Source organism: Miniopterus natalensis, chromosome 17 (genome assembly GCF_054644295.1).
Source record: "Miniopterus natalensis isolate mMinNat1 chromosome 17, mMinNat1.hap1, whole genome shotgun sequence".
Classification (NCBI taxonomy): Eukaryota; Metazoa; Chordata; class Mammalia; order Chiroptera; family Miniopteridae; genus Miniopterus; species Miniopterus natalensis.
This window is the reverse complement of record NC_142097.1, coordinates 11,809,300-11,880,440: the sequence shown is the minus strand read 5'-3', so window position 1 is coordinate 11,880,440 and position 71,141 is coordinate 11,809,300. Positions and strand designations below refer to the sequence as shown.

General features: G+C 50.9%; 1 protein-coding gene across 1 annotated transcript; it reads right to left on the bottom strand.

Annotated features, from left to right (window-relative positions):
- Nucleotides 1–35,998: 35,998 nt before the first annotated feature.
- WSCD1 (WSC domain sialate O sulfotransferase 1) lies at nucleotides 35,999–64,509 on the bottom strand. Its single transcript, XM_016200920.2, has 8 exons — nucleotides 64,008–64,509; nucleotides 58,905–59,019; nucleotides 56,876–57,060; nucleotides 52,758–52,879; nucleotides 39,916–40,075; nucleotides 38,760–38,924; nucleotides 38,088–38,288; nucleotides 35,999–36,727 (listed from the first exon to the last, which is right to left on the bottom strand). Exons 1-8 carry the CDS (start codon nucleotides 64,432–64,434, stop codon nucleotides 36,375–36,377), a joined length of 1,728 nt encoding a protein of 575 aa, XP_016056406.2. The 5' UTR covers nucleotides 64,435–64,509; the 3' UTR covers nucleotides 35,999–36,374.
- Between the last annotated feature and the right edge of the window lie 6,632 nt (nucleotides 64,510–71,141).

Here is a 71,141-nt window from a genome sequence, read left to right as displayed (position 1 = left end):
ATGAATAAGACGGTGTGTCTGAGCCTCAGCTTGCTTGCCTGTGAAATGGAGCTAACAATGCCCAGCTCTTGAGAGTGTTGGGAGGAATATTGAGACCCTAGGTGGGGTGGCAGCCGGGGCAGCACCTGCCCCCAGTGGCCCTGGGCTGACAACACGCCTGCCCCTCACAGGCCCCCTCAGAGGACAAAAGCTTTGAAGACCCTCCCCTTGAGTGTCTGGGTTCAGTTGAGTGTCGCTCTGCTGAGGACACCTGCCCGGCGCTCAAGCTGTGCCACCCCCAGCGATGACGATGACATTCCACAGGTGCCGCCTCTGTTTGCCTAAAACATCTCGGGGTGTAGCAGCAACACTCCCCACGGGAGGAACACATTGTCTGGTCTGTCGCCAGGCGCGCGCTGGGGCTCGGAATCCTTACCCAGAGTGAGTGCGGTAATTAAGCATAATTACCAGGAGGGTTAACGGGGCTGGGAACTGACACAAACCCTTGCTTAGGAGTGGGTGGGGAGTCTGCCTGCTCGACTTCGCCTTTGTTCAGAATGGGGATCTTAGGGTTTGAACTCACACCTGGGAAACGCACTCTCTACCTCCCCAGCCCAGCCCAACTCTTGGTCCCCCGGTGGCTGTTCGTGGGCTTTCCAGGCTCAGGCGAAGCCAAGGCGCTCTGAGATTCTTCTCACCATTCCTGCCTGGTGGGCCGTCAAGGCTGCTAGTCGCCCTTGACTGGACCTGACCTCCTGCTCCCTGCCTCACTGTCACCTTGCCAGGCGAGTACCCACATTCCCCCTATTGGCAGCATCACCTCCTAACTGGCCCCCAGCCTGTCTCTTTCTGGTCACTTTTTTCCTAGGCTGGGCTCTCCAGAGCGGGTCCAATATGAAGACTCCCATGGAAGTGATGTACTTAGGAAGCATTCCCAGGAAAAAGCAGTGTCGTGCAGAGACGAGACTGGGGGGGAAAGGGGAGGGAAGGGGGGACGGCCAAGCCCTACACAAGGCCACTGGCTCAGCCCAGCAGCAGACAGTGTAGAGCGAGGGAGCTGGAGCATTTATACGCCAACACCCTCTGCCCAAGGTTACGCTGTGGTTCCCATAACGTGTGCCAAGGTACCCCGGGTGCCGCTGGGTATCTTAATTTTTGAGGACAGCACAGCTACAGCTGTCAGACACCACTCCCGAGAGAGTTCACAGTTTCAACATTAGATTGTCCTACATTCCTCTGGATGACTTCATATCTTTGTGAAACTGGGTGTTAAGTGGCAGCTGTGACTAGAAGCAAGTACGGTGTGAAGATCCATGTGGAAAAGGAAATGAGAGTGGTTTGTCCAGGAGCTTCGAAGAACTGAAAAGCTGTGCAGTGCCCCACAGGCACGCATCGCCCATTAGGAAGAAATTGTGGCTACTTATAAATGAAACGAGAATATCGTTTTTTGTTTTAATTTTCATATGTTATATTTTTAAACAGCTGCTAGTCTGTGAGGATGTAAATGCTCATTAAGATGTTTGGCCCTCACTACTTAATACATGGAACCGTTAGGTATTTCTTTTGGCCTCCAAATAGATGCAGTGAAAAAATTTTTGAGACAACAAGGGCTCCGTAAACTGAAAGTTCCAGAACCTGTGGGTTAAGGGCTGCCGCTGGGACGATGGAAATTTCCAGGCCCCTCTGGCCTTCTGTACCACAGGCAAAAGAACCTCAAGCAGCCAGAGGGCCACCCTCCAGCAGTGACACGGGCGTGGGCTCTGGGTTGCAGGCACTCGGGAGCCAGGGTGAATGAAGGATGGTAAAGGGGTCTGAAGGGGTGAAGGCAGATATGGGTCCTGCTACGTGAGTGATTCTCAAACTGGGAATCTTTTAAATGCAGGTTCTGGCTCAGGAGCTTTGGGTGGGGCCAGAGAGTCTCTATTTTAACATGCTCTCTGGTGAGGCTGCTGCTGCTGGTCTGTGGCTCCCACATGGAGTAGCAAGAGCTACACAGTCCCTCTCTGCCACCCCGCCTTATGCTTTCCACGCTCACACATTCCCTGGTTTTTTTCACCGATAATCTGATCATTGTGGGGTTCTCGGGGAAGCCCCAGAGTTGGATGGATGAGTCCCCTTCTGACTGAGCGATCCAGCCTCCGCCTTGCTTCCAGCCCGGAGGACAGTGGGTGATGGCGAGGCCTCCTCCTCAGAGGCACCTTGCTTCCCCATTGCCCTGTGTTTTTCTAGAACTGAAGACTTGGGGGCCTTGGATGTTGAGTCACAGGGACAAGTGAAATTGGAGGGAGACAGAAAGGCAGATGGAGCTCACTCCTGCACCCTGTCAAACATCAGTACCACCATCAGTATGCTGGCCTCCTGGGACCTGAGAACCTGCATCCTGGGCAGGCTCTCAGACATACACAGATAAGGAATTCGAGGCAGAGATGAGCAGGTCAGCATCAGGGCTGAGGCTGGAACTTAGGACCTCAGACCCTGCACCCAGGACACTGCCTGTTCCCTATGACTGTCACGTCCAGCTTAGGGGATCTTGAGCTCTAGAAGCTGGAGGTAAACTGCCCCAGATATTAGTACTATTGCCCCTACTAATAATGTTCCAGATATTGTTCCCGTTTCTTTACTCCTGCTACTAAAACTAGGCATCGGCCCTTGGCAACGAGATCTTGCAATGGCTCCCAGCAGAAGAGATGAAACACATTTCCCTTCCCCATTGATGTGGGGCTGTTACGTATTTGCATGTCTTGGCTTGGAATCCTGTTCCTCTGCCACCTGCCATAAAGGGCATGTTTTCTGGGTAACCAGTGGTCCCAGGAGAATGAGAAGACTCCTGAAATAGACTGATCCCAGCTTGGAACCAAGCCCAGCAGAGCCACAGCTGTCAGGGAGAAGCAAATGCTTGTTGTCACCTACTGAGTTTTTGGATTATTTGTTACATAGCATTATGCCACAATAGCTGACTAATGGACTATGGGACCTTTGGCTAGTTACTTATGGGAATCTCTGTGGGATGCAGTTTCCTCATCTATAAAAAAATGGGCAATAACACTTACCTTGCAGCCCTGGTGCGATGGGTTAATGGGCTATGACGTGAGTGAAGCACATGGCAGAGTGCCTGCTCCGTAGAAGGCTCGCAGCAAGTGGTGATTTTCAAAAGAGGAGAGGGCCTTTCTGTAAGAGCCACACTCGACCGAAGGTATCCAGCACACACTGCTGGCAGCTCGGGACCAGATGCCGTTGGGGTGGATTTAAAATCCTGTTCTTGTTACACGATTCGTATTAAGCTTCCTGGGTCTTTGGCTAGAAACCCAGGCCAGGGAGGGGGAGGAGGAGGAATCTGAAACCTCCTCTTAAATCTCGAACCTCACCCTCATCATTGAACCAAAGTCCTCTCTTCTTGACCATGGATGGACTTTCTCTTTTATGAAGTTCTTGGCAACAAAAGCAATGTTCCCCATCTCTTGTCCCTTCAACAAGAGAGCAGTTGTGTGCATCAGTCAAGGGTGTGACACTGGAGACTCAGAGTGCTCTCCAGACCCCCTAGAGACGCCTCTTTTCCCACTGGAGTGTCCCTCCAGACCCAGACTCCTTCTCCATGGCTGCGGCTCTGCTCAGGAGGGCCACACGATGTCGAGCGCTGCTCTTGGTAAACCCCTCTATTCTATGGGTGACTCAGTTCAAGAGCCTGCAGAAATGGAGGGGCAGGTGCCCTCATAGTGGTCTAGGGCCCTAGTGAAACATCCGGGCCCTGCCTATGTCATTCTTCCAGTGCTTGTGAGCAAGGGGGTTGGAAGTCAGTTTCAACTGGACACCTAGGTTCTGAGCAGGGCTGGACTTTGCTGCCTGCCGGCCTCCATGGTACCACGGGCTGGGACAGGTAGGAGGGTGCTGCTGGTAAGACTTGGATCATAGGTCGGGAGTGAGGTCTGGGTGATGCCCAGGCCTTTTAGCGGGTAGGGTGTGAGTGTGGACAGTGGGGGAAGCAGTGGTCAGTGGCACTTGAATCAGGCCATCTGTGTCACAAAGGACACTGTTTTCCCAAAATGAAAATACAAAAATATATACACACCAAAAAAAATTGACCAAAAAATCATTACCCAGAAATGACCACTGTTAACATTTTGGTGAACATCATTCCAGGCTGCTCTTTCTTCATTCATGCACGTATGTGTGCGTGTGTGTGTGTGCATGTGCATGAGTGTGTGTGTGATACATTGCTCTCTACAACCCGAGTGCTTTCAAGGACAGTGGGCTTCATTTCGTGAAAGGCCCATTGTGAGCTGACCCTGAGCCTCTCAATGGGTTTGGATACGTGCCAGGGTGGCCTAGATCTGAATTTGGGGGTAGGGGCAGCAAAGGAGTAAATTGCTCTTCTCCAAAGAGTGAAACAAGCTTGGAGCTCCAGGGGCCAATCCAGAGTGAGAGAGAGCAATAGAGCTGAAACTAGAAAGAAAAATAAAGGAGTAAAGGCACAGCCTGCTAGGAGGCTGGAGCCCTGAGGGTGGGAGTGGCCAAGGTACTTTTGAAAATCAGGGCCGCCTAAATACTGAATTTCAGTTGCTTGCTTTGCTGCTGGGAAAAGCCTTCAACAGGCTCCCATAGGCCCTAACTACACACACAGTGTTAGTGTGAGTGTTCTGGGGGAGACAGTAGGAGAGGGTTGAATCTATATCTGAGTCTTCATGGTGGGGGACCAAAGTAGGGACAGCAAGACAGTCCCAACCTTGAGCTAACTCAGCAGCAGTGGGCGATGGAGGATCCAGATGTGATCATGCGAACAAAGGTGATTTGGGACTTGACAGGAATATTGGGATCAAGCGTTTCCCAATTTGTGGTTGGAGGTTCAGCCAAATTTCTTTAGATGTGATGCTGCAGGTTGGTCCTAGATGTCTAGGGTATATGTTTATGTTTATAGGTGTGTTTTTTAAATGGGATTTTTTTTCATTTGCTGTTTTATATCTTTTTTTCACTCAGTCTTATGTCTTATGCATCATGGCTTGTCAATAAGTATATATCTAACTCACTCTACTTAGTGTCTGGATGGTAAATTATTGGGGAGAAATTAACAGTGTAAGTAGCCACTCCTTAATTCACGGGCATTTAGGTGACTTCCAATACTTCTATTTACATCTCTCTATGTCTTTATTCATCTGTTGATGTAGCCACTTGAAAAAGTCGTCTCAGGTTAGAAAATTAAAAACAAAAATCACATTATTGATTTTTTTTTTCATTCTACTGAGAATCAAGTGTTTGAAGGCAATACCAACATGCCCAGATGATCTCCCTTTACAGATGGCGGTTGTGGGTTTAGTACAAATGGCCTGATGCCTTTGCCTGTTGATGGTGCAACAGCCTCTCAGAGACGATACCCTCTTAGCCCGGGGGAGTCGAAGAAACGCAGAACCAGCCCTTCGCCTGACTCTGACATTGGAACCGGGTCTGTTTGGGTCTTTAGCTCATAGTTCACAAGCCTAACCTGTGAGCACTGCGGGAAAGAGGGCAAAGTCCACCGAGGAAAATGGGTTTTGTGTCTTTGAGAAACTTAGCAATTTAGACGAGAAGACACCATTTGGCTCCATTGTCATCACGGGGAACATCAGAGCTGGAAGTCCCCTCCTTAGAGATTATTTGGTCCGGCATCTTTCTTTTACAGATGTGTAAACTGAAGCCCATGATCACACAGTTTGCAAGAAAATAATAAAACCTAAAGTGATTCTTGGTGGTTTTTTATACATTTTAAGTCTAACATGTAATAACAACCCCATGAGAGGGGCATCTTTCTATTTCAACATTTTTCAGCTGTACGAACAGGGCAGAGGGAGAGGAGAAACCCAAACCCTGGCAGTCTGCACATTACATCAGCATGGGGCCACTGTCGCTTATAACTGAGGAGGAGCTGGGGTCCCTGACCCAAGGTTTCTGCTCTGTCCTATCGGTAGGCAGCTCTCGGCAGTGCTGCTCCTGTGGGGGGCTCGAGGCCTCTCTGTCCAAGTATCTGTCTGTCACAGCTCTGTGCCTGGGGGACGTTGTTCGGTGGACTGCACAAATGAGTGATTCAATAAAAGTGAATAATTTCCATGGCAACCTCGCCAGCACGTGACCCACTCTGCTGCCTCCAAGGACTGGGTTCTCCCTAATAAAGAGGCACATTTGTCAGACTATACAGAGCAAACTGGGATAACACTTTCTTTTAAGGGAACTGAAACAAAACTGGGTCGACGGATGGCAGCAGGGCCAGGGCTCACAGGGGCCTTGTTTTGTTCTTATGAATTCTCACCCAACGATATTTTTTCCATTGATTTTTAGAGAGAGTGGAAGGGAGCACTGGAGGAAAACATCAATGTGAGAGAGAGACACATTGACTGGTTGCCTCCCACATGTGCCTGGACCGGGACCAGAGAGCCAACCTATAACCCAGGCATGTGCCCTTGACCAGGAATCAAACCTGTGACTGATGACTAACCACTGAGCCACACCAGCTAGGGCTATAGGAGCCTTGTTTAAGTACAGAGCCGGCAGGTTGGGTGTGGAAGGCCCAGCATGGCTGGGGTGTTAGGGGAAGGACTGCCTTTTCTGCAAGGGGAGGGGCATGAAGATCAGGTCTCAAGAACCCCTGAACCTGGGACAAAGAAAATGCAAACTCCCAAGTCCCCCCTCAATTTACAAAGGACATCCAGGCACTAGGCTGCAGATCCCTTTTAATACCCTTCGTGGTGAGAAAAGGAAACTGAGGCCCAGAGAATTGCTTCTGACATCTTTGCCTAAGGTGACTTAGCTGGTAAGTGACAAAGCTGGGACTCAGACTCTAGAGAGGTGGTCTTTCTTGGGTGACCCAGTGCTCTATGGAAGCCCAGGCACAGGGTAGGGAAGCTGAACTCCGAGGTGGGAGGGTCAGCCCATCACCAGCAGGGGCTGTGAGCCAGGGAAAAGCACTTCCCCTTTTCTCGTCGCCCCCAGAGGCAGATGGAAAGCACGTCTCATCCAGCTTCTCCGTGGCCCCACTGAGTCAAGCAACCGATCTCCTGCAAGGTGGCCAGGCAGGCGATGCATCCTTCCCTTGGCCCTTCCTCCTCCCCTTCCCTACTGGGCTGCAAAATCCCCCAAAGATTTCCAGGTCCTGATCCTGGAACCTGTGAATGCTCCCTTATGGCAAAAGGGGTTTTGCAGATGAGGTGGAGTTAAGGGCCTTGAGGAGGTAGATTATCCTGTATGATCTGGCTCTAAATGCAATCGCAAGTGTCCTCATAAGAGGGAGGCAGGGGGAGATTCTATTACAGAAGAGGGAATGTAAGGACTGAAGCAAGATGCTATTCTGATAAAAGAAGGGGCCACAGGCCAAGAAATACATGGGATGCAGGCCGACTCTAGAAGCTGGAAAAAGCCAGGAAATGGATTCTCCCCAGAGCCTCCAGAGAGAGCACTTTGATTTGGGCCCAGTGAAACTGACTGTTCATCTGGCCTCCAGAACTGTAAGAGACCAGATGAGTGCTGTTTTAAGCCACCAAGTCTGTGGTCATGTGTCACAGTGGCTACAGGATCCCTCTAGCCTCCCACTGCCTCTCTAGCCTCACACTCCTTACTAATGGGCTCATGCATATAGGTAAGACACCATCTGATTAGGAATCAAACCCTAGCTTCATGCGCATACACAGCCCTGCTCACAATTTCGTAGATACTGGTCTGCACCTGCCCCATCCCCCAAACAGGCCATCATAGCTGACTCAGAGTCTGCTATGGGATGGGAATTGGGGAGCTCCTGGAATCTGGTGGGTAGGGGCCAGGGAAGTTGCTCAAATCCTGCAGCGCACAGGGCAGGCCTCACAACAAGGAATTACAGGTTCCAAGTGTCAATAGTGTTGAAGCCTGGGGACAGGATGTGCCCCAGGCACGGCTCTGAGTATACTCATAGTCCTCTCACCCACTCCTTCAACTCCTCAAACAACTCTGGGATTGAAGCATTACTTTCAGCATCTCCGTTTTACAGAGGCAGAAATGGAGGGGTGAGAGATTAGGCCATTTGCCCCAAATCACACAGCTCATGAGTTGCAGAGCTGGGTTTGGAACCAGGCAGCCTCGCTATGGCCGAGCGTTGCAGAGCGAGACTTTGGAGCTCCCTTAGACCAAGTTCACGCCCTGGCTCTGACCCTTAATATCCGCACGACTTCTACAAGTTGCTGACTGTTCTGAGACTCAGTTTCCTTAACTGTTTACTAGGGATCCAGTGTTTGTTCCTAGGGCTGCCATACAAATGACCATAAACCTGGTGATTTACAATAACAGAACTGTTCTGGAGACAAATCCAAAACCCAGGTGTTGGGAGGCCTGTGTTCTCTCTGAGGACTCTAAGGAAGAATGCTTCCTTTTCTCTTTAGGCTCTGGCCCTGGGCATTCCTTGGTTTGTGGCTGCACCGATCTAATCTCTACCATCATCTTCCACAAACCTCTTGTCTTTGTGTGCCTTCTCCTCTCTGTCTCTTACAATAAAGACACTTGTCATTGGGTTTAGAAATAATCCCTCATGATCTCCCCTTGAGATCCTTAACTTAATTACATATGCCAAGAACGCTCACCCCTTTGTTTCCAAATGAGGCCACATTCCCAGGTTCTGGGGATTAGGATGTAGACATCTTTTGGGGGCCATAATCCAACCCACCCTACAGACTGAGGCCCACATCACTGAATGGGATTATAATGTGAAAGCACCAAACACTGCAGATAAACAGTAAATCTTCGATGGCTCTGGGAGGCATAGGGCTTAGCATGTGATAGGGACTTGGTAATTACTGGGGAAGAAGGTTCATGAATGATATAGCTACATCCTGTCCCAGTGGAGTGACAGGATCCCTCATGGTTTTACTCAGTGGGTGGTGGGTCCTGATTATTTGTCTCTGTTTGTGGTCTCAGCTTCAGGCTGAGTGTCTGAGGTTAGAAGCTGGTGTGGCTTCCTTATGTTTGCCCTGGCCCTGCCTCCTTATAACTGCCCCTCGTCCAGCCCTCCACCCACCTTGTGAGTGATTCCAAGACCCCAAGATAGGCACACAGACCCCTCAGAGCCCAAAGTCACCCCGCCTGCACCAGTCTTGAGAGTGGTGGTCATCAGCGCTATTGACCCAACAGTCCAGTTCTCCACACTTCTGGGTACGTGGTGGGATTGGGGTGCACTTCCTGTGTCCCTTTGAATGGCTGCAGCTGTGTGACTAGTTCTAACCGATGGGTTTAAATGGACCTAGGGCATTTCAATTTAGGGCCGGGACATTTAAATGCTGGTGCACTAAGAGGTGTCTTACATGCATGCGATGCTCCAGAAAGTGGCTGCCCCATCTCCTTAGGTCTCAGGGGAGAGGGTGTGGAGCAAGATGGCTGGATGAGCTTCAATGGTCAGGATGCACAGCAAGGTACTCACCCATGTGGTCCTAAGCCATTGAGATTCCCAGGTTGTCTGTAGCCACAGTGTCACCTTGCTTCTCCAGACTGGCACTCTGAGGAAAGGGGAGAAGTACAGGCTAGAAGGCTCCCAGGAGCCAGCACAGGGGAGATACTGACCATGTTAGGGACACTGAATAATACCTGATTCTTAGAAAACATGCCGAGTGCTGCTCCCCTCCAAGCCCTTGGCGGTGTGTGAAGGGCTCACAGCTCATGGGCCCAATGGAAACCCTCCTTTGAGTCAGGGTGAGTCTCTGGGGACCTCAGGGAGGAAATGTGTGAAACTTGCATTAGGGATGGATTTCAAGACCAGTGTGTTATAGATTTGATTTTGACTATGGGTTTCAAAAATAATCTTTCCAAATGCAATGTGATATCCTGGATTTGATTGTGGAGCAGAAAAAAATCAGTGGGGACCCCAGAGAGATCCAATTGTAAGTCTGTACTTTCATTTTCCACCAACGTCTCAGTTTTGATAAATGTACCAGATTCTGTAAGGTGCTGTTACTGTCAGGAGGTTGTGCGAAGGAAGCTCTTTGCACTGGCTTTGTAATTCTTCCATAAATCTAAAATTATATCCAAATAAAAAGTTTAGAAGATAATCTCGCACTGCTTAATTGGTGTGGGAATCCTTGGGGGCTGATGAAATGTTCTAGAACTAGATAGAGGTGTTGGATATACATCATGAAATGTACTAAATGCCAGCGAATTGCAGTCTTTCAAATGGTTAATTTTAATTTATGTAAATGTTACCTCAATTAAAAAAATTAATTATAGGAAGAAAAACAATAATGAGCAGTAATTAATACCACAGGTTCTTGGGATCTGCCTGAGTCTCAGAGTTAAGGAGAGCTCCAAACTTCCCTCTTTCTCTGTTCCCCCAAGCACCACCTCCCCCTCCCTCTCTCCATAGCTATTCCTAATCCACAGTCCACAGTCTTCCCTAACCACCCCCTCCTGACTCCTTTGCCCTCCCAGCCAATCTTCCTTATGTGTCTACTGCTTCTTTTCACAGACTGAGAAAAATAGCAGCAATAATAACGACTCCACTCAAATACACCAGTCATGGTGCCAAGCTCTTTACATATATCAGTCGATCTTCATGAACAACCCTATATGTTAAATACTATTATATTTCTATTTTAGCGCTTTAAACACAGAGTTAGAAAGGTTAAGCTCCTGCCTGTCACCTAGATGGTAAGTGGCAGAGCTGGGATTTGAACTGATGTCATCTCACTCCAGAGCCTGTGGGTGAAATACTGCAGGGAAAGTCCACGGGGGCCATCAACAGGGATGAAAATCCTCCTCTTACAATGGTACAGTTAGGATCAACCAATGATAGTATCTCATTCACTCCTTCATTAATTCATCAGGCATTTCTTAAATGCCTACTGTGTTCCAGGCCCCTGACTTTGTAGAGCCTACAGTCAAGTGGGAGAGACTGGCAATAGGTAAACACTGAGCATGCAATGTAAGTTGTAACATGTGCAATGAAGGAATGAATCTGGTGCTACATGGAGAAAGTCTGAGGGGCTCTGATTTAGATTGGGAGACCCCAGCAAAGGAAGGGGAGTGGGGGTTAGCCAGATGCACAGGGGGCAATGGGGGGGGGGAGTACCAGGAGAGAGAACAGCTTGGCAGAGGGCCCTGAGATGGGCACAAGCTTGGCTTTTTTGTGAGCCTGGATGAGTGGTCTGGCTGGACCAGGAAAGTTCCAGATAGGCAAAGGCAAGGTAGGATAGAAGAAGCAGACAGAGGCCACATCCTCAGAGCCTGAGAGGCTGAGGTGAGGCATTGGGATACTCTGCATTTCTGCAGGGAGTTCTGGCACAAGACTGAACGAACTTGGCAAATGCCCCAGGACAAGGTGGAGCACCTGAGTTCATCCTCCAGGTGCCACCTTCCCACCACCATCAGCACATGGAGAGGTTCGGGACAGGGCCCAGGAGAGGGGCCCTTTCAATAGAGGTCTCAGCGGGAGAATACGGGAGGGGAAAGGGGAGATGAGGCCAAGAAGCCACCCTGGCATCTCTCCCCCCTTGCTGGGACAGGTGATATCAATGGGGAGGAACAGATTTGGAGAAGAAATTAGATGACCTCAGTGTGGGACATCCAGACTCTGGGATACCTGTGACACCTGGCCTTGCAGGCCACCGGGAATGTGAGACTGGAGCTAGAGAAAGAACTCGGGGACAGCAAGAGTGGAGAAGTCAGAGGCCTAGAACGATGGCTGAGGCCAAGGAATGGCGGTAAGGGGTAAGAGAAAGTTCAGAGAAAGGAGAAATCTATGCAAAAGAAATCTGGGGAGCACCTCGGCTTCGGTGCCTGGGGCAGGAAAAGGAGCCGGTAGAGGAAACAGGGGCAGCCCACGAAGACAGGCAGCAGGAGTCCAGCCATTGGTGGCCCAGAGTCCAAAGGCGGCGGAGGCGCCTGGTGCTCTCGGGCATCACCCAGGCATGAGGGTGGTGAGGGTGCAGAAAGGCAGTCAGACTTGCTGCTGGATATTGGGGCACAGCTGGAGGGAGCAACTTTCCTGTAGTGTCGTGGTGGTGCCAAGGCTTCAAGCAGGGGGGAGGAAATGGGGTGAGAAGGGAGGCAGTGAGGGTAGGTACTCTGCAGGGGGGGATGGCGGCTGGTTGAGAAAGAAACCCTTTGGGACGGGAGAAATCTGGGGGTGTTGGTGAGCTGAGGGCAGGCAGCCAGGGAGGGGGCTGCAGTAGGGCTGAGGGCAGGAGGAGGTAAATACGGGGAGGAGATGGCTGAGCAGGTATAAGGGCAGGGTATGCAAGGTGTCAAAGGGGGGTCTAGACATATTGTGGGCATCGGGGCGATATCCAATGAGCTATCAGAGGGTCAAAGGCTTCCAGGTCAAGTAGGACATCTGCCAGAGGCGGAATCATCACCAGACACTGGCTGGGATCTTGACATGTTAGTGGGGGGAGTGAGAGGCTAGCTCAGTCAGCAGGTTGGTAGGTTTGAGGACTGTCCCCAGCAATGCTCTGCCATCAAGGTGTGGCCCAGAGGTGTTGGAGAGTGTGGGATAAGAGGCTGTAACAGTCATCAATGGAGGGAGTCCGGCTTCAGGTATCTCCACCCTCCTGCCCCCAGAAGCAGCTGGCACAAGCAGATCTTAGGCTCTGGGTTCCCAGACCCATCATGCTCTGAAAGGCTAGAGAAGGGAGACCAGAGTAAAAAGAAATGGGGGGGGGGGCAGGGAATGTTAAGAAAACTTCGTATGCTAAATTGGGCCCTGTGCTAAATACTTTCTGTGAGTCATCCCATGTAATCCTCATAACATTTCTCTGCAAGGGAGGTGGCAAAAGCAGGCTTCATGAGATCAAATGGTGAGCTGGGATTCAAGCCCAGGGCAGCCAGGATCCAAGCTTATGCCCAGTCCGCACACCCTGCGGCCTCCAGGTCACAAAGGGCTCCAGCTAGTAGAGCACTTTAGTAAAACTCTGTTACCTGAGATGACGGGATGTGTAAATGAAGGAGAGTTCTCTGCCTGGACAGGGCCCAGGGCCAACTTCCTACTCAGATAAGTGGAAGGATCAATTAGCTAATCTCATTTTTACTGACCAGCCTCTGGTTCCCAAAAACCAATCTGCTTGGGAAAACTGAGGCAGCATAGTCCTTTGTCCTTAAGTCACAGGGCACACTTCCTTGGAACATGCTCAGTCTGGCCATGCCGGCAGACAGTGGTGTCCACCTCTCTTGGCCTGAGTGCCTGATGGAGCCAGGGTGAAGCCAGGCTCCCAGACTGAGTCAGCAAAGAGGAGTCAATCCCTTTCTGATGGGATGGATGGCATTAAACACTGAAAACCTCAACTTCTAATCACATTACCTCACCCCAGGGGGGGTTTCCTGGCCCATTATCACATGGCGTGGTTGGCTGGATCTCCATTTGTCACAGCAAACATCAGGCATATGGTAATGGTCCCGTAAAACATGCCCTGTTGGGTCTTAATGTCTATTTAATGACACCTGCTATGAAGGCTCCCATAACTGAACTCCTAATGGGAGATGAGGGGATATTAGATTCTGGAGGAGAGTTGTCTGAATGACAGGCTGCCTCTCCCCAGGAGGCTGATGCCTTGCTAGGTTGGGTGGGAGTGGCTGGTATGAAATCACAGGGTTTAACCACAGGAGGGACTCTAAGAGATGAACTGGCCCAGACCTCCCTTTGTTCTAATTGGAAGAGTGGAGGAAGCTAAGGCCCTGAGGGAGGGAGACAGGAATGGTTCTAATGGGGAATCTTGGAATATCAGATTATATATATATTTTTTATCAACCATTGATCTATGTTCAAAACGAATGCCAGCCACTCTATTTACTATTTGGAGCAGGGAAGAACAACTGAAGTGTGTGGGAGTAGGAAATACCCCAAGGGAGGGAAATACCCCTACCCCCTTCCTTCCTTCCCTCTCTTCCTCCCTCTGTTGCTCTTTCAGCATCTCTGGCCTTAACCTCAGGTAGGGAGAGGCAGAGTGGGTCCTAGGCAAAAGAAGGTTTTGGACAAGAAAGTTGAGAGAGATTTCATTTCCCTTCCATGTAAAATGTTATCCTGGGAATGATGGCAGGTCACAGATGCTCATCCATCCATCCATCCATTCATTCACCATAAACTGGGTTAAATGTTGAGGTGCTTACTATGGCAGACAGTATTTCCAAAGACAGCTACATGAAAGCTTCCATCCCACTTGCTCTTCTATAATGTGACCCCAACAAGAAGTGGATCTTAATTCTCCACTCCTTGAATCTCTGTTGGCCTGTGACTAACTTGCAACCACTTGGATGTGATTAGATGTGACACTGTACAACTTGTGAAGCCATATGCAGCTTCTACCTGGTCTCTTGGGACACTTACTCTGGGGGAAGCCAGCTACCTTGGAAGTATGTCTAGAGACTCCAGTCAATAGCACCATGAACTGCCAGCCATGTGTGGGAGCTATCTTGGACTTGGACATCCAGCCCAGTTGAGCCTTCAGATGACTGCAGCCCCAGCTGCTGTGTGCCTACAAACAGCATGAGAGAAACTCCAAGCAAGAACTTGCCCAGTTGAACCCATGGGGAATTCTTGACACACAAAATTGTGAGCAAATGAAACAATTGCTTTAGGTTTCTAGGTTTTGGGGTAATTTGTTACACAATAGTAAATGGAAAACTTCCAATGGTGAATACAGTTCAGCCCTTGCACTTGACAGGTTTACAAATTAATCAGAGACTGGAGACCCTTAACCACTGCCCAAACTATGACATGGTGGTGCTTTCACATAGGAGCATACATTGGAGTTTTCCTGATATCCAGGGAGGAAGGACATTGGGTGGGGAGGGTATTATACATGATTACTATGAGCTTGAAGGCAGGACAAAGAGCTTTGGTGTGGCCCTTGAGGTGGAAAGCAGTATACAAGAGAGTACTCAGAACCAGTGGTTTAAGGACGTGCATCTTCCTAGAATATTAATTAAACCTATTAGGAAATAAGTTTAAAATTTGCATATTAAAACCAACAAGAATATATTAGAAAATTAAAAAATGTAAAAATAACATGATTTTTAAAGATTAAATTAGAAAAGTCAGTCTAATTTGCTGAATCCTTTGTGAAAGTCCAGTTTTATAGCTTAGGGGCCCTAAGGGTTACTCTTAGGAGGTCTACATCTGGGTTGTGATATAACCAGATCCATTTTAGGAAGATTTCTCTGGAAACTAGTGTGGAAAATGGTCTTGGCAAGGCTGAAAGCAGGAGGCGTGTTCAGTGTCAGAATGTTCACAGTAGAGGTTCCGTGGAAAGGGAGGACAGTGGGAATGAGAAGAGTCCCCTTGGAAAGACCTTTCAATGTTAGAGTTGACAGCACTCCCGCTCAACCTGCTCTGTTCGGATATCTCTTTCTCCAAGAAGTTTTCCCCTGGTCTGGATTAGAACCCCTCCTAAGTGGTCTGACAGCTCCCTGTGTTTCTCTCATCCTACCACCAACACACTGCGTGGTCATCACATCGACACTAGTGGCATTTATTAAATGCTTTCTGCATGTCAGGCACTTGTTGTCAGTTAGGAATATGCTCACCTGCATAAAACAGAAAGCCCCCAAAGAGCGGCTTAAGCAAGAACTGTTCCTTGAATATGAGCAGTCTAAAAGTAAGTGGAACAGAGTTTATGTAGGTGCCAAAGAATATCCTTTGGAAGCCAAGTTCCTTCCAGCTTCTTTATCCATTACCCCAAGCATATAGTTTTATTTTCATAGTCTCAAGGTGGCTGGATGTCCCACATATGCATTCTTGGCAAGAATAAAAACAAAAGATGCCTCTCAGGAAGGGATGCCCTCGCCAACACTTACATCTACTTTTCATTGGCCAGAACTGAGACATGTGACCACCATAGCTGCAAGAGAGTCTTGGAAGGTATTTTGTCAGGATGCATTGCCACCCCAACAAAATCAGGGTAGTTATTATAATTTTATGAATGAGGGAATTGAGGGATAGAGAAGTAATTTTTAAAAGGTTACATAGTTAATAAGTGGAGGAGCTGAGAATGGCATGTTTAACTATCTATGTCTCCTAAGAGGCCATAAGTGACCTGAGGACAGGGCCATGTATTTACTCTTTTACTTGTATTGCTATATCTTCATCACCTGGTATAGTATTAATGGGCTTGATGACTGATTGCATGCTTAATTGACAACCTAATATAAATCTGTACTCATCTCATAGCTGGCTTCCCTCTCCTCCATCTCATAACAATGGAAAGAGAAATCAGAAAAGGTCTCCACCCTGGCAGGCCATTCCTCTTAACCAAGGTCAGCTCGGATTTGGTACTAGGACTTAGTTCTGCTGACTGCCAGCCCAGCCCTGCTTGGCTGAGCACACCAGAACTTAACAAGGCCTGAATTGTTTCAAGGGGGTGTTTTTAACAAGTTGTAAATGTGTTTCACCAAGTCCCATTGCTGTGTATAATTGATGCAGCTGGTGAAAAGCAATCATGATCCCGTGAATCATTTCTGTCTGTTTACAAGTACGTTTCATTTCCCATCTTCCAGAAGGATGCACAAAGCACACTTTAAAGGAAAATGTATTTGATAGTGACATATGGTAAGACTGTCTTGTAATCCACTTCCTCACTGGCTCATGTGATATGTGAAAAAGAAAAAGGCAAACTCATAATTACTATAGATTTTATTTTATTTTAAATACCCACAGATAATTGCTTTTAAGTATAAACAGGGGCATTTGCAGGAATGATTATTTTATCTCCACTTGGTTTAGTTCGGGATCAGAAATATGGCCGGCACCTTGAGATATAATTATTTGCTTACATGTCTGTCTCTCTCACTTAAAGAATTAAATATACCTCATTCTATCAATTTATAGTCCCCCCTCACCTGCCCTCCACTGGCCTTGCTAAGGCACAGCATAAGTCTTCATTTGTTGGGGTATGAACAGGTGAATAAATAAAGGCATAAACCTTCTGGGGGGAAAAACTGAAAAACCTCAAAGAGGCAGATTTCCTTGTTTATAACGATGATTGGGGCCATCGTCATTGAACTTCAGGAGTGAGAGTAGTGAACCTGAACCAGCAAGGTTGGATCAGTCAGTTAGTTTTGTACTAATGTTACATCACAACACCCCCCAAACTCAGTAGCTTAAAACAGTATTTAATCTCATAATCAGGGACCTGCTGTTGGTTAGAAAGGGGCTGATGTAGGCTGGGCTCTCCTGGGTGGCTCTGCTTCAGGCTGCAGGTGAACAGGGCACATCAGAGGCACCCTGCAGCATCAGGCGTGTTTCACATGTGTTCGTTCCGAGGCCCAGTCCGAGTGGCAGCGTCTACCCTCTGCCTAGCACACAATCTTCTCAGCTCAGCGCAGTACCAAAAAAAAAAAGCAAACTCAATTGCACAAGAACGTTTACTGCTTCAAATTGCATCACATCTACTCACATCTCATGGTCCAAACAAGTCATGTGGTCAGCCCCAAAGTCAAGGAGTGCGAAGGATCATTCGGCTGTGGGAAGCTTACGCAAGGAAAATTTATTACAGAGCGTTGAAGAGCTGGAAGCAGAAATTCAGTCTGTCACAGCGAACCCATAGGGGTAAAGAGGAGGGAACAGAAAAACGAGATAAACAGAATAAACAGTTGGGAGCAGGTGGAATGTGAGTGGACAGAGAAAAGGAAACATCTGTGATACATTCAGGGTACTGAATTAAAATTCTTAGTCCCACGAAAGGGTAGGAGCCACCACAGCAGACTCTGGGCATTCCGGAGGGACAGGTCCTAAAGCATCTCAAAGATCCTTCGATGTAAAATGTCACGTAGCACATCCTTACCCTGTGAAAAAGCAGTAAGTATCATTCCCCGAGGCCTGTTGATGAGAGTACAGTCCAGAAAGAGCAAAGGGGAGGTGTGGGTGGCAGGCAGATGTGAGCTGGCACCAGATGTGTGAGCCTTCTCCATGCCAGGCCGGCTCACCCTTTCCCTGCGGCCACCTGGCCTCTGCCATTTGGGCCCACTTGTCTGACACGGCTCTCACCAGGTCACCAAGGCATTGCTCCATGCCAAATGCAATGGACACATGCCAGCCCTCTTATCTTAATCCTCGGTGGCAGGTGACACTGTCAACCACTCCTTCTCAAATCCCTCATTCCCTTGGAATCTGCTCGGTGATTCTCTTTTTCATTTTCCTCCCATCTCCCTGAACACTTCTTCTCAGTGTCTCTTCCAGGCTCATTCAAATTTTCAAGGAGGGAAATGTTGGTGATGGAGTTAGAGAAAAGACATATTTGGCAGTTAATGGTCCAAGAATCTTTTGCCTCGGAAGCAACGCGTGCTCACAGTGCCTGCTGTGGTACGGAATTGGGTGGATGGTGAGCTCGCCAGGGGCCAGTGCCTCCTTGGAGCAGTGATCCCCGCCTCCCATAATACACGCAGACACGAGCTCAAGCCTGTATTGGCCACACCATCATTTCTGCTTCCTTCTGAAGGGAGTTTCTGGGGTAGGTTTTGTACTAAATCACCAGTGTCTCCCATGCAGTCCTAGCACAGGGTCTGGCAAGTAGTAGATATGCTCTCTTAACTGCATCAAGTTAAATTTATTGAACATGTGGAGGGAAGGGAAGCACAGCCTTGAGTTATAAGGTTAAAAAATAGGCTTCTCCCACTTTGCAACAACCTTCAACCTACCTTTCCACATCATCTCTCAGCACCCCTCACTTGCCTGCACTCCGCTAAAGTCGCCCCCATGTTAGTCAGGCCGAGCCCACCTCTGTGCCTTAGCTCCTCCAAATGGCTATTTACTTCCCCACCCTGTCCCCATCCCTTCACCCTTCATGGTTCAGCTCAGATGCCACTTCTTCCATGAAGCCCTCGCTGATGCCCCAACAGGAAGCGACTACTTTGCCTCTGAACTCCTGCAGCCCTTTCTCTGCAACTCTTCTAGAGCACCTACCACTGTCCACCTTGCATCGCCCTTACTTCTGTCTGTTGCTTACACACTTCTGCACCTGAGGGCCAGTCCCTTGCAGTGGGGAGTTTGCTTCGATTTTTGCTTTTCCCCAGTATTTAGCTAATGTTTTGAAAAGAGTTGATCCTCAGCAAATAGCTGAAAAGTAAACAAATTGGGGTGGGACTGGCAACCCGGGAGAAATCTGGTAACGTTCTTAAAAAACTCCACCCCAAGCTTATAGTTCTGGAACAGAGACAGGTAAAATTTGTTTTTACTGAATCCATCTCTTCTTTGCAGAAGTATTTTGTGGTCTCTTCATTGAGCCAATTATGTTTATGAAGATGAATTACAACAGGCGAGAACCACTTGCAGGGATTACTGTGTGCTAACTATGTAATTAGCGGCCGACGTCTAGGAGGGGAGTTCACTGGATATTTCCATCAGAAAGAAAACGGCATTATGATCCATAAAAAACAATGAGCGATGATCATTTCATTTTTATTGGTCATTTAAAAACATTCACTGATAATTTTCCCATGCTTAATAGGCATTAGTTTGTTTCCTTCAAAATATGCCCATAAACTTGTTGCAAAAACCACTCTTACATAGTTGTTCATGCTGAGATCCTTCATAAAACCTAAATGAGAGATTTCTAAAGACAGAAAATGTGGAGTTCATCGAGGGCATGTGAGCAGGCGGTGCAAGGTATCCTGAATCGGTGGGTCTTTCCTGACAACCTGCCCAACCAGGCCCTGTGCTTAGGACTAAACTGTCCTCAACAAGGGAGTTTCCACACCCCAGAGGGTTTAGCCCCTGCTCTGCATTTCAGTTAGAGCAGAGCGAGTCCTTGTAACTAGTATCCCTTCCTTTCCATGGATAATCAAGTGGAGGCTTTAGATCCTTTTAGGGGACCTGAACCCCGGGGCCAGGCTCCAGGAGACACATGGTAGGTGAGGATGAATATTGACTCCATGGAAGAATGACCCTGGGCGGGCTGGCTGGCTGAACGTTTGCTGGATGGACAGACGAAGCTGAGTGAAATGAGTGTTTCCACATCCCAGCCCTCGAGGTCCTGCCAGAGCCTGGGCATCCCACTGCCACCGGCTCCTGGCTCTCATGGAAAGAGCACCAGGCTCCTGAGCTTGCAGGGAGGTGATTACAACCTTGGATCTGCTTCTCAAGTTCAGAAAGGAAAATGCTTTCATGTGTTTCCAGAACCACCTTAGGAAATCATTTCAGGCTTCCTAAGTGGAAATTAGATCTTCCCTCTGAAACGTGTTTGCTTTTCCTCCTTGCTCCCTTTGGCCACACGGCTCTGTTTTCTGGCCCCTGACTGACCCCTGGCCCCGAGGCCTACTTTCCAACCGCGTGCGAGGCCAGAAACCAGCAAGGGTGGAAATGGAGATCCCGGGGCTAACTGGCGGCTGCCCAGAGCGGGGAGCCCGGCTCACCAGCCTCGAGACAAGCTGGTTTCTCTTCAGAAATAAGATCCATCAACTGACTTGTGCTCTGACGTGCTGGGGGGCCTGACAGGCCTTCTGAGTGTGCGTGCGTGTCCGTGCGTGTGCATGTCTGTGTGTGTGTGTCTGTGTGTGCATGTGTGACAAATGTCTGTGTGTTCCCATTTCCCAGACCCCTCCCTGTGTGGGGCGAGTGGGGAGAGGGGCGGGCAGGGGACACTCCAGGGCTTGCCCCCTCCTGAGCATCGGGGGGCTGGGTGGACACCGGCAGGCGGGTGGGCCAGGCCTCAGCCCGTGCTCACTGCTGACAGCGCGGGGGGCCGTGGCCTCTCCCCGAGCCGAGCGTGCCCGCCGGGTGCTCACCAGCGCCCGAGCTTCCCCTGGGGCCGAGAGGCAGCTTCTCCTCCCACGTTCCTGTGTCTGTAGCCTCCGTCTGCCAGCACCTGTGGTTCCACGAGCAGAGCCACAGCTGCAGCCTGGCGACGCCAGCTCTCCATCTGCCCTTGCTCCCTGTGTCCCACTTGGCTTTCTTCTGCTCTCCCGCCTCTATGGCTCTGACACTATGTAGCAGCCTATGAACCAGTGTTTGTTCCTGAAGGATCATGGGAGGGGGTGCGGATGAACCAGAGCCACCCACCCTGCTGGCCAGGGCACAGCGCCAAGGTCCTGTCCTCCTGGGATCATCAGATCACTGTCCTGGACCCAAAGGATGAGACATTCTTCTCTGTGTCCCTTGGGAGTGTGTTTGGAACGACACTCCTGGCGTGGCTGCTGTGTGTTGATGGCATTGTCCCGGGTGGCAGGAGGCAGCCACAGAGTGATGGAAGGAAACGCTCATGATCGTGGCTCAGATCCTAGAAAATGCCTTGCTTTAGTCAAAGAGGGGAATCATTTTCTATATTCGTGTGACTTCCCCTTACTATTCATTTATTCATTAGTACATTAGGTTATTCATGTAACAAACATATAATGAGCACCTAAAACCAATGGGCCAGAGAGATTAGCTAGGGAACGGGCACCCTGGGGCTCAGCTCCGTCATCTCACAATCTCTCTGAACCCCTGTTTCCTTATCTGTTAAATAGGAGCAAATATAGTGCCTGCCTCATGAGGTTGTTCCGAGGGATTCAATAAGATCACATTTTAAACCCTCCATAAATGTTAGTTTCTATTATTTCTGTCGATGTTGTCATTGTTACTATTACACTGAGCCCGGTGCCAAGTGGGGGGCTGGAGAAACAGAGGTAAATAGTGCGGCCTCTGTCCTGCAGAAGCTCACTGTCCGGCTGCACAGGCAGAGATGAGAAGCATCGGTGCCAGTTAGAAGCAGCAGAGTGAAAGGGGAACTGGGCATGCCAGGGGCGAGGGCCCTTCGTTCCGCCCCAGGGAGTTCCCTTGGAGGAGGCAGGTCCATCCGGGGTGGGCCTTGAAGGATATTTAAGACTTTAATAGAGAGAGGGAAGAAAGGCATTCCCAGGAGGTGAAAGAGCATCATGGGCAAAGGACAGAGTGGCTGAGCCTAAATGGAAGGCGACAGCCATGAAGAGGATGGCTCTGTGGCCAGACTGGAAGGCCTTGACTGCCGAGCCAAGTGGGGCATTTGGGTTTTATCCTGTTGGCCATGGGGAGTGATTCCAGGGTCTTAAACAAGGGAGCAATGGGATCTGGTCATTGCCAGGGGTACGACTTGCTATTATAAAAATAAATAGGTTTACCCAAGACTCAGAGAAAATTGGCAGGAATAAGCGACCAGATTCTCAATGCTTTGCCTGGGTGAGTTTGCTTCCTGCCACAGGCAAAGGGGCCAAGAATGAGGATGTCATGGGGGCCGTGGGATGTCTCCTGTCCAGAGCAGGCAGCCCACGTGCTCTTAGAGGACTGCGAGGCAGGGGAAGTGAAGAAGGCATTTCCCCCACGCCAAACTCCCTCCAATCCGTGCAGCCTCAGTGGGCTTCCAGAGAGGTGGGGAAACTAGGGATGAGACACTGAGGCAGGCGGGGCCAATAACAAGGCAAACTGGAGCCCAGCGGACCTGAGCCTGAATCTTCAGTCTACCATTGGACTAGCTCTGTGACCTTGAAGACAAATTGTACAGCTTTTCTGGGCATCAGTTTTCCTCATATGTGTAATGGGTATAGTGGGGCTATTTCACAGGGTTGTGGTGAGGACTCAGGGAGAGAATGATGACTATTTGGGGCATATTGCCAGGTATGCAGTAAGTGCTCACCAGATGGTAGCTGTTAGGAGGGACTTCGGAGGCTTTGAAAAGGCTCAGCACACCCCTTTCCTCCCTCCCACCCCCCTCCCTTCCTCAGTCCGTGCCAGTTGCCCTCTGCCCAGGCTGCAATCCATCCCAGGTCTGACTAGAGAGGGGCAGGAATGGAAAGAGCAGCAACCTGCCTTATAGGCTTTAGAGTCAGAGGCAACCAAACCATATCATGCATTTTTTACCACTTCTCTCCCAATAGGGTAAAATACACATCATACATCATTTTTTCCAGGACCTTTGAAATTTTTGCTATAAACGATATAACACCTCAATGAATTTCCCCATGAATATTTATTGAAGCAGCGCTTTTAATACAAAGCCATTTGAAAAGTGAAACTCCACGGAATATGCATTTTGTGCAGTCATTCATCTTAAAATATTTACTATGAATATGCTCATCCTAGAAGCCCTGCACACTGCTTCTCATGATTTGTTCTGGGTGAAGTGCAGGGATTTGGCCTGGGTGGCTCTTACAGGCTGAACAGCGTTGGCAAGATGGCCTGGACCACATTTCGCTTCCCTTCTCTCCAGCTCTTGATTTGCTGGTTTCTGGCAACTGTCCTATAGATGTCTCTGGGAGTCACAGCAGCTGGTGAAGGAGCCTAAAGACACACCTGTAACAGGTGAGCTCACAAACAGACAGAGAATCGCGGACAGGAGCTGGCAGGAACTTAGGGCCACCTTGCCCACGGCCCTCACTGACATATGAAGGTGCTCTTAGAGGCTGGATGCCACTTCTCAGCCCACCCATTAGATGGGCGAAAGTGGAAGGGTGGTAACTCCCAAGGTCCAGGGAGATGCAGGGTAAAAAGCTCTTCCTTCACTGCTGGTGGGAATATGAATTGTTACAGGCTTTCTGGAGAGCAGGCCACCAATATCGATTGAAATTAACATGTCACATGTCCTCTAAAGCAGCAGTTTTGCTTTTGGGACTCTGTCCTAGAAAACGAAGAGCCCCCGTGCACAGATGTGCGTGTGGAGCGATGCTTGTTCCAGCACAGTGTGTAGTGGCCTCGGCTGGAAACAGCCCAGGTATCCGCCAAAAAGGAAATGTGTGACTAAATCGTCCCCTGGTTCCGTAGACTAGCGGTGTTGGAGTTGTTTGTTTTTAATCCCCAGCTGAGGATGTGCTTCTATTGATTTTTAGAGAGAGAGGAAGGGAAGGAGAGAGAGAGAAGCAAACATCAGTGTAAGAGAGAAACATCGATCGGTTGCCTCCTGTATGTGCCCCGGCTGGGGATCAAACCCACAACCTAGGTATATGCCCTGACTGGGAATCAAAACCACAACCTTTCAGTTCATGGGACGACACTTCAACCAACTGAGTCACAGGGCCAGGGCCCTTTCAGTATCTTTGATTTCTTGTTTAATGGTAACGTGCACCTCCAAACGATGGGCATTTATTTGCACCTATGAATATCCTAAGTGTAGGATAAGCAAACACAAAGTAGAAAGGTAAAAATCAAAGTTAGGGGGCCCTGTGAACTCTGGCCTGGAAGACAAGGCCATGAGTCAAACCCCGATGCCAGCCCCCCACCGTCCTTGAGTGACAGAGAGGGTCGGGTCGAGCCTTCCACAGATGCGTGGACAGTCAGTGGCGGTGGCCGCTCTAGAGCCCAGGTCCCCCAGGATCCTGGCTCTGGTGACCTCTCCACTTCTCAGAGTTGTCTCATTCCCCACATCTACACACTGATGACCCTACACAAGACATGCTCAGTGGTTGGTGGGGTTAGGACAGGCAAGGGGTGTCAAAAAGGGGTGCTTCTGTGGGGAAATGGCAGAGCAGCTCACAGAGCGGGATGTGGCTTCTTAAAGGGGTGAGAATAGGTGAGGGTGGCTCTGGATTGTTTTCGTTTGTTGTTCGCCTGCAACAAAAAATCTGCCTGTCCCTGGCCAGTGAGGCTCAGTTGGTTGAGTGTCTCCCAGGCACCAAAACGTCGCTTGTTCAATTCCTGGTCAGGGCACACACCCAGGTTTCGGGTTTGATCCCTGGTCAGGGTGCACAGGAGAGGCAACCAATGGATGTTTCTCTCTCACATCTATGTTCTTCTCCATCTCCCTTCCTCTCTCTCCAAAAACCAATAAAATCATATTTTTAAAAGCCTGCCTAAAACAGTTCACTTGTGGAATTCACTGTCCGGTGCAGCTCTGAGATCTGAAGGCTCGCTGGCGTCCTTGGCAGCAAACACCCTCCTCCTGGCCCAGGGACTTGGCCTCACCCTGAGCAGTGTAACAAAGCTGAGCCCACTGATTGGGGGAGGGGGGCATGTGTCCTGGCAGAGGGTCTTCCTGGGGCCTGGGGACTATGGTTGGGGTGAGCCCTGCTCACTGCTCTGAGGGCAGGAGACAGAACCAGATCCAGGAAACTCTTTGATCAGAGCTCGATGGCGTCAGAGATGGTCCTACTGCCTTGACTCCTGCGCTATTTGAGGGGAAAATTAAATTATAATCCTAACATCTTTTGTACATCTAGAAATTTCTCATGGTAATTAAATGCTAATAAGGCAAGGGAGAGTAAATGGGTAGTTTCCTTAAAGATTACACTCCAGCACCCAAGGTCAGGTGGAAATTATAAGTAATGTAGTGGTACAGTCAGATCACTCCGGCTGAATAAATGTCACGACGAAAGCAAGGAGTCATTCTGTTCTCTATATTTGAACATCTCATTAGAGTCTGTGTCATTCAGAGATGTATTGGGTGGCAGAAAGGTGACATTTAAGGCCCCTCACGGAAAGCCAAGCCTTTAATTATCTGATGGAGGTTAATGTGCCTATGGAACAAGGGAAGCCTGGGCTAACGGAATAATGCATTATGCCAAGAGCAGGTTTCGGGGGTGAGCCCATGGGGTGGGTCATTGCACCAGGATGTCTGGCCAGAGTTTTCCTGCCTTATTGTTTCCCTGCCAGGGTGAATGTGGGGACCAGGACAGTTCTTGGTAGAAAAAGTGATGGCCACAGTTGTAAAGGAGAAAACTGCAGAAAATGAGCCCCTACCCTCAACAATAATGTAGGCAGGAGCCCAGCCAGCCTGGGGGGCTGGAGCAGCATTGCTGAGGATGCTGAAGGCTGTGAGGCGGCTCCGTGCAGGGGACAGGCCCAGGGGAAGCACCCACAGGGTGGATTGTGAGGCCCTCAGCTGGACTGCCGTAGGCAGCTACAACAATGGCTCCAGGTGATCCCACCTTCTGGTTTAACCCCCTCCCCTGGATATGGGCTGGACCCAGTGACTTGTTTCTAACAAATATAATACAGTAATATGTGACTTCTAAGATTAGATTATGAAAAACTATAACTTCTGTCTTGTTCCCACTCTCTTTAGCTCGTCTCCCTTTCTCACTCTGATGAAGCACACTACCATATTGGGAGATGCCTCATGGAGAGGCCCACATGGCCAAGAACTGAGGTCCTCAGTCCAGCAGCCCACAAGGACCTGGATGCTGTCAATGACAACGGAGTGAGCTTGGATGTGAGTCCTCTCCCAGTTGCACCTTCAGATGAGAATGCAGCCTGGTCAACTCCTTGATTGTAGCCTCATGAGAGTCCTTGAGCTGGGGGACCCAGTTAATCTGTGCCTGGTTTTCTGATGCACATAAATTCTGAGTTAATGAATATTTGGTTTAAATTTTGGCTTTAAGTCATGTCCACGTTTTGGGGTGATTTCTCACACAGTGATAGACAACTAATGCAGTGAGCATTAGATTCTGTGATGATGCTGGGGTGGGCGGCTCTAGGCTGCCCAGCAGGTGGACCCTCTCTTGTCCGTCTCTGCATTTCTCACTCTCGCCCCTCCCATGAAGAGAAAAGATCCACTTACACTAACCTCAGGAGTGGGGCTGGGAGAGAAATCTTTATTCTTTCCTGCTGAGTCAGGGTATGAGAGTTGGAAGATATCTTTCAACCTTCCTCTCTTTGCCACATATCTAAATGTACTATCCCTCCTCTTGCTCTCAGGAAAGGAAGGAGCGGAGGTCTCTGTGTTATACTTTGGGACATAAAATAGAAGGGAAGTTTTTATTTAGAAGAAAACACATTTTCCTATAGTAAGGATTGCCTTTAGGGAATGAGCTGCAGAACTGAGAGGTAGAGAAGGCTCCCTACCCCAAGGCAAACAAGCATGGAGCCCACCCTCATGGAGGCTCCCATGGGAGCAAAGGTGGGGCTTACACCATTATCTTCCTGAACGTTCATGAACAGGGCTTTGGAGGAAAGTCCTGCTGATTTATTTCCTGTTCTTCTCCAAGGGTCAGGAACAGATGGTTGACCAGGAACTTGTACAGTAGCTCAGAACAACTCTCCAGGGGCATGTGGTGGCTGCCATAGGTCTTCTCTTTTTCTTTTTCCACCTGTAACACTAAACAGTTACAAATGATCTCAAATCCTAAACTTCTCAGTAAGCAGCTGACGGAAAAGTTCAACCAAGTGTCCTCAGAAACATCCTCTCAATTCACAGATAAGAAAAGCTAGACATTATTTTTGAGGAGGATGTTATTTTCCTGAAATACTTTAAAAATCAGGTGACTTAGGATTTTCATGCAGCCTTCCTTCCTGAGTCTCCTGCATGTCTGTCCTGTGCTAGAAGTGGATGTTGCAAAGATAAATACAAAATACAATATTGTCCCTGCCTCCAATGGTTTAAAATCTAGTGAAGGACATATGTAAATAGTTTTGAAGTTAATGACTGATGTTGGTGAATTGTTTATCAAAATTTTAAAAATGAAGAATGGAAAGAAGAAACAAAAATTATCCTAAGGGCATTTTACTTTTTTCCCAGGGCACTATCCATCTGGGGAAAACCTGGACAAAAATTGGCTTCTCAAATGAAGTTCAGTCTATTATGACATATTGGTGAAGGCCTGTGCTTTGAGCACGGACAGAGATTGTTTCTTTTCACCAGGTTGTGTAGATGAGACAAAGAGAATTTTAGAATGTTGAATGAGACCTTAGACAACTTTTACTCCAAACTTTTTATTGTTTTAATGAAGAAATTGAGATCGATTCAGAGAGAGGAAGACACTTGTCCAAAGTCACATAGAGAGTAAACTATGCTTCTAGAATAAAACTCAGGTGTCTCACTCCAAACCAAGATTTTTTTGTGATGTTTTTAAGTCACCAGAAGACATCAAAGATAGAGCTGGTGTTCATGATTAAGTACCTAGTGTTCATGGTCAAGGAGTTGGTGATCATCATCAAGGAGCTGGTGATCATGATCAAGGAGCTGGTGTTCTTCATGATCAAGGGTCTGGTGCTCATGATCAAGGGACTGGTGTTCATGATCAAGGGACTGGTGTTCATGATCAAGGAGCTGGTGATCATGATCAAGGGCCTGGTGTTCATGATCAAGGAGCTGGTGATCACGATCAACGGGCTGGTGTTATCAAGAAGCTGGTGATCGTTATCAAGGGGCTGGTGTTCATGATCAAGGAGCTGGTGATCATGATCAAGGAGCTGGTGTTCATGATCAAGGAGCTGGTGTTCATGATCAAGGAGCTGGTGTTCATGATCAAGGAGCTGGTGTTCATGATCAAGGAGCTGGTGTTCATGATCCAGGGGCTGGTGTTCATGATCCAGGGGCTGGTGTTCATGATAAAAGAGCTGGTGTTCATGATCAAGGGACATGTTCGTGATAAAAGAGCTGGTGTTCATGATCAAGGAACTGGTGTTCATGATCTTGGTAGATTAAACAAGCACTTGCTCTGTTGTTTTCCACCCTGAATCAAATGTAGTGATAACCTCGCTAAGCTTAAAAACAAAAAAAGAACGAGAGTGGACCCAAAACTGAACAAACTCTGAAAGACAGAAAACTGAAAGATCAGGAAATCAGCACCCAGGACATTGCTGGGAGCTGTGCCTCAGAAAGGTGGGCTCTCCCCACCAAACACTGGAATTGGAGGGCAGGTGGAGGTCTGGGATAATTAACAGAGCCAGTAGTTGAAGTATCAAACCTGGGACAGCCAGGATGGCTGACACTTGCACAGCCAGGATGGTTGACTCTTCCCCTTTTGTGATTACAAAGTCACTAAAATTTTGATGAAAACTAAAACCATGAAAAGGACAGCAAAATCAACCAATGGAAAAACGCACACCCAAGGAAACAGAATTAATTGAGCAATCAGTAGAGAACGCTTACATATGTATATTTAATACCTCAGAGATCTATGAAGTGGCATCACCTGTGAAACAAGTTCTAATCACTTAGAGGTCTTGGGAATAAAAAACATAATTATAGAAATCAACAGGTTGGTTGAATAGAAGAACGTAAACAGTGAAGAGCAAATTATAAATTTTGACTATCCAAGTGAAGAATTGAGGGACAGGAAATATGTAAAAAGAGAGGAGATGTGGAAACTAGACTTTCGAGTTCCAGTGTCAGTGTAAAGGAATGCCAGAATGAGGGCTTAGAGAAGGGAAGAGGTGGCAATATTCAAGTCAGTAATAGCTAATAATGTCCTAAAATTAAAGAAAGAAGTCCAGAAATTGAAAGGCCCACTATGCATTGAGCAAGATGAATAAAAAGTGAGTATAGAGGTGGCTGATATGAACTGGGGACGTTCCTAATGATTCTGTTAATGTCAAGGCAGTGAACTGGGGACATTAGACCTAAACTCATTATAACATGGATATAACCAATCCTCCTGGATGATTCTTCAGAACATCCACTACATCCAATGTAACCCAGTGGTCAGCAGTGCTCTACAGACCATAGGGAATGTACTGATTTCTGGACTTTTTCCATATTGGTGTTGTGATGAATAGACCCAAAGATGGTCCCCAGTGGTCCCCAACTCCTGGCATTCATGTCCTTATATAATCTCCTTGAGTATGGGTAGGGTCTGTGATTTGCTTCTATCCAGAATATAGCAAAGGTGAAGAGATGGCATTCCTGTAACTATATAACATAAGTCAGACTCTCTCACTTTGCAGCCAACCTTGAAGAGGCCAACAACAGTGCTGTGAACTGCCTATGAGAGGCCCACTTATTGAGAACTGTGGGTGGGTTGGAAAGACTGAGAGCCTTGATCCTATAACCACAAGTGACTTAATTTTGCCAATAATCTGAGTGAGTTGGACGTGGACCCTTTTCCAGTCAAACCTTCAGATGAGAACACAACCTAGCTAACACCTATACTGCAGCCCAGTGAGATCCTGAAGCAGAAGATCCATCTAGCTGTGCCCAGATTCCTTGCCTACAGAAGCGGTGGGTTTAAATATGTGCTGTTTTAAGCTGCTCAGTTTGTGGTAATTTGTTATGCAGCAACAGAAAACTAATCCAGGTGATTCTGGCGAGTTGTGATCTCAACCTTTGGCAATGCCTGGTGGTACAAAAATGTAGATGGCTGAAGGCTGGGTAGAGAGGGAAGCATCTGTGCCTGATGCCACGGCTCAGCATTCCCCGGCATTCTCCCAGACACACTAAGTGTGTGCCCTGCCTTCCAAAGTGGGACTGGATTACTGTGTCTTCTGGATGTGGTAGCTCTGCTTGTGGGAAGAAGTTATCCGATTGAGTTGATGCCAAAGACAGGTGACCAGGCTCTTGTCACTTGTAATGCTCAGGTAGACTGGCATGGGATTCAAAGGAGCAGTTGCCTGTCAGCAGCTGGAGCTCACACCTGCATGCACATGTATTCTGAAACACATGCACACTGCTGGGCTCAGGTTCACCAAAGATGCTTGTCTATTAATATATTTAGGGAACAGGGCTTTCCTGCTGCCTGGGATATTTGTGATTCAGGATGAAAACCTTAGACTCCTTTCTTATGGCAAGTTATGGTCCATCTCCCTGACCTCTCTCCTGTGGAAAGACCTGCATCATCTGAGCAAGTTTTCAAGTACTGGGGATGCTTGATAAATGGCTCTTAAAATTGAACTCAGGTGCCCACCAAAAAATACTAGCAGTGAAATTAATGGAGTCACTTCCAAATGAGCTTAATGGCACACTTGCCTTATTTCCAGGAATTTCTTGAAGTTACAGGAATGCAGTACAAGAGTAATCAGGTGGTTTCATGGAAGAGCCCTCTTTCCAGCCCTATCTCCACCACTCATTCTCACAGAATGACCTCGTAGGAAACCCTTTCCCATTCTGAGTCTCATTTTTCTTATCTGTACGATAAAGGATTTGAACTTTCTCATAAACTAACCCCCCCATGGAAATTACAATGTCCACCTCACTGATGGCACATGTGGAATGATGTTTGTAGAGCTTCGTGACTTATAAGAGCACTGTTTACTATTATAGATCATCATTGGCCACACCAACAAGCCATGTATCTGTCACTGTTGATGTCTGAATTTTAAAAAATTTCTCAAGTACTGAAGACACCTTGGAAAGTTAATTCATTCAGCTCATGCTTATGCTTATAGCACCAACTGGAATTGTTTTTATTTTTGTTTGATATCAAGATTTCTTATTTTATATAAGCAACTGTGCTTGTTACTTAGGATGGACCTGGTTATATTTCCCATGGCAGTGGACCAGATTTCTGCAATGTTTTAGCACGTAAGAGTTCTGAGGAGGGACACAAATCTATCTTCAGTGAAAAAAAAAAAAAAAGAGTGCACTAGGGGCAAATATACTCACATGAATTCCTGGGATTCTTGGCTTTCTCTACCCATTGTATAGGCCTCCATTCTGGCACACTGTATTAGAGTCAGACATTCCAAGGATAGCTTGAAGGTAGGGGCCCTAACTCCCTCTGTCCCTCTAATTCCTATCACATAGCAGGATTAAAGAGAGGACAGAGGAGGGGAGCTCAGTTTCATCACCCAGCCTCTCCTCTAGTGGCAGCGATTCTGCTCTGCCCCTGAGCTTGCATATCCCACTCAGCAAAACAAAAGCTGTAGGAATAACCATACCTACCCTCCTTAGATGGCATCTTACTGCCCATCAACTGTTACTCAAAAATGTCTCTTGAAGGAGGTCTCATTTTCAACCCAAAGAGCTTATCAAAGCATTCCTGTCAAGACCACATCATATTCTTCACGAGAAGAGTTATGGTAAATGCAACAGGGCCATCTTTTACATTAATTAAAGATCAGTGTCCTAGTCCTCTCATCTGTTAAGTGGAGATAATAACAAAGTATCAGTTAAGGATTAAATAAGACAATTGATGGGTTGGGCTGGACAATCAAGGAGTAATTTTCTAAGGATATATAGGTGACTTCACTGTGTACTGACTTAAAAATGCTTCTTGTCCTGCGTAAGCACAGCCTCCTATTGAGTATTTCACAACCAGGCCCATTCTTGTAAAAAGAAACTTTCTAGTTCTACCAGCTCATACAGGTCTGAGTTTTGGTCTTTATCTACATCAGACAGAGACAGAGAATGTGGAGACCTCAGTGCCTTTCAATCCAAGCCCTTTGGACCCTGCTCTGGGCTGTAAGTAACAAAAACCCAACTTAAACAATAAAGGGAATTTATTGGCTCATGGAACAAAACTGTCCAGAGTGGGGCCAGTTGCAGGCGAAGCTTGATCCTGTACTTAAACAATGTCACCAAGGACCTGGCTTCTTTCTACCTCTTGACTTTCCCTTCAGTAGCGTCGACTTCAGGCTGAGAGTGGTTCTTTTTCATGGTCCCAAGACGGCCACCATCAAGACTCAAGACTACCTACTTCCTCTTTCACATCCAGCACTGTGGATAAAAAGAGCCTCCACTCAACATTCCCAGAAAAACTCTTGAAATTCCCTCTGGCTCCATTGCCTTAGGGCACATGGCCATACCTGAACCAATCACTGCAGCCAGGGAGCTGGAATGTGTGGTTGGCTTAGTTTAGGTCATGAGTTCACCCCTGGAAGTGATGACTGAGTCAGCTCAGCCAGATTGTAAAGTCCCCAAACAGAAACCAGGGGCTACTGGGAAAGGAAACGGGGGAATGAACGAACATGGGGATGCAATAACAACACCCATCACATCTTTCGTTTTATGTATGGAAAACTGAGATTAGGGAGGGAAAAGGCCTTCCCAAGATCATAGCAGGGTGGAGCTGGGACCACATCCCAGCCCTTCAATCTGTAGACCCTGTATTATTTCTACTTGACTCTACTTCCACTTGCTCAGGCCAACTTGCCCACTACTGGGTGGTGATCAATGTGGGTTCCAACCTGTCGATTTCTCCCTAAGAGAAATGAGTGAACCAAAGGCATCACATTTCAAACACCTCCAACAAGTTTCCCCTCAGAAGAACACGAACCTATGCTCCAAGGATTCTTGCAGCCATGAAGATCAACTGCAGCACTTCCATCTCCCCTCTTGGGGCCCCCTAACTACCAAGTAGCTCCTGCTACTTTTAAGGGAAAAATGCATTCTGGTGTGCAAACACTGTTGCATATTCAGGCACTCAAAATCTAATTTTAGCTGCAAGAGACTTCATTGCAAGATGCTCACGTAATTAAGCAGCTTTCTTCCCAGAGTTTGGAAGCCTATCTATTCTTTTCTCTCATTTTCACGTCGCTGGGATTATCAGAATGTGTTTTAGCTTCTTAAAATTATATATTTTGGTTTTTCCAAATTGATCCACAACAGGAGATGAAATCCATGAAAATTACATGTTTTAGCACAGGTTTATGTAACTCTATAGTCTTGCTATTAAAGTTAGAATCTGTAGACAGCCAGCGTTTCACTGTTCAAAGGCTCCCAATACATTTCCCACACTTCTCCCCCAAATACAGATCTGCTTTTACTCCTTGGCTGGTTGGGACAGTTAACCCTTTATGGAGAAGCCATGAGCTATAAACAAGACCTAACAGGGACACAAACAGACTTTCCCCAAAGGACTGGTGGATCCCCCTTACCGTGCTCTGCTCTCCCACGGAGGCAGGCTGGGGCTGTGGCTGCTGAGAGCCAGCAGCAGCAGGTGGGGCCTTTACACCTCCTTGCTCACCCAACGTCCAGAAGCACTTGCCAAGTGTCAGGTCCTTACCATGGGCAGCAACTCAGCGTAGCCCGGATGCAACCTGACCCAGTCATCCTACTCATCTGCATGCCTGGCCAAGGTGCAAGTAAGCTGCAGGACCCAAGAGGTCTCTGGGGACTTGGTGACAAGGAAGGCACCCAGCCAGCTACCAGGAGGAACGGCTGTGCTGCTGCTCCCCTGACTCCTGGTGGGGAGGGGGTTAGCTCAGGGAGCCGCCTCGGCTGTGGTCCTGGTCAACTCTCCAGCCACACCTCTGCCTTCTCCAGCCCCCACGGCTTCTCGGTTTCCTACCTGAAGATTGCCTGGGTGGCAGGGAGTGAGGGCCATAGCCGTGGAGCCGGCCTCGGGAGGATGCCAGCTTCCCTCTTCTCCACCGGTTTGTGCTGCCGTCTCCTCTGAGACTCTGTGTTTGCTCTGGGATGCTGGTGTCCCCAGCCCCTTCCAAGACAGTGTGGAAACTCCTAGTGGGTCTCAACTAGAACTCGGGAGACACAGCCTCATCAGAGGCCTTCACAGGCTTGACTGTGGAGCCCATGCTGAACGATAAACATTTATAAAGAAGCTGGTGTTTCCAGCTTTGAGCTGAGCCAGGTGATGCTGTGGTCTAGAACAGCCTCAGCACCAGTGTAGGTTTGGGGGACTCAGCAGGAACTTGGAGGCCACCAGGAGCACAGATGTTGACCCCACTCACTGGTAAAACTGAAGGCTGGGGAGACTTCCCTCTGAGGAAAGGTGGCTCCACTGAGCCCTCCTGCCCTGCCTGCCTTCACTAGGGGTGGCTCTTGGCTCCCCACCACCAGTCAAGGAGTAGAGGTTCAAGCCATCCCTATGCCCAGCTTTCCCAAATCCCTCACCCCATTTTCTCCTCATGACGTCGCTTGGCTCAGGCTGAGGGGATGTCAGACGAAGGGGCCCAGCTGGGGTTACCCCAGGTCTGGACAAGCTGCAGAGGCTCAGGGGCTGGCCCGGTTCAGGCCCACTCACCCCATTCTTCGCCCTCCCACAGGACTCAGTATGTAACTAGGCTCTCCACCACCCTCCCTGCATCTCTCACTGTCCTGGGCCACGCTCCCAGGTCATTCCAACCTCTAGACCCAAACCCCCCAGTCTCCACAGCCTCATTCCTGAGCCCCAGACATGTAGCAAAGGGTGACCCAGGAAGGAAATTAGCATCAGCACCCGGGACCCTTCCAGGCTGAACACTAAGTGGCCATAAGGACAGAGTCTTTTTCTGTGTCCCCATCTCTGTCCCCACCCACCCACTCCCCTCCTTCTGCTGCAGACTCGGAGAGACACACACGCCCCACACTCCATTCACCTGTTTTGCAAAACACACCAAGGTTTTCCAAGCCTCTAAGCACACGCTGTTCTTTTGCCTTAATTACCCTTCCCCTCTGCTTTGCTGGGATGAATCCTACAGATTTCTCAAGACCAGATCAAAGTTGCTTTGGTGCACTCCCTGAAGACCCCAGGCATGTGGACCGACCATCGTGAGCCTGCACAGCATTCATGCTCCTGTTACTGGGTTTCTCACTCCACGGGTGACGACCCCTCCCCTGGGCCCGTGGACTGAGCTGCAGTGGGGAAGGTTGCCTTTCATACGGGTCTTCCCCGTCTCCGGAGGCCAGCACTCGGCAGGTGTCAGCATCTGTGAGCACCAGCCGCCTTTTGCTGAGGAAATGCATGAACAAGTGGGAAAGATGACAGCGTAGCAGAAATAAAGACAGATGGTGTGGCAAAGAGACCGGGGACAGGAAGTGGTGAGGTGAGTAACAGAGGGACAGAGAGGGCTCGGCCATGGCCACTGGGGGTCAGGCAGAAGCTGCAGCTATGGCCTCTCCCCCAAGGGTGCAGGGTTGTGTTGTTAATGGTCATGACCCAAAGGTGAGACCCCTTGGAGAGTGGAGACCTGTCAAGATGGGTAGGGCAACCAGTCACAGTGATCCCTAAGATCACGTCCTTCCTTGGTTTCCCCATGCCCACCCCAAGCCCCTCCTGATGACATATGGGGCCCTCAGGTCCAGGAATACTCTGAGGCCCAGTCCCCTCTCTGCCCCACTGTCCCCTCGCTCTAACACCCTGTATCTGAGGCATAGGGTGAAAGCCCACTCTCCTGGGGACAGTTGGAGAAAGAAGCCAGGCAAGGAAGCCTCACTCCAAGGAGCACTCATGTTAGAAGGGGGTGCACAGAACTTGGGATGGGTCCTGAGGTTGGTGTGAGTTACGGGTGCTCCACTGTCCACGGTGCTGCCAACCCACCTGGGGCGGGGGGGGGAGGCAGGGCTGCAGAGTTCGTGGTGCCCAGTTGTCACACCACACACATTTATGGGATGTCAGGGCCGCGTGGCCCAGAAGCAACAATCCGTGAGCCCAACTCCATGCTCAAGTCCTTGCTGCTCAGAGCATGATGCCCGCCCCACCCAGCATCCCACAGTCAAGAACCTGGACCAGCAAGTCCATGCCTGGGGCTGAAAACAGGAAACCTGGGGCCTCCAGGAGCCCTGGTGCACGAGTGTGTGTGTGTGTGTGTGTGTGTGTGTGTGTGTGTGTGTGTGAGAGACAGACAGACTGACAGCCTCTGGGAACATGGAACCTGGCATCTGTGTGATTGTGTTTGCAAGTCTGCAAGGGTCTGGCACACCCTGCATGGTGTCAGGCTTGTCAAAACAGGCACTGTGAGCGTGGAGTGGCATGTCTAAGCATGTCTGGCTAGGAGCGTGTTTGTCCTGTGGCATGGTGTCTGCTGGGTGGGCTAAGGGCTTGCGACTAGTCTCCCTGCACAAGAGGGAGGCAGCACTGGGCAGCCTCCCTGCTGGTGGCACAGCAGCCTTGTGTCCCAGCGAGGCCACCCCCTGAGCATCTGAGCGGGCACAGCAGGGCGGGCAGAGTGGCCGCGCCTATCATCTGGGCACATACTCCCTGGGCAGCCCAGCCCAGTTGTGATCGCGCAGGGCCTTGTCCACCGTCCGGATGTAGCCATTGATCAAGTCCTTCATCTCAGGGGTGAAGGGCTCCGGGTCGTGAGGGCGCCGGCCGTGCCGTCGGAAGCTGCCCTCCTTGTTGTTCTCCACGCACAGCAGCCGCTCCTCGCTCACGGTCACGTTAAGGAAGGCCACCATCTCCCGCAGCGTGGGCACCAAGCTGCGCCGCAGCTCCTCATAGTGCACGACCAGCAGCCGCTTGCCGTATTTGAGCCAGTCCAGGACGTGCGAGGACCACCACGATGCGTAGCTGTTGACGAAGTCAGGCCACTCTGCGGGGGACAAAGGGGTGCCGTGTCAGACCCCGGCCTGGGAGGGCTGCTGCCCCTCTGGATGCCCAGGGAAGCGGCCAGGATTTTCCATCACCCGCTGCCCACGGCCAATCTGCCAGAATCTCCGGCTAAGAAAGACCTTCCTGGTGACTCAGTGCGAATAAAGGTTAGCATCAGACTGGGCTCTGCAGAGTCCTAAGCTGGGAAGACATGGCCATGAGTCTGCCTGCCCCCCAGCAAACACATTGAGTTAACATACGTGCAAACTGCATGCACCAAGAACTGGTTCTCTCTCTCACATGCTATGAATTCTTGGACTTGGGCCCTGCACCTGGTCAGGGAGAGCTGGGCTGGGCCACAGTGCATGACACAGCGGTATTAAAGACAGGTGGGAAACCGAGGCAGGGCATCTCTTTGGAGATGACCCTCATTCACCTTGATCTTGTCTCTGGCAACTATGCACATGTGACGTGGGTGACAGGGACTGGGCAGCGTGTGTGTGGGCAGCCGCTGGGCCTCCCAGTAAGGAAGACGCTGCCCAGGTCAGGCTTCCTCTCCAAGCCCCTCCTGTAAATCTGAGTGAGCACTGCCTGACCGGTGCTCACTGTGTCGGCGGGTGTGAGGCAGCTGGACCTGTGGCACAAGGGGTGGGAAGATGTATGACGAAGCCATGGATGGGCCCAAACTTCTGCAGATGACCTACTTCATGAGATTTCTAGCGAATTAAGAAATTAGGTGTTTTGTTTAGGGAGGAGAATGCAAATGTTAAGAATCACCCTAACAAAATAGTTTTCATAACTGGGCTATGGGAAGCATTTGTTTTCTCTCATCCTCAGCATAGTCCTCTGAGATGGGGACCACCCTGCTTTTCAGATGAGGAAACTGAGGCTCGGAAGGTATGCAGCTTCCCCCGGTCATTTGGGCTGGTAAGAAGCCCAGGAGGGATCAGAGCTTAGCTGGCTTCCATCCTAAAGGGGGGCAGGGATGGCTGGGTGCTGGTCTAAGACAAGGGTGATGAGGAAAAGGAAGGCCACGGGTCAGCCTCAGCGGATCCAGAGCCACGCAGGGACAGAAGCACAGCCTGCCTGGCCTATAGTCCTACAACTCATCACGCCACCACCCTGAATTTTTTTCTGACGGCTTGATTTGATATCGCTCACCACCCTGACCTGTACCTCCGTAATTCACTGCTAAAAGGCCGTCTGTGCATGCCTTGAGGGCAGAGACCATGACCCCTTTCCTGGGCCCCCGGTGCCTTGCCCAGCACCTGGCACACAGTAGGACTTCAGTAAGTATGTGTCAGCAGGCTGCCTCCATGAATAAAGTAGCAGTGACCCCCACCTGCCAGCCCCTTCTCTACCTTTGCTCTTCCAGTTGCGGTCAGCTGCGTAGCCCAGGTGGCCCGCACACTTCCTGTTGAATTCGGCCACCAGGGACCGGTACGGGTTCCGGATCAGCAGGATGGCCGAGTCGAACATCTCGATCTCCCTCCTGCCACTCTCGTGGGTCTTCACGCAGATGGTGCGCCGGCTCCGCCAGTGGTCCTTCTCACCCTTAAACCCTGCCCGGGACAAAGCAGAGGGCTGCTTTGGAAGAAGGCATGTTGGGGCCCCGACTGCCAGGCAGCAGATAAATCCAAATGCCAGCCTGCATCCCTGAGGGAAAACTGACAATAGGGGCAAAAGAGAGGCCCGTGGATGGCAGAGCAGAGGGCTCTGGGAGGCCTATGGATGGCTGACAGGAGGGGCCTCCATGGGAGGCGACCGATTGATGTTTTTCTCTCATATCTGTTTCTTTCTCTTTCCCTTCCTCTCTCTAAGCATGTCCTCAGGAGCCTGTCAGAAACGGCAATTCTAGGCTCACATCGGATCAACTGAGCTGGACTCCGAGGCTCGGCCCAGGAGTCTGCTGAATTGAACACGTCCCTGGGAGGTTGTGACACACATGCATGGGAGAAGCCCTGCTCCAGGGCCCCGAGGAGACGGTCTGGCCACGGGAGCTGCCTCCCCCCCTCTCCTCAGCCTTTGCCTACCTTTGTTGTAGAGAGTCCCGTCGAAGTAGTAGCTGCCGGTGTAGAAGCCGGTGGCATGCTCGATGAGGTGCCGAGCCCACGTGTTCCCCGCGCCCGGGAAGCTCGACAGAGCCACAAACACTTTGGACTTGGTGGGCAGGAACCTCCTGTCTGTGCACCGTGTGTCTGAAAGCCATACGTTGTCTCAGGGTCACTTACCCTCGTGGTGACAGACTCACCGCCGGACCCCCCTAGATAGAAACTGCTGATCCAAGACTCCTGCTTAACACAAGTGTGAACTGAGGTCCCCAAAGGGGGAGGGGTTTACCTCCTGCACATGGCTGGCCAGAGAAAGCGTCAGTGACAACGAGGCCTCGGAAGCCCACTCAAGAGTGTGGTGCATATTGGCGCCCTGAGCACCCTCAGCCTCAGCTTTGTCTCCATGGCCACAGCCAAGCCTTGGCTACGGGCACAGCACAGATAACTGCAGGGGAGGTGGCTGGGGTCATGGCTGGGCTGACCAATGCCACACACCCAGGTACAGCCAACAATGAGCCTGCTGGACTAGTATCAGGTAAGCAACCTCTCTGAGCCTACTCTTCCTTCCCCCAGGGCTGCATGAAATCATCACATGGAAGCCCCCAAACCCTGGACTGTGCTGGGTCACAGCAGGTGCTCCATGAAGGAGGCAGCATCCCGCCCCCTCTGCTCTTCCTCCACCAGCTCCTAAGGTCAGCCGGGCAGGCTGGATGCTCACACATTACAGTCCAAAAGCCCTACTGGTCCCGAGGACCTGGGTTGGCCTGGGGAAGCCTCTGAGGCTCCTGTGGCCACTGAGCTCCCATGGACGCAGCGCCACCACCTTGCCACTGCTATCCCTCTGGCCCTGCCTCTCTGCACTTCCTTCCTTCCTCAAGCCACCCTTATCTCCAGAGAGACTCAGATAAAGGTCAGATGCTCTTCAAACTGACCCCTGCGTCCTGTGTCCAGCTTCCATGGATGGTAGAGGCCTCCTCCATCCCGGATACAGGGTTTTTACACAGACGCCCTTCCTACCCCAGGACTGCAGTCAGCCATGGCCAGCATTTACAAACCCCCAGACCAAATGCCACAACCAGAGGCAGGCGCAGGGAAGAGGGCCCTTCACGCCTTGCCCACCTCTGGGGTGGGGGCTCACCTTGCACCGGGGTCTGGTAGACCTGGCAGTACTTGGCCAGCCTCTGTGCCTCAGGCTCCTGGCCACACAGTGAGCTGTTCACAGCATCCCGCAGGTTGAACTGGGGGGTGGGGTAAGCACAGTAGCACTCCCAGCCTCTGAGGATGGCCAAGGGGAACTCCTGCAGGACAAGGAGAGGAAGAGGAGCATCTCAGGTGAATGTGAGGGCCACACCTCCCACAGCTCAGGTGTGGGATGAACACGTGGATGTGCTGCCAGCTATAGGGGATCAACAGGGATACCTGTCCATCCTTTTAGTGCTGTGCTCTGTGCCCAAGCCCAGGGAGACCAACTCAATGAGATGTGACTTCTGCCCTCCAGTAGCTCACAACTGGCAGCTGACAAGTCAACAGTTATATAGCACAGTGAGAATGGTGCTATGACAAAGGTGAGCCAGGTGTGGAAGGAGGGAGCAGAGCCTGGACTGGACTTTCAAGATGTCTAGGAGGCAGTCAGGGTGGGAATGGACAGTGGGATCCATGGGGGAAGATGAGTGTGGGGGTCAGAATGGGACAGATAAGCCCACCCAGGGCAGTTAGGACTCAGTGTGTCACAGGTTTAACCAGTAGACCGAGAGCCCCAAGCGACGTCTGGAATTCCTGCTAGCTCTCCCTAGAAAGACACCAACCCAACCCTTATGCCTGAAGTCTGCTGCAGGGTGGGGTGTAGGGCCAAGGACAGTTTCCCCCACACCCATCTCCCCAAGATGGGAGAGGTGAGTGAGAGTAAACTTCTATCCACCAATGTACTGACCCCCATGGGGGCATCCTGAGAGCTGGGGTGGGGTGAAGAGGGGGCCCTGCCAGGGTTCAGCTCCTCGCGGTCTCTTACACGGTTTCTTGTTCCCACTGAGAAAGCTGTACCGTATGATAGACCTGGGGTGCTGGCATTGGAAGGCCTGGGTGTGACCTTGGGCAAGGTGCTGAGCCTCTCTGAATTTCACCATTGAATAAAAGTAATAGAAGCTCCCTTGCTCGTTTATTATGAGCACTGGATGAGAAGAGTCTTAATTGCCCAGCACTGGGCCCGGCACAGGCTCAGTGCTCACAGGGGAATGAGTTGTCCTCTGTCTCCTTACCCTCCCGCATCAGCCACAGCTCACTCAAAATTCCTCCACCCACTTCTCTCGCAGGTATTTTTGAGCACCTACTATGTACCGGGCACTAGATAGGACACATAGCTCCATTTCATCTCTGCCCACCCCTGCATCTGGCACGCAGGAGATGCGAGCCTCCCGGAGTGTGCAGAGAGGAGAGGCCTCTAGGAGTGTGCAAGGGAGGGGGGCTGTGGGCGGAGAAAACTTCCCACTGCCGAGGGAAGGGCCGCACAAACCTCCTTCTTTTTTACCCACGGCGAAATCTCATAAATAAATAAATAAAAGGAAATCAATAGCGTTTTCTGGGCGCAGCTTGGTAAAGCGGAGGATCTCAGAGAGACAATAGAGGCGGTGTCCCAGCCCAGAGAGACAGTGCAGGGCCTGGGGGAGGGGAGAGACCTTAGGAGGGAGGGGAGTGGATGCTGCTGGATGCTGCCCCCATGCAGGGCTGTTGTTAGGCACTGGCTGAATTCTCTCCTAGATGCCCAGAGGCCCCTGAAAGCCTCTCCCTGCCTCCCTGGTCCGTCTTCGAGGCTGAGGGGCAGCTTCACCTCCGCCAGGACTTTCACCAGGGCCCAGGCCCACGTGTCTCTCACAGCCAAGCTGCCATGTAGGGATGGGGGCGGGGGGGGGGATGCTTTCACTATTCTCACACTACTCAGGTACACCTACCCACCTACACACACACACAGACACACAATCTTGCTGCACACTCTGCTTCTAGAGCTCAGAGCTCCCTTTTGCATTGGAAAAACTCTTAAACATTCTATGGGACCATAAGCAAGTCACTCCCCTTTGGAACCTTAGTTTCGCCATCTGTAAAATGGGCATGTCCCATGAATCAGCTTGCCTGGAAGAGCTGGAGGATTTTGTTTCTCTCGGGCCCTCTCACTACTTCCCCTGGCCCACCCCGAGGGTAGTGAGCTAGGACATCTATCCATAAGCCTTTCCTGGGAGAGGCTTAAAACAGGGATGGAGGATGGGGTAGTCAGTTGCTCTGGGTATCCAGGGACTTTTATGTCTGAGAGAGGAAGCACCGCACAGTAGAGAAAGCACCAGGTTTATAATTCAAAAGACCTGGACTCAGGTTCCAGTGCCATATTCAATATCTGTGTGACCTTGGGCAAATACCTGCCCTTTCTGTACCTTGATTTTCTCATCTGTAACATGGGGGCAATAATATCCAATGCAGAGTGCTGGGAGAATGAAGGGAGGGCATGCTTGAGAAGGACCCAGCCCAGTGCCCAGCACACAGTAGGTGCTCCCCTATTTTTATCTCTTAAGGCCTTTAGCTGTACTAGAGGTGGGCCCCAGACCACCTGCCACTCAGAATACCAAGAGTCTGTTCCCTGAAGTTCTGCACTTTGCCTCTCCCTCCAAGGCCCCGAAAGTTCAGGATCAGGCAAAGGCCAGAAGCCCCTCCCCCCATCATCACTCGTGGTCCTTTAGTCTCTACCAGGCACATACAGAAAAGGATTGCTTTGAAGACTTAGCGGCCACAATGAGGCCCTAACTTTGGAACCAGCCACACCCCCAACCACAGTTGCCCCCAACGTCAGATGCAGTGATCCATCCAGCTCTGGCATCTAGGGCCACTGTCACAGTGCAGGGCCGAGGCGACAGGATCTGGGAGTGAGAGAACAAAGGCTGGCAAACCCCAGCAGCACGTCCAGCTAGACTCCACCCACCGCTGCCCAGAAAGTGAAATCTGTGTCCAGATCCTCAATCAGAACACCACTGGCTTCCCGCAAGCAAGTTCTGCAGTCGGGAGTTGGTGAAAAGCCGTCGTGGGCATTGCAACCTCCCACCTCCACCATCACCACCCATCCTCTCCCACAAAGCCCTCCTCCCGTCTCCTCTGGGACCAACACCTTCCCCACAGTGAGGGGAAATGGCAGCCTGGGCACACATGGCAGCGATGGGGAGGGCACACGGCCGGCCATCTGGCCGCATCCCCTATCTGTTGGGCTGAATTGTGTCCCCTAAATTTCACATGTTGAAATCCTAACCCCCATACCTTAGAATGTGACTGCATTTGGAGACAGGGTCTTTACAGAGGTAATTATGTTCAAATGGGACCCTGAGGGCAGGCCCCAATCCAATCTGACGGGTACAGTTATCAGGAGAGATTACAACACAAGCACACACAGGCCAAGCCACCATGTGAAGACAAAGGGACAAGGCGCCATGTGCAAGTCCAGGACAGAAGAAATGAACCCTGCCAACACCTTGATCTCAGACTTCTGGCCTCCAGAAGGACAGGAAATACATTTCCGTTGTTTAAGCCTCCATCATTCGGTAGTACTTGGTGACAGCGGCCCTGGTAAACTAATACACTAGCTTTCCTACTGGCCCGTGGCCCTTATAGTCACACACCCACCACAGGGCCTTTGCATTTGCTGTTCTCTCTGCCTAGAATGTTCTTCCCCCAGACACTCTTGTGGCTTGCTCCCTTATTTTCTTCAGCTTGCCTTCTCTGTGAGGCCTCTGGCTAACCCATTTCAAGTCGCATCACTCCTCCCGCCACCCCCTCATTCCCCTGCTGTGCTTTCTGATTTTGTTTCATTGACGTATAACAGCGATGAAGTACTCGGACCCTCTGCGTACAGTTCAGTGGTCTTGATGAATGCAGCTGAAGACACACAGCAGTTTCTTCCACCCCCTTCCCATCAGCCACCCTCCCTCAAAGCAACTGCTCTTCTGATTTCTATCACCACAGATTCATTTGGCCTATTCTAGAATGTCCTATAAATAGAGCCATCCAATGTCTATTTTTGTGGGTCTGCTTTCTTCCATTCAGAAATATATTTGTTAAACCGCCCCTGTTGTTCTATCTGTTAATAGACTGCTCCTTTTGATCGCTGTTACTGTGCATGGGAATGTACCAATTTGTTGACTCATCCACTTGTGGACACAGGGGCTGTTTCTGGTCTTTACCTATTAGGAATGAAGTTGCTATGAACGTCCGTGTACAAGACTCTCGGTCAATAAATATTTTCATTTCTCACGGGCTAAGGCTGCATGCTCCTGCTTCATTTTTCTGCACAGAACTCGTCAGCATTCAGCGTGCGCTCGGTTTCACTTCCTGGCCTGTTTACCGCTCGCTTCCTTCCCCGAGCGTGTGAGCAGGGATCCCTGGGCTGCTGGGCTTTGCTGCGTCCTCCAGAGCACGGTGGGTGCTTAACGAATGTCTGACGGACAGGCTAACGAACAAATGAACGAATGAGGAAATGTCCTCTACAGGTCCCAACTCCCCCGAAGTTACTGGCAATGGGTTTGGGCATGAGCCCCCTGTTGGTCATTTTCGCCCTGGGCGTCAGAGACCCAGGGAGGGGGCTCCGTCTCCCTCCCTGGCTGTAACAGTGCTGCCGACGTTGATGCCTCATGGTACTGTATCCAAGGGCTGGGGACAGGTTGCCCCCACCAGTGACCTGAACGTTTTTGCTTCCTTGAGTGGATTAAACTGTCAAGTTTCTGGGTGTTTGCAGAGCTGCGAGGGAGCCGCAGACAGTAATGTGGTTTTATTTACAACATAACCACTTCAACGACATCACTGGATTCTGAAAACACAGACCAAATTTTCAGACCCTTGGGGATTTCTAGGACATGATTTCCATAAAAATTAAATATTGATGAATCTTATCTCTCTGCCAACTTCCCCACTCTCCCCACCCCCATTCCAGGCTCCAGAGAGAGGGAGAGAGAGAGAGAAAGGAGAAAATTATTAGAAAAAGCAAAGTGGAAAGGAGGCACAAACACAGATGTGGGATCGTTTCAATAAACTAGACAAGGGATTGAAGAGGAAGCCACTGAGCCTGTGTCCGGGGGCAGGGTGGATATGCATCTTGATCCTGACACATCACCTCCAGCCTAAAGCCAGGCTGTGATGTAGCCAGGGATGGCCTCTCAGGGTGGAGGGATCCACATGCAAAGGCTTGGTGATGGCCAAGGGGTCAAGGAATGGACATTCCAACAGGCAGAGTGAGGCTCCAAGAAGGACCCCTCTATAAAGTGGCCCATGTGGGTCTCATCTTCTCCACCTTCATTCCTCCTTGAGCATGTTTCTTGGGATCTCCATGGTTACACAGAATTACAGACATTTCCAAGATCAGCACTTCAAATTTCAGAAGGTGAAACTGAGGCTTAGAGGCAGGTGGTGAGCAGCCCAAGACCTCAGGCCGTCAGGGAGACTGGAACAGAAGCCAGCTCCGGCCCAGTCCAGGGCCTTGCCACATGCCACACCCAGCTCCTTGGAGGCAAACACATGAGTGCACGGGTGTTTGATGAAATCTGCAAACTAGCACAGAGCTTAGTTCTGACCAGTCTCCCTCCAGGGCAGGTCCCTTCACTCCAGGCAAGTCTGACATTCAAGACACAAGAAAGAAACGAAGACTTCCACAAAAGTGGCTCCGAATATGGGGGGCGAGGGGCCAACTTTTGCTTCTGGTGCTTTCGGGCAAATGTCAAGTTGAATGAAAACCCATCAGCTGTTACAGGGATTGAGAGCCTGTGTCCTCCGACCTGATGCCTGTGGGATCTGACTGCAGAGTCACGGGTCATGTGGTTTGGAGAGGCAGCTACAGGGAGGTGGCACCGGGCTAAGGCTCAATGTCAGGTACACGGTGTTGACAAGCTACTGAGCATCTCTGAGCCTTGGTTTGATCACCTATGAAACGGGTATAGCTTAATGATTATAGGCTTTGGAGCCAGCAGGTGTGAGATTAAGATAGGATAAACCGAGTCTTGATTTCTGCATCTGTGAGGGAGCTTTGAGGGTGAAATGAAATACTTGTGAGGTGTCTGTCAGAGAGGAGACACCCGAGTCCAAGGGAGGCTACAGGCATGGGGTGGGGCAGGGGCTTCTCTGTAAGAAGAGCTGACTCACAGCCCCTTGCATGTGTCCAGCCACAAAGGTGCTGCTTCCAGATTGTTTGGGGGCAAATGTCAGTGTTTCCAGGGGCCTCTATGGGATGTCCCCTTGGGCAATGGCTCTCTGCAGACACTGAGCCTCCAGACGGTAGACCCACTAACCCCTCTCCATGCTACACCCTCCCTGTCACAGCCAAAACATGGCCCAGAAAGAAGAGCTCATGGTACACTGTGTGGCTCAGAACCAATGAACCCAGTGTCTCAAGCATCCCATGCACAGCAAAGGAACCATCACCCCATTGTCTGGAATATTCACTATGCAAGAGACACACAAACCTCAGAACTCTGTCACGTCCACAAAGTCCCCGAGTCGTCCCCACAGTCTGGTGAGGCATTTCCGCCACCACCAACCCCAGTAAGCACATGACGACACTAAGGCTCAGGGCTACGTGACTGGCCAGGACCACAAAACGAGAAAGGGCAGAACAGGGCTATGTCCCCAGGTCACTATGACTCTGAAGCTGCCTTCCTACCACCTTCAGAACGATGAGGCCAGGCGACCACAGCCTTCAAGGTACCGAAAGTCTTGAGTGTGCAGAGAAAATGCACATCCCCTTCGCCCCAGCAATCCCATATCTGATAGCTTAGCCCCAGGAAAGAATCATGAACCTGCTCAAAGGTTTGCCCCCAAGGATGTGCTGTTTATAACAGCAAAGGAAAAAAAGAAACCGCCTCAATGTCCAGCAGTAGAGGATGGGATGCCTTGTAGCCATGGAGGGCATAGCAGGGCAAAGGGAGCTCATGCAACAGTAGATGAGAGAAGGAAACAGGAGGAAGGAAAGATTCAATTTATTAAAAGCAGATGACATATATATATACACATACACAGACACACACATGCACATATATATGTATACATATATACATATATATATGTGTGTATACGGAATAAAAGACCAAGGTGTGCAGAATGTTTTTAGTTGTTTTCTCTAATGTAGTAAAGTTACAAGTAAGTTTTAATTTTATTTCTGCATTTCCAAAAATTTCTAAATTTTCTAAAATAAAACCTGTGCAATGCCCCCCCCCAAGAAAACAATAAATATTCTCCAGAGACACACAGCATAGCATCAACAGGTTCACTACAGAACATTTATAATAAATCCAAAGCCACAACCTATCAATCATTGAAATGACTATGCAGCATTTTGGCAAAGAAAAAAATTCTTAATATCAAGGTAGAAAGTCACAAAACCCAGGCACTTACAGACCCAGCCTGGGGGTGTGTGAAGCTGCGCGCCCCATGGAGGCCACGGCCCAGCGCACACACCGAGTCCACGGGGATCCCAGCGGATCTGAGCCCCAGCGGCCGCCCAGCAGGCTCCCCGTTAGCACGGGCTTTTCCATTTCACAGGCGGCTGGGCTGGCGCCGCCATTAAATGGCCAAAGAAAAAAACCCTAGAAGAAATGTCAATGGGAAAACATCCAGGAGGTTGATATTCTCTATGAAGAACCTGGGCACCCAAAAGAGGCACCTGTCTCCCTCCTGCATCCTGTCCCCTGGTTGCTTTCTCAGTAGAACCACTACCAGCGGCTGGCAGATAAAACCTCAGATCACAAGGCATAATGCTAGTGATGCGTCACAGGTTAGTAACCTATTTACAGATGGTGTTAGATTTCACTCACCAGCCCCACTGTGGGCATGCCCACGCCCACAAATAGTCTGTTTGCACATAAATATCCTGCTTCAAAATTAATCACCCCCAGATCCAGACTGGTAGCAATGCCAATACCTAAGCTCCCCCCACCTCTTCATTCTCACCTCTGTCCAAATGAAGGAGGTGATAGGACTTTGAGTACTGAGAATGAGCAGGTTTCCTTCCATCTCCCAACGATCACAGAAAATTAGACAAGACCATTTTACTGTGTTTAAAAACACATTACACTGGTCAAGTCCCTCTTGCTGGCAGAGAGTCAGATCATTAAGATGCTGATATTCCCCAAAACGTTCTCTTTCTGTCAAACTACACTCTTGGAGCTCCCCAAATTCATTTTAACTAACACACAAAAAACAATAGGGATTTTTATCTGGGGCTACAAATAAACCCCAGATGGTGCTCAAAATTGGGGCGCTGCAAGGAGGGCTCCCCTCTTTTCCTGTTCCCAAGCCCCACCTCTCACATCTGCTGCTGGTCCCACAGCCCAGCCAGCCCTGATTAAGCCCCTAGGCCCCTCCCCCAGGTTTAGCTCTGTCCCATTTAACATTCTGCTGTGTGCATTTTCCATCATAAAAGTCCTTGAAAGCATTTTCAGTGGCTGCATTATAGTCCACTCTATGGCTGTGGCTTTAATGTAACCATTCCCGCATCATAGAACATCTGAGCTTGTCTTTCAGCCAAATTAGGATGAGATGAAGCTGCCACTGGGTCAGCCCTGCAGCCTCGGTGCTCCTGGCCTTTCTGGAGAGCAGGTGCTTGGCACTTCAGACAGGAAAGTAAAGCCAGATATCCCTGAGTTCACCTCTCACCCTCCCCTCAGCAACCAGGACAGGAGAGAGGAAACCATCCTGAAACCAATCGCTGGTCACTGCAGGCTGGGTCAGCTGAACTTCCAACCGATCTCACGCCCGCCAGACCTCAACACCAGAGGAATTGGTTTCCTCACCTTCACCAAATAGTTGGAAAAGACAACTGCTCGCCAGGATTCAGACGCACAGAGAATGCGGGCCATGCCTGGGCATTGCTGAGCCCACACATTCAAGCTGGCCCTCTAGGGCAGTGGTTCTCGGTGGGGCGTGAGGCAACAATTTTGTTCTGCAGGGGACATGTGGCCTTGTTTGGAGACAGTCTGGGTTGTCACAACTGAGGGGGGAGGTGCTGTTGGTATGTTATGGGTAGTGGCCGGGAATGCTGCTAAATATCCTGCAGTGCAGTGACAGATCCTAAAACAAAGGTGGACGACCTGGAATGCCAACAGTTGCAAGGCTGAGACACCCGGCTTTACAGTGAAGTCAGAGTCCCTGCAAAACCCTGGCCAGGAAACTGCAGAGCTGAGAGCTGCCGGGGGCAGGGCAAGGGGGCTCCAGAAGGCTGAGTCCCAGTTACACCAACATCCACAGGGTGAAACGAGGAGAAGGGATGGACAGCTTGGGAAGCAAAGGCTCACTCTGTTGGGTAGATGGTAGTTTTCCTTGGATGAGTAACATGTGGGACCTCGTCCTTGCCCCACCTGGAATCCCGAACTCCAGAGCCAGGCCACAGGCCAACTCCTACCACAGCTTTGCCAAGGCATCTCCGAAGGTGGTCCTGAGGAGAGCTGCTGCCCAAAGGGATCCACAGAGAACACCTCCACCCCCTCCAGAGCACCCTACCCACAGCTGTGAAGTGCCATGCTGGGCATACCACCTCTCCCTGCTACACACCAGTAGCTCCCTCTTACCCACCGAAAAACATCTGGACTTTGAGGCTGGCATCCAAGGCCAGTTGTCATTTGTCTCCACCCACCTTTCACACCACACAACGTAGCCCTCCACTCCAGCAAGCTGGGCTGTTTTCCACCAACCCCCTCCTGCTAAATAGCTGCCTAGTCTTACAATGCACCCCTCACACCCCTCACCCACCTGTTGACACTGCCCACATCCACCCGCATAAGGCACTGACCTACTCTGCCGGGTCCTGCATCAGCCCCTCCCCAGGGGTGAGCTCCACCTCATGCATGGGGGCTGGGTCTCCCCCACCTCTGAGCTCTGCTGCTCCCCACAACCCTCTACAGTAAGTGTCAGCATAAGTGTTTGGCCACATCTCCCTAAACGTGTCCTGCCAAGACCTCCTTTCAACATTAAAGCTGAAAATGATGACTGTTCCTCACAGCTGCAAACTTCTGGGCATCTAAACAATGGCCTGGAGGAAACAGCCACACTCCCGCCCCATCCGACAATACAGGGAGGCCCCGAAAATAAACTGGCAAAGGCCACTTGAAGAACCCAGAGCCCTCTCCTCTCTGCTCTGACCTGGACAATTCCCACCAACATGAGCCAGAGCTGAGTGTGTGACTTGTCCTTGAAACATGTCATGAGGGGAGACATACAAGGTGCTAAAGTGAGAAACGGCAGAAGAGATCCAGAGCCTGCAGGTACCCCTGGCACAAGCTCCAAGGCAAAATTGCAGCAATGCCAATCTGTGCCAGCAAAAACAAAGAAAGGCTGAAAACTGAAGTTGAAGAGTTTTAAACCGTCAAGGTGTACGTCTGTAATCACAGGGCAGAAATCTCTGGGCCCTCGTGGGCTGCTCCAGAGGAGGCGCCCCCAGAACACTGGGATGTCTACTTAGGAGGCTGCTTTGAAGTCGCTGTCCCTAAAAGCAGAGTCACAGGGTGCCTCGTTTCCCTCTCAAACATCCCTGGTGGGGTGTAAAATGAATATAACCTCAGCCAAGGGCGATATGGCAAAGTCTGCCAACATGACAAGGCCACAAAGCCTGTGACCCAGCATCTCCCTGGAATTCTGTCTCAGATCCAATGAAACGAAAGAACCCACTCACAAGAGAGTCGTTGCAGCCTTATTTGTAAAAGCAAAAGACTGGAAACAAGCTAAGTGTGTAACAGCAGGGGATTGGTTAAGTAAATTATAGCACATCATGTAATGGAATAAAAGATTGGGAAAGTGCTCTCCTGACCAATACAGAGCCATCGCTAAGACAAGATTGTCAAGGAAAACAAGAGTCCGGCACTGGGTGGAGTGAGTAGCTCGTTACCACCTGCGGGTCTGTAGAGGAATAACATCTTTGAAAGGGACAACTGCTTGAACAGTCATAGACTCTCTGACAGTGGGCGACGGAAGTCACACCACAGGCTACCTCCAAGGAAGGACAGACACTGGGTGGGTGAGACATGGGGTGAGAGGAAGACTCTCCCGTCTGAGCGCTTTTGTGTCTTTTTATTGTGTTCCGTGTGAGCATATCACCTATTAAAAATAATTTAAAATACTGAGGACACAAGGCGGTGATGCCGTCTGTCTCCTGTCATGTCCCTTCTCTCCTATTGCCTCCCTTCTGCACTCACCCTCCTGGGTCCCCCTCCTTCAATGTCACACAAAGGGAGCAGCATAAAAGCGCAGGGGAGTGGTGGCAAGTATGGGCGGTAAAGCCAGTCGTTCCATGCCTGTGCCAACCTGCACTGGCTCTTACGGGCAGGGATTGGAGTAGCTCCCCTCAAGGAGCTCTGGGGGAATTAAAGCAGATCCCTGGTGGGAAGGTCTCAGCACGGGCCCGGCACACAGCAGGACACCGCCCAGGCTGGTGACCCGAGGAGGCTCCCTTCAGCCTGGGCTGGCCCCGCTGAGCTCCTGATTCGTGGGGGCTCCCCAGGGACCTGCTCTGAGCTGCAGGTGCGAAGGTGGCCCTGGAAAGCGGACTGTTTCCTTGCGTACACAAGCAGGTGTCCCTGCTGCCTCTCCTCAGGGCTCCGCTCCCACGACTGGGAGAGAGGAAGCTGAGATCCCCAGGCCAGATGTTTGCAAATCAACAAACTGTTCTTGGCTCGCTGCATGTGTCTCGCGATTCCCCGACGCCCAAGACATCCTCAGCGGAGGCTTGGGAAGTGCTGGACATGCAAGAGAGCCACTTCAAAGGCTGTGCGTGCGCAAGAGGAAGGCGCACATGAAAGGCTGTCTCCACCCTCCTCCCAGGGAAGCATCTCAGGAGGGCTGAGAACACAGCCCAGGGAGGGTGGCTGCCAGGGAGGGTGGGGGCCGCAGTGGGGGGCAGGCTCCTTCCCTTCCAACCTCATCTGCCCTCACTGAGGCCCACTTCCTGGACCTTCAAACCACCAGCAGGCCATGGAGCTCCACTGAGTTCAAATCCTGGCTTCCCTGTTCCTGGCTGTGTGACCTCTCCCTTCCTCAGTTTCCTCGCCTACAAAACGCTGATAATCATAGAAACTCTCCTATACGGTTGCTACGAAGGATTAAATGGATTAACACATTTAAGCTTGGAACAGTACCTGGCATGAAATAAATGATCAATACATGTTAGCTACTGTTGATAACTATCATCACCACCATCACCATCATCATCATCATATCATCATCATCATCGCCAAGGCTCTCCGCGCTCCTAGTCCCATTCTGTTACACTGCCAGGTATCATGGCCCCATGAAGGCTACTGAATCCCCGCACGCAGGAGCAGTCCAAACCCCAGCTTGCTGCCACTGAGGGCCATTCTTAGGACTGCAGCGTCCAGACCAATCTGGAGACCGCTGGACTCCAGCCCCGGATGTCAATGTTCTTTGGACAGCCTGCTGGTGTACAAGCCTTGCTTCCCAATCCCCCGGTCCTGCCTTTTGCAAGTCCTATCTGGCCTTGGCCAACTTTCCCACCCCAGAGCTAACACTCGATGCAGGGACAATGGCCTTTGGTGCCTAGTCCAGCCCCTGCAGAGTCACACTCCACTCCTCAGCCCAGGCTGAGCCAAAGGTGCCCCTGAAGTCAGGTTCATGGCCAACACTGTCAGCACACATAACAGAACATCCGTCAGCTCTCCCCAAGTCCTGAGCCAGCATTTTCTTGCTTCCAAACCAAGTCAATATAACATCTCACACTTGTGCCAAGAGCTCATGTCGGGAAAGGCATGATCCTTTCAGCTTTTATAACCTTTGCTGACAATTCCCCACCCAACCTGGAATCGCTGGACTTAGCAACAGGCTCTCTGAGGGCACCCTCAGGGACGTCTGCTGCATGGCCTGCTGCTCCGAGAGCAGGCGGACGTCTGCAGCCCAGCGCCGCCCCCGCCCCCTCTCCGAGACCATCACACACGCTGGATGTGATGGAATTATAATTGGTCTTACCTTCTTGGAACAAAACCCCGAACACGTCTCCACTGTCACATTGGCCTGTATCAGGGAGTCGGGGAAGGCATGTGTGACGTTCTCCGGCAGTCTGAAGCACCCGCGGTAAGTGACCGTCCTCCCTGGGGGAAAAAATAGGATTCCAGTGAGAAATGGTGCTCATGGTTGCCGGTGCCTGTCACTAGGGAAACTGGTGGCTGAGATCCTGAAACAGGTGTAACCGTCCTCAGGAGGGCCGATTTCACATCAGAGAAGGAGAACCTGCCCGTGTGGGGTGTGGTCAAGCCAAGCTCCTGAGAGAAACCAGGCACAGAACCTTGGTCACCCAGGGTCACTGACAAGGGATCACTTTTCTGAAACTGTTGACTTCAGGTCTCACTATTCCAGCCAGCTCTCGGGGGACGGTGCCCATTCACTTTTCCTCCCTCCCTCCCTTCCTTCCACAAATCTGATTGTGCATCCGTTATGTGCCAGATTCTGCACTAGGGGACCTGGGAGGACGATGTTCTGGAAAAGTCCATGACTCCCCTGTGAATGTGTGGAGAGAACAGGTCTGGAAATCTGAAATCCTGCGCCTTCCCTCTCACTGCGCCACTGAGTCACACCACCGCTGTGCTCCCTCCCCGATCCTGAACTCCCACCAAATTCCAGGAATACTCCTTAAGTCTGTGTTCCAAGGGACGCCTCTGGCCACAATGTTCTCCAGACCTTCTGGTGGAAAATTGCAGCTCCCTAGTTGGTTTCCTAGGTGCTGAACAAACCTGAAATGTTCCAGCACCAAATGCTCATATTTCTTCCAGGCTCATCAGAGTGTCTCTAGGTGGCACCCCAATTCTCATCCCAGATCTCCTGGGGCTCAGCACCTCTCCCTGCTCCCTGTCTGCCACAGCACTTTCTAGATGGCATCCCGGTTCTCATCCCAGATCTCCTGGGGCACAACCTCTCTCCCTGCTCCCTGTCTGCCCTGGCTATGGACCAGCGGCGGGAACTCTCTCACCAGCCAGTACCACAGCGGAGGGCTCTCCGTGCAGAGCTGCAAAGCAGGATCACACCCCGGGTCTGGAAGCCCATCTGATCAACCGTATCGCCAGTGGTCTGGACACCAGAACACCAACCTACTTGGGCACAACTGAAGGAAAACAGTCCAGGCTGAGCATCCTGATGACCTGATGTGGCTGCCCTGGCCTTGGTGTAAGAGCCTTGGCTTATGGCTTGTGCTGAGCTCACAGAATTTCTTCCTGTCCTGTGGCATGATTGAGCCCCAAAAGAAGAAAATAGCTAGATGTTCTGGGCTGTGGTCCTCAGCCAACTGCTCTGGGGTGGGACAGACACCGGGGAGACAGGCTCCAGGGCATGTGACAGGGAGGGTGAGCAGCACAGGCGGGGCACAGGGAGAGTAGGGTTATGGGCATCCCAGCCAGTCCCGGGCCACAGGGAGGTACAAAACAGGGCCCCTGGGGAGGCTGCATCTGGGTTGTCCTTGTACTCCCCAAACCCTGGCTCTGACACATAGCATGTGCCCAATATGGGTCAAGTGGATGAATGAACTGAACACAACAGGGCATGTGGGGGCACGGCATACACTGCAATTTCAGAGCTGCTGGGGACGGCTGCATTGGCTGCCTCTGGGGGTCACCGAGTGACTATCAGGGAAAAGGCTGTCATCTAGTTCAGTCTATCCATACCCTCCTTCCTCACTTCCCAGGTGACAGCCCAGGGCCACTGAGGGCAGAAGGACACCTCCAAAATGAAGCCATTGATGAACTGCTCTGTTCCTACCTCTGATCCCACCCCAGGAGTACATTCGTGGCTCTTACTCCTTGTGAGTCCTCCCCGTTAGTGAGAAGCTGAAATTTAACCTAGATGGTCACCTGGTCACTTCTTGACAGAGATCCTGTTAGCTCATCCCCTTGAGAAGGGAGCAGGCAGGCAAAGGTCAACCGCATGTGCTCCACAGCCTGCCCAGAGGGGCAGTTATTACACTGTTTCCAACATTAACCATGACATCAAGTCTATCCAACTCAAGATCTGAGGCTGGCCTGAATAACTGGGCCATCTCACCCTTGGCCAATGGGCAGCCTGAAGCAAAACTATGATCTCTAAGAGCTAGTGGCTGAGCAGGCAGGAGGAGTTGGCAGGGCAGCCCAGAGCCCACATATAGACCTGCTGGTGGGCAGAGGAGAAGAGTCAGGAGGGCTAATGTCGTTGGAACCCAGGGAAATCAAAGACCCAAAAAGCCAGTCTGGAACATTTTGGTCCTCAGGAAGCCCATTCGGATGCCCAGATGACAGAGCAGAACTTGATAGGTCCATGCACCACGACAACCTCTGTGCCAGGACAGGGCCTGGCACAGAGTAGGTGTCAATCACTATCTGTTGAGTTAATAGTCTCATAAAGAATGTGTTGCCAGGGCTACAACCCTGTCCCTGTTCCCCCATCTGGAGCCCTTGTGCCCAGATATATTCTATCTGACCGTAAGCACTCAAGCAGTTTCAGTTGGCTGAGCACTAAGCCACTCTCCCCATCACTCTGACCCCATACACAGTCACCGTGGTTTTCATAGCCAGGCTTCTGCACTGCGTGGCAATCATTCATTGCTAGGAGAGCTCTCCCAGACTCCCCTCTATAGTCCTAGCTTCTGACCTGAGCCCTCTTTCCCTCAGCTCTGCCCATTCTTGAGCTAATTCATCAGCTGTCCTGGAGCCATTACTAGGTGCACAGCCAGAGGTGCTTGTGTTCAGGAGTCAGTGTGTGTGGATGCTGGGCTGTGCCTCTATCATCCAGTCTCACCCTGGTCAGTGGAGGGGGTGTCTCCTGTGCTCTGACTTCTTTCTAGCCCAGCCCCTCCCAATTATGAGAAGGACAGTCCCTGGACATGCAAATTTGCTCAACCATCTTTATTTTACAAAGGAGACTTTTATAATTAGATTAAGTGGATCTGGGGCTCATGATCTTGCAATCAGGACAAATATGAGCTTCAGACACATCTAGCTGGGCCCCCTCAGTTGTCATCTCTATTTGAAAGCACTTTCCTTTTAAATTCTTGGGGGTTCAGTCTTGCTGCTGCTTTTCCCTCGTGACTGATTATTTCCTCCTGAGTTCTGTGCTTAAATTTTAAGCTTAAGTGAGAGCTTATCTATGGGAACTCTTTACACCTGGGTTGGTGGCACAGCTCTTGAGAGGTGTTGCCTTGCCTCTGCCAGCACCTCCAGATGGTCCAGAGCCAATTTTTATGTTGGAGCTTTCAGGATCACGCAGATCATATAAATCTGAGCCTCAAACTAGTACAAATGCACGTCCGCAATTACAAATTCTTAGGAAGATTCCATTTTCACCTGAAGCTCAGGCCAAAACAACAAGTTTTCTTTCTATTTCCCCAAACTAGTAGGTGATTTTTTTTAAAACTTAAATTTTATTGATTTATACTTCAGTGAAATTGAATCACACTTTATGCAGAGGTTTCCATCTAATTCCCTATCCTGACCAGATCAAAGCCTCCTTCTCTGTCCTATGTGGACACTAAAGCCTCCGCCTGTGGCCACCAAGACCAGTAACTTCCCTCTGCAGAGCCCAGATCTTTGCAGCCTGGTCTCTGACTCTCATGGCCACGGTGATTCTGAGTCCCCTCTGCATTTCTGGAGCAAAGGATTTCCTCGCTATCTTGCTAGTTTGATTCTGCATGTAAAATAGTGTTTGTTCCATTCTATCCACCATTTCTAGGCGATTTATAGCTAGGAAACTTTCAGATTATCGGGTCCACCCCACTGCTAGAAATCTAGGTCGACCTCTGCACTTTACAAAATGGACTGGAACTCAGAGAGGGAAAGCGAGCTGCCCGAGGCCGCACAGCATGTTTGAGACATGCCTGGGCCTAGGCCCCAAGCCTCCTGATCAGTTTCTCTCTCCTTCAGGGAACAAAGAAAGATGTGCCTCAGTTATGAACTCAAGCAACCTTTGGCACACTTTAAGCCCACTCCCCAAAAGCGACGAGCCTCTCCAGGGAAGGTGACAGGAAAGGGAGGGCAGGATTTCTGTTCCAAGCAATTTGGACTAGGGGCTACAGGCTGGGGGGCAGTTGGAGAGCAGAAGACAGAGCTTAGAAGGCCTGGCACACTCACGCTTCCTGGAGCTCGGCTGCAGCTCCTCCACTCGGTACACAGAGAGCCGGCCGACGCCCCCGCACAGGGAGCCCTTCTCCCCCTTGCACTCCTGTTTACACTCCTCCGGCCCGACGCTCATCGCTGGGAGCCGGTTCCCGCAGTAGCACTCTGTCCCGGCCTCCAAGCCGGCGTAGACATAGGACCTGCAGGGAGAGTGGGGTCTGGGGTAAGCTGACCTTGGCCCAGAGCTAGACCTGCGGTCCTAGCAGCACTGAGGCCTGGATCAAGAAATGACAGCTGGGTCTGGGCCCAGGGGGAGCGCTGGACTTGAAGCTGAGGTTAGGTCCGGGTGAGCAGGCAGGGGCATGGCCATCAGCGTGTGGCTGGCCTCAGGGTTCAGTCTCAGCCAGACTGAGGGGTCATCTGCCTAGGTTTAGGGAACAGTCTTTCCTTTGTGATAAGCTAATTGAGCCAGCTCTACTGGTTCCTCTCATCAGCCCTGAGTTTGTCCCCCAAGGTTCTAGCCATGGTAACAGGTTACGATGGGTCTGTAGCGGAGGTGTGCTGCTAACTGGTTCTCAGGATGGGAGGGAAGGAGTCCAACTGGGTGGCACTTGCTAATTTCTGTAGATGATTTCAAGCTAGTGATGGTTTAGTAATGGGCTTATAACATTTCTAAAAATTTAACTGTTTGCTCTCGTGAGCCATGAGCTGGCTCCAGCTCACCACTGGTCCAAATCGCCCTCCACATTTTGCACATGGGCCCCGTTGCAGGCCTCTCTGCCCCAAAGACCACTCTTACCCGCCTCTACCCATCCATAAGGCAGTAGGGAAAGAAAGATAGCAAATGGAACCGATATCATACCACACAGGATGTTAACTATGAAAAGAGGCCAACATTTTCAAGCTCCCTCCTCAGTGGATCTAGGTATAGAAACCCAAACTGAAAACCCAAGCACCAGCTCCTTACCCTTGTTTGGCCCCTTGCTGGCTGTGTGACCCTGAATGTCCCTTACTACGTCTGAGCCTCTGTTTCCTTAACTGTTAGGAGAATAAAACGGGATTGTGTGAGCCTCAGTTCTAGTTTCATCTAGACTGCAGAGCACACTCAACGGGGGACCTGTCCTTTCCTTCTCTGGCCTTAGTTTCTCCACCTATAAAATGGGCACGATTAGTTGTTATCTCTCAGAAGGTGGTGAGGACTTATTACACAACAAATACGAAAGAATCTAATGGGACTGAAATAAATGACGGGTACTATCTGCCAATTCTGTTTTAACAGTTTGCTGTGTGTGAGCACGCACAAGCGCGCACACTCACACACTCTCACACAGACACACACACACACAGAGTGATGGTAGGGGCCACTCCCTGGCATTTGACTAGTGCCCGGTAACTACTGGGTGAGCTGGCAGTAGCAGAAAGAGCAAATCTTGTTTGAAATACAATCACTTTTCCTACAGAGCTAGAAAGGACCTCAGAGAAATCTGGGTTAAAGTTCTTTATTCTATTTTATTATTTTTTTAAACATATCTTTATGATTCCAGAGAGAGGAAGGGAGAGGGAGAGAGAGAGACAGAAACATCCATGATGAGAGAGTCCTTGATCGGCTGCCTCCTGCATGCCCCCGACTGGGGATCGAGCCCACAACCCGGGCATGTGCCCTGACCGGGAATCGAACCCTGATCCCCTGCATCCTAGGTCAGTGCTCAACCGCTGAGCTGTGCCCAGCCGGGCACTTTATTCTATTTTAAACGTACGAGTAAACCGAGGCCCAGGAAAGAAGGACTCAGAGCCAAGTCACACAGTGAGTCCCTGGCTCGGCTGAACCAGAACCTGGTCTCCCGACACCGAGCCCAGGGCCCCTTCCATAGCCCCTGCCACCTCATCAATAAGCTTTGTTTCTTCTGGACAACTGGGACCCGATCAATCACGCTCTAATTAGTTACACGCTGACAGCCAAGTGGCAGCCAAAGTCTCCCTGCCTTCCGGGGAATGTCTCCTGACCTTACTCCGGTGGCCGCGGGGGTCGGGGCCCCACACCTACCGCTCGGCGCAGGCGTCCTGGCAGTGGGAGACGGTCATCTTTCTCAAGTCGAAAAACACGGTGCCCTTCAGGGTCCGCTCCTGGCCATTGTCACTGAAGCATCCAACGTAGGTGCCTGCAGGCGGAGAAGCACAGCGGAGACTCAGGCCCTGGGAGGGGAGGGGTCCGACCCATGGCCCACTCTGAGCAAATGCCAAGGCAGTCCCAGCCCTCCCTGTCCAAGGGTACCCCTCAGAGAAGGCAGGGCGTGAGGCTGTGGTCCGACGACCCCTGCAGTGCTTCTGGATACTTCAACCCTGTTCCCTTCTGCCCTTTTTCTTAGTTAATGGCCCACTGTCCCCCTAGACACCCTGCCAGGAACCTGGTGTCAGCCTGAATACCACCTTCTTCCACCACAGCTCAGCAAGTCAAGTACCTCCCCTGGACCCTCCTCCCCATCCCTACCCTTCCTAGGCTTGGAGAGGCCTTCCTATCTCCACAATGTACCAATGGCCAGGTTCTGTCACCTTGTAATCCAGAGAAAGGAGATTAATTGTGGAAACTGATTTTAGATTATAGAAACAAGATCTTGCAAACAGATAGAGCTATTTCAAGAAAAAAAAATCTGCCGTCCCAGGAGAGAGCAAGCCCCATCGCTGGAGGTGTGTGAGCAGTCTGTTAACACGTAAGAGAGCTGTCCTGGGGGGCACTCAACAGGACCAAGGGACTGCTGGGCCATCGCCAGTCCAGGCATCTCTGGCACACCCCTGGGGGGAAGGCCTGACTCCACAAAGCAGTGGCAGTGCTGAGCCAGCCCTGCCCTGTCACCCTGAGAGGGAAGTATCTCGCCCCTTCCAGGCAGTGAAAGTCTTGGGATTCCATCAGCCAGCAGGTGGCCACACCCAGCGTTTGTCTAGAGGCACATGCTACACCCCTCCACTCAGGACTCCCAGACTCCCAGGCCCTGGACGCTTCTCTCTCTCTTTATGTAAAGTCTCAGGACCACTGAGACCAGAATGGACCAGTGCAGGAAGACTTCACCCAGGTCAGCGAGAATAAACTGCTCTCCTTAGCCTGCCTGCTTAGTACAAGAAAACGAATATTTCAGAAATTTCTCATGGGTTGCTCAGTGAAGAAGAAATTCTATTACAGCTTTCAATTAAACATCCAAAACACAAGCTCTGGGGTGTTAAACATTTATCACTTTTGGTGAGAAATTAACCCAAAGGCTGTAAAGGTGCCCAGGCTCAAGGCCCTGGAGGCTGAGAATGGCAGGATGTTTCTGGGGGACTAGGGAACAGTTTTGGGGAGTGGGCTGACTTAGGTTCAAATCCAGGCTCGACCCTTATCCGGCTGTGTGACCCTGCATGTGCAGTTTCCCCTCACTAAGCCTCAGCTTTCCCATCTGTGAAATGGGGCTATGCTCCCATGGAATTCACAGGATGCTGGTGAGAATTCCACAGCACACAGGAAGTGTCTAATGCAAGGTGTGGCATGTAGTACAAGCTCAGTCATGATTGTTTTTACTGTTAGTATATCATTATTAATAACAAACATTTAAAAATAACTTCACTTCCCTGAAACTCAAATTCTTCATAATCAAGATGGTGATAGCACCACGCACATACCAGGCTGTTAGAAATTAAGTGAGATAACAGGTGACAACTACACAGATCAAGGCTTTGCCATTAACAGACACTTGAATGAATAACAGCTATTACTCTGATCCTACTCTCTGACCTGGGACCTGGGTGATGATGCATCAGCAAATATCAGCTGAATAATTAGCACATTCATAAAAGAGAGAAAGAAATGGTTTCCAGCAGTCAGCCTCAGCTTCTTTGGAAAACAAGGAGTGGCTAACCAGTCAGCAGCTGCCCATGGAGCTGCCCAGCCTGGGGGGCAGCCCTGGCCTGGTTGGCCCAGCTCAGCTTGTAGCAGGGCCTGAGATGCAGATGGCCCACCTCGCTGCCTGGGAGGAGGAGGTGAGCCCTTTCTTCTGGAAAAATAACCAATGGCTTTTCTAACTCCCTGACAGAGGCAGGAATGTGCAGAAAGAAAAGGACTTCCGAGGGATACGCTGGGACACATTCTGAGGCGGATTTATTACTTTCGGCTGAAATGGAGGCAATGCATTATTGTCTGCGACTCCACATCTGTTCATTTGCACATCAAAATGGACATGCCGTGAGGCTATTAATGATGGCTTTGGAGATATTGGAATGTCTTTGGAAATTACTATCAATAAAAAACAAACTGGCTATGGAGAAGTTACTATTTTTCCCCTAGTAAACTTACTGACATTTTATTCCATTATGGATGTTGTCCAAGGTATAATGAAATGCTCAGTGATTGATGGAGCCTCCTGCAGCTTCCTCGGCTTGCAGGATCCCTTTTCAGGAGGATGGCAGGCTGCCCGCGCCTCAAAGAGACTCCCTCTTTGTCTGCAGCCCCGGCAGCTGTCCCGAGGGCTGGGCTGTGGGCTACTCTCCACCAATGAGGCCTGCCTAGCTGTGCAGGGCCCCAGAGCCCCCAGAGGGAAAGGGGGCTCCCAGGGGGTCTTCAGGCCAGTGCCCTGCTTCTCCCCTCTTTCTCTGAAGATTTCCAGCCATGTGATACCACCGCCTCACCCAGAGTACAAATCCTTCCTGAAATCTTGGGGGATATTAAAAATCTTCAATAACCTATGGGGGTTACTGGCCATTCAGAATCTCCACCATTCAACACTAGAGCTGGATCCTGAGGTTCCTGCTGTACCAGGCATTATCCCTTCTCTTGCTGGGTTGTGGGGAGGTTTGGAGGTTACTGGGGAGCGCAGCCAGGGTGTATAGGGCACCCCAGGGGCTCAGGGTAGTCACCATTCCAATATATTAACAACTGATAAGGCCATACTTGTGTGTAATGGTTGACCTAACAACAGTCCTTCAGCTTTCCCTGGAGCCCCTTCCATCACTTTTTTAGGTCACTGAAGATGACTTAAAAGGGTATCCACCCAGGGCTATCACTAGGTCACCCTGAGCCCTCCCCTCTGCTGGCCAGTCACCCTGAGGTCAGGTTATAAAGAACTAGCCACTTCTGTCTAATAAGCCCGAAGCCCTTTGCACATACCTCTATCATGCCCCAGTCGTGCTGTACGGTAATTATTTGGGTGCATACCTCATTCTGTCACCAGATCGAGACCCTGAAGTACATGGTAAATAGCATATATGGAGACCCAGGCATGAATCCTCAATAAGTGTAGTTTGAGAGCAATAAAAAGAGGAGTTGTGGCTAATTTGCCCAAGGTCACAGAGCCCCAAACTGGCCATACCAAAAGAGGAACTAAGCTGTTTTCAAAACCTGTGTTCTTTTTATGGTTTCCTCTCAAGAAATCAATGTCGACCATGTCGGTCCTTTACACTTTAGTTTAAATGAGTTGCAATAGTGCAACCTGCATAGGGGCCCAGTTTCTGGGTGTGTTGAGGAGAGTTTACAGAAACCATATCTGCATAAAATGAGCTGCAGAATCAGTTCCTAATTTCTCCCTTATTTCTCCCATGAAAGCCTTGCTGAGGAACCCCACAGTGAGCACTTTGGCTTAGATTATTTTAGAAGAAATTTCCTTCCACACAGACAACAATGCTCAGTCCTCCAGTCTACATTTTACTGAGTTGCTAGGGTCATCCTAAGATGAGGGAAGTTTGGACTCCTTTCTCTTCTCTGGAACCTTCTCATTGTCCTCGGAATAAAGCCAAATTCCTAGGTCTGGCCCTCATGGCCCTCCCTGACCCAGGCGCCAGACCTGAGCCCATAGCCCAAGCTCTAAGATGAGCTTCTCGCCTCATCTTTTTGTATATCCAGCTCTATTCTCCAACCACACTTTTTATATTTAAGAGAGCAATTTCTCCTGTGACTTAGCATACAGGACCAAGTGGGGTGGTGACAGGTATGCTGAGATGCTGACTGAGCTGTCACCATCCAACACCAGCCATAACACTTTCTGGGTGCTCATCACATGCAGGCTCCATTACTGGGCCCTACAAAGAGTCTGCATAACTCAGAGCAAAGAGCCCCACCTGAAGCCAGGCTGTCCCCATGTTGGAATCTCAGCAGTGTGACTGTGCCTGGCCCAGTCAGTGCCCACCCCGTGTCCCCCAGGCCTCGCTGCTTCCACGCTGTACCCTGAGACGCATGCTCTATCTTTGTTCTGAGTCCCCACCTGCTCCATAACACACCCTGTATTGGCTGTCTTCTCTTCCCTGTCTCACATCTCACTCCTTAACAGTGTTCTGGGATCACACCCTTAATCTACCATGTGCATTGGAATCCTGGTTTCAGGGTTTGCTTCTTGGAAACCAAACTAAGAGAATGACCTTGGGAATTTACTTAACTTCCTTGTGCCTCAGTTTCTTCACCTGTAATACTGGAACATAATAATAGTAGTACCAGTAAATAGCACATTTACAGGAACATAGTAAATGTCATATGAGTTAGCTATTTTTATTAAATAATAATAGCTGCCAGTTACTGAATGCCAAATAACATACTAGGTCCTCTAGCCCAGGAGCCTTCAGCTTAGGTTACATCAGAATCACTGGCAGTGTGGCTGCATGGACTGCAGGCCCTGCCCCAGAGCTCAGTGTTCAGCAAGTGCAGAGAACCTGGGGATCTGCACTTGGAACAAGCTCCCTGGTGACGCTGAAGCTGCTGGTCTGGGACCACACTTTGAGAACCACTGTGCTACATTATCACATTTAATCCTCACAGTAACCCTGGGGTAGGGATCTCTATCTCCATTTCAGAGGGACCTGGAGAAGGTAAACGACATGTTCAGGGTTACCCAACAAGTCTGTGGCTAAGCCAAGATTCAAGATGAGGACTGTCTGAACCCACAGCCTGAGCTCAAAGTGACCTAATCACATATCCTGTCCTTGAGCCATGTGGAAGTCCAGCTGGTGAGTGAGCAAAACTCCAAAGGGCTTCCATCACAGGCCCTTCCCATATCATGTAGAGAGGGAGGGAAGGAACAGCCTGTGAAGGCCACGGGCCTACAGTGCCTACTCGTCAGGCTGCCTCAAGCACCAGATAAAGGGCTCCTAAGAGCAGCTCCCAAATACGCCAGAGGAACCAGGGCTGAGCACCTACCTCGGCTGTTGGCAGCTGGCCTGGGGGCCTCGGGGCTCAGGGCAGGGAGCCCCTGGGGGTCACCCATGAAGTGGTGGAACCAGTGGCGCCGCAGCTGGCGCAGCTCCGAGTTGCGGCTCCGGAGCCAGCGGGGTCCCGGCCGGGGCCGGGCCAGGGGACTCTGCAACATGTCCACGCCAAGCAGCAGCTCCGGGCTGACCCGGGGGTCCTGCAGGGCTCTGCTGTCCAGCAGGCCCACGCCCAGTGCCATGGCGGCCACGGGTAAGGCCTGCAGGGAGCCAGGCGCCCGGGGACCCTGCGGCAGGGCCACTCGGGCCCGCTGCAGCAGCAGCAGGCTGCCGGTCATCAAGTAGGCGGCCGTGAGGAAGAACAGCAGGAACTGTGTTCGGCGGAGAAACTTCTGGAGTCGGAAGAAAGGTTTGGCCATGCCCCTGGGCGGCAGGGCTCCTGGCTGGAGCCTGGGCACGGCTCCTAGAACCCGGGCGGGAGGGAGGCCTGGGCCTCCGGAGGCGTCATCTCCTCATTCTGGAGCCAGCCTGTGCTCTCCTGGGGTCACTGTTCTTCCTGCCCCGTCTCCAGCAGGTGGGCGAATGGCACCATCACTTGTCCCCAGTCACTGGGCCCTGCAGCTGCAGCTTCTGCCTAAGCGTCACAGCTGTTGCCATCCCTGAGCTCTATGACCCTCAGCTCTTGGCTCAGAAATCTGTAAAAGTAGAGAAAAGCACTTAGATGCAATAGGAGTGTCCACCTTTGCTCCATGGCCAGGAGCCCCTCACTGCTGGCTCCTTTTACCAAAGGGGCTGGCTGTGTTGCAGGAGCACTGGATAGAGAGCTGGGCTCAAGTCTGGCCAGCTGTGTGACATCGGGCAAGTTACATAACTTCCCGAGTCTCAGCTTCCTCACCTACAAAACGGGAATAACAGTGTCCCCTGAGCAGCAGTGAGGATCCAGTCCGACGGCGACATGGAAGAGGGAGCGCAGCAGCAGCTCTGTGCTGAGCCCTTACTAAGTGTCAGGCACTCAGCTACATGCTTTATGTATTATCTCATTTAATCCTCCCACCAATCCAGCGAGGTGGATGCCGTAATATCCTCACATTACAGAGGAAGAAATGATGGTAAAAGGAGGCAAAAACTTTCCCAAAGTCACACAGCTGGTAAACAGAGGAGCCAAGGTTTGGAGCGGGCTGTACTCGGAGCCTGTGCTCTGAGCTACACAGTGAGCTGGCACATATAGGGGCACCCAGCCCAGGGCCTGAGTACACGGCAGGCGTGGAGGCTGCGGCACCTGATGCAGAGAAGGTGGAAGGGCTCCTGGGCAGCCTTCCAGGGACCCTCCGCTCCCCAGCACTCAGCTCTCCTGCCGAGCTGGATTCCCACTGGCGGGCCCTCTGAAGCGAGGGGCTGAGGGGCTGGCAGAGGGTTCTGCAGCTGCCTGGAGCTGGGCTGCCACATGAGGAAGGCCCTCCGCACAAGGACAGGCTTGTCCCAAGAAGAAAGGCTCTGAGGAGCGTGACTAAGCCGCTGCCCGTAACTAACATGGCCCGGGCCCCCCGCCAAGCCTGTGCGGCCCCTCAATGGCCGCTCTGTGCGAGGAAAGACAATGTTTGGGCTCTGTGGCCTGGCTTTCCAGGGGTGAAGACCCAGAGGAGCCCCGACCTGCGTGATCCTTTCTGATGAAACGCTGATAGCTGCCAGGTTCTGAAGCCTCTGGGGGAGGGCAGGGATCTGGGGACACAGGGAGGCTGGGCCTTTAGGCTGGAGCGGGGGTGGCAGGCTGGGTAATCAGCAAATGAAGGTGGAATTAAACTGTTGAGTTGGGAAGCCATTTCAGACTTTTCTTTTTCTCTCTAAGCTGGTGTGTGCCAGGCCCACCCCAGCCCGCCTGGTCAGATTTGTAAAACCACAGAGAAAATCCCAAGAAATCCTGACTGATCTCCCTGTCTCCAGCTTTGGCCCCTCCGATCCACCCTCCACAGGGCTGCCGGTTGATCTTCCTAACACACAAATCTGATCACAGCACTCCTCTGCTTAAAACCCCTTTCAATAGCTCTCTGTGGCTTTCGGGATAAACTCCAAGCTCCTTAGCACAACACACGAGGCCCCTTCATGATCTGGCCCACCCAGCTCATCTCTTGCCAGGCCCTTTCCTTTGGATTTTTCATCACGCCTTCACGCACGCGTGCACACACCTACACCCCCCCCCTCCACGGTCATCTGTCTTGGTGCCTTTGTGCACACTGCCTTTTGTCTTTCTTCCCTCTTTGCCTACTGACCCCCTGTGCTTCCTCCAGGCTCAGCCCAGGTGTTACTTCCCATGAGCAGCTTTCCCTGACCACCACCCACCCACTGGAATAGAGTCCACAGCCCACCTCGGACCCCTATCCCAGCACTCACATCCTTGGATGATTTCAATTGTCCACCTACTTGTCACTCATCCTGGCAGGGCCGTGACTGACTCAAGGCTGAAGGTCATACCCTATTCATTTGGCTGACTCTGGCCCCCAGCATGAAGCCTGGCAGTGCAGATGCCCAGAAATCTTTGGTTCTGAAGACATTTTTTTAAATGAATGATAAGATAAATTGACAGGCAGATCCTGATGTCAGAAACCTGCTCCTGTGGGCTCTCAGGGCAATGAAACCTCAAGTTCCACTTGTCCAGAGCCGTGGGAGCTTAGCCTGAAGAGCGGAGAGCACGGAGCATGAGCACACTTAGCGAGGGCAGCTTAGCACTGTGAGGTCTTTCAGACCGTGCAAGCTGGCGAGGTGCCTGAGGTTTATGTTATCCGTTCTCTGCTGTAATTCCATGGAGAGGCATCTCCAGGTCTGCTCACAAAAGGCTTCTGGTTACAAAACTACGATTCTACCAAAAAAGTCCTACAAAATTAAAATAAAATGGGAGAAGGAGGGACTCCTGCTATGGAAAGAAAGGTCTCGATAAGATAGAGCAGAAATGTGGGCAATGGGTTAACAGTTCAGAACTTTAAAGATGTGGTGTGGATCCCACACACATTTTATCCATAAGATGTGGATGGAAGAAATAAGCCGGGGTGGGGTACAGGGGGTGGGGCACTGTCCGGGATACCCTCAGGATTCTACTGACCACACCCACGTTCCCCAAGGCCTTCTGAAGTCCTCTCTGGAGCTCCACCTTCCCCGAGGGGCTGCCCCTGGTCTGGGGATGTCGACACTGGGTGTGAAGACAGGGGTCAGCCACTTTCAGGCCAGAGCTCAATGACACAGGCTGCCACTTCAAACTTCTAAAATCAAAGCCAGTTCCCAGCCGGAACACGTGCCGTGGGCTGCATGGCAGGCCCGCAGGCCCAAGGCAGTAGGCACTTGTCTCCCTGCCCTGGACTTCTGCCACACCTCTCCACCAACGTATTTGCCAATCACCTCCACGCCACTCTCTGCCATGTCCACCTCTTCTCCTGGCTGGCAGCATCTCTAGGCCACAGATCACACACGATTTATCACCAAGCCCCCAGATCCCAACCAGCAGGGTTGGCAACTGTTGAGTGAATAGACCTGAGAGACACCTGGGGTGGGCTGTAGGGTGGTCAGTCATATGGTGGACCTCACCAACACCTGGGGGATATCTAGCCACTGCCTGAATGCACTGGGCCCAGGAGCCCATCAGCTGTGCCCACTGTGTCCCAAAGCTGGGGGGCTCTCCATGAAAGCAAATCTACCTCAGAAAAATCGCTGCACAGAGCAGAGCCTCAGGCTCCTCATCTGTTAAATGGGGGCAAATAGGCATTGTTGTGGGGTTGAATCAGGAGTAAAACTCCTATTATCTACCAACCATAGCAAACATTGGTCATGAATGCAGAGACAAGCAAGGAAATGCAGGAGGAGAGGCCTGCAGAGGCTGTGCCATGGGAGAAATCAGTTACCTTCTCCTCTTTTTAGCCCCCACGCCCTGGGGCGGGCCTAGTATCCCATTCCTAGTTGAAGCTGGTCCCATACTAAGGTGGCCGGTAGCAATTGCCTCAGTTTTCCATGCTGCTACTGATTAAGCGCCTGCGGTTTAAGCAACAGGCTAGACTGCGTTGAATACTTTCCTGAACCATCTCATTTGCTCCATACATCCCAGCGAGGCGGATGCCCTGGTTATACCATTGAGAGCCGAGGTCTCTAAAGCTCAGCTGGGTGAAGTGCATTGCCCAAGGTCAGACAAACCAGGGCCAACACTGAGACCCAGGCCACCAGCTTCAGAGACTGCCCCGTGCCCACTAAGCTTCCAGCTCTCTCCCCTCACCAGCTCCAGCTTCACACAAAAGATTTATCCTGGAAAGGAGTTTAGTGCACCTCCATCAGCACCTTTCTGAAAACATACCAGGCCAAAGCTCCTGGAGAAGGTACTGCACAAGGAGAAGGTCCTCCCTCCAAGCCATACCTCACCGACACTGCCATGTGGGTAGGTATGCAGGCCTCCTGGGCACCCCCTTCTGGAACTCCGGATCATTCCCCCTAAGCCTTGCTTCCCCTGTGGCACATCCCTTCCTGGAACCAAGCAAAGTGCTTCAGATGGACCATGGGAGCTCCACCCTGCCTGAGGCTCAGGCCTGGTTGGGAGGGGCTCCAGGGCTGAGTACAGAGCCTCAGGCTGGACAAAGCTGGACACCCTCTGCCATGCCCAGCAGCCTGGGGACAGAGACCTTGAGTTCCCTCTCAGGAACAAGAGGGGAAAATAGGACAGAGGATTTCTGGGGGCTCAGGAAGGGAGCAGGAGCCCAGCTCACGGGGGCACTCAGACAACCTGAGCCCTCTTTTGTTCCTTTGTTGTTATCTGGGTCTCAGGTCGATGCTGAACATGAAGGATAGGGGGTACTGGGCAGATGGCACCTGCCTCTCACCTAGGTTTGGGGGTCTGAGAAACTGAGCAGGTGAGGGGCAGCAACAGGGAGAGGAGAGGGGTGGGGAGAGGGAAGGGGAGGAAGAGGTGAGGGGGAAGGGGGAGGAGGCAGTCCCAGGGGGACAGGGGACTAGAGAGGAGCTCAGAGCTGGCCAAGGCCTGACCAGTGACCACTGGGGTTCAGTCACATGACTCTGCCTCCCCATCACCCCCTGGCCAGAGAAGACAAGCAGTGGCAGGTGAGGAGAGAATTAACTTCAGACACCCTCCGAAGCGTCTCAGCCACTGTGACCCCTGCAGTGAAGGCTGTGAGCCTCTAGGGATTCAGAGCCATGAGCTCTTAGTGAGGTGAGAGCCATAAAGACAAAGGAACAGGGCCCAGCACGTTGTTCTCCTGACAGGGAGATGAGTGCTCCGAGCCCCAGCCTCTGTGACTGGCAGTCGGGGGTCTCAGTCTTAGGACCTCAGCAAAGCCACACCAGGGAGCCTCGAGCTGGGCTCGGCACTCTGAACTACCCCTCTATCTTCTCCTACCCCACCAAAGCCAGCCTCTGCCCTGCTCGGGCTCAGTGCCTGTCGTCTGGACCCTACCCACCTCCAATAGGCTGGCCACTACCAGTGGCCTAAGAAAGTGATCTTTCTAACACAAGAACTACTGCTACAGCCTGCAATGGCTCCCCAGGACTCAGATGGCCACGTTTAAGCTCCTCAGTCTGGCATTCAATGGCCCTTCTTGGTTCAGTCTCCCAGCCACTTCCTTTTACTACTGGCTCCAGAATGCAATCTCGCAACCACTGTCCCCTGGCCAGCATGAGGTGCTTTGTGCCCCCTTATGCATGTTCTTCCATCGGCCATGGGTGCCTATGCCCTGTCTCATGGCTCTGAAAAGCATTATGGCCATCAATCAATGTGGCATCAGCTCCAATGCCACCTCTTCCATGATGTCTTCCTGATCCCTGGAATAGAGCCGTTCCCCAGTGCTAGACGGCAAGGTTGGATGCTCTGTGAACGGTGCCTGGTCCCACTTGGGGTCAGGATTCGCTGCTACTCTGCTTATTTCTCCTCCCAGCCCACGAGTCCCTTGCAGACATAGTCAATGCCTCTGACAACCTCCAAGTGGAACACAGGACAGGCACCCAGGAAATCTGTGCCCACTGGCCACCCTCTAATGCTCCGGGCCATGCCACCCTCATCCCAAGGTCCCACGCCTCTGGGTCTTGGAGACTCAGAAAGAGAGCAAAGGACCCATTAAATATAAATCTGCTGGGCCTTGGGCGGGACACGGTCTGGGAAATAGGAATGGGGTGGGGTTCCCTAACTTTGAAGATGGAAATCTTTGGCATATGTGCTGCCAAAGTGAGCACAAAGAGACAAATCTTTGATCTTCTGAACTTCAGAAGAAAGGTCCAAAAGTAAGAAATGTTGCTAAAAAGGTATAAAACATAATAGTAAGGTTGAAACTCCATTCAATGAAAAAGAAAGGGGATCCTCCATCAAACTCACCACTGAAGTTCATATAAATAAAAACGAATTTTCCTATGCCACATTAGAGATTGCAAGGCAGTTTCACACACGATCAAGTGTGTTGAATGAATGAACAGATCGGCAAATGAATGGGTGATCACTCCATAAACCTGTGAAGTCAAAATCATTAGCATTCCCATTTTATAGATGCCGAATTTGAGACAGAAAGAGGGCCAGTTAACTTGACCAAAGACAAATACTATTGCTAGACTGAACTCCAGTTTTCTGATTTTAAGTTTGTGGTTTCATCTACTGTATCGCACGGCCTTCAGCTGTTCATCACCAGAGGTGTGGGATCTTCCAGGCACGGTGCTAGGGGCCAGAGCTGTAAAGACAGACAGAATACCACTGTGGGGGTTGGTGTTTTCCCTTTTTAGTTAGTTGATCTGGAGCCCAACCCACTCAGGAAACAGCCAACCACAGCCTCTTCTGGGCTATCTCTGGATCACCTCTCCCGTAGAACCCTACTTTGTTCATTTGTTATATGTTTCTCCTACTTGGTGGTGCATTCTTGTGAGTTGCCTAGATCCCACTGAGCGATCTGGACAAATCTGGGCAAGTGAATGGAGTCCCCAACCAAAGTCAGCCGGGCCCTTCTCTGGCGCTTTGCCTGCTGTGCCTGCAGTCACTGGGACAAAGGACTCATGCTATGGGAGGGGACCCAAGATGCCTTTGGCATTGCTATCATCAGAAGCCTCCCTCTTGCCCCCCCATGCCAAGACAGCCACCCTCTAGTTTCTAGCAGCAAGAGAA

Bases quoted from the DNA above. Each gene is read 5' to 3' on its own strand.
- WSCD1 (XM_016200920.2), bottom strand. From the start codon at position 64,434: ATGGCCAAACCTTTCTTCCGACTCCAGAAGTTTCTCCGCCGAACACAG. The intron at 57,061-58,904 runs GTAGGTGTGGGG...CTCTCCCTGCAG, and splicing joins CAGGACGCCTGCGCCGAGCG to GTCCTATGTCTACGCCGGCT. The intron at 38,925-39,915 runs GTGAGCCCCCAC...TATGGCTTTCAG, and splicing joins CTACCAGACCCCGGTGCAAG to ACACACGGTGCACAGACAGG.